This window comes from Trifolium pratense, linkage group LG5 (assembly GCF_020283565.1).
Source record: "Trifolium pratense cultivar HEN17-A07 linkage group LG5, ARS_RC_1.1, whole genome shotgun sequence".
Classification (NCBI taxonomy): Eukaryota; Viridiplantae; Streptophyta; class Magnoliopsida; order Fabales; family Fabaceae; genus Trifolium; species Trifolium pratense.
Window position 1 is genome coordinate 27,133,268 of NC_060063.1, and position 71,137 is coordinate 27,204,404.

A 71,137-nucleotide genomic window follows, 5' to 3' on the forward strand; every position below is an offset into this window, starting at 1 on the left:
AATTTCAAAAGCCCAATCTGACAAACTCATTCATGGGGTTAAGGTTTAACAGGGTGCTCCTGAAATTAGCCATTTATTTTTTGCTGATGACAGTCTAATGTTCTGCAGGGCTTCTACTAGGGAGGTATCTACCATTCACAATATCATTCAAGCCTACCAAAATGAATTCTGGTCAACTAGTTAATTTATCTAAATCTGAGATGGTCTTTAGTAAAGGTGTTTCTGATGATACCAAGAGGGAAGTAGCTAGTATTCTTCTCATGCAAATTTTGAATCATTTTACTAAGTACCTTGGCATGCCTACAATTTTGGGAAGGTCCAAAAGACAGATTTTTAATTTTATTTAGGAAAAAATTTGGAAGAAGCTTAAAGGATGGAAAGAGAAACATTTGTCTTTTACTGGTAGGGTACCCTTATAAAAGTTGTGGCTCAAGCTATCCTCACCTACTTAATGAGTAGTTTTCTGATTCCTAAAGGGGTGTGTGTGCAATTGGAACAAATGATCTGTAATTTTTGGTTGGGAAGCTCTAATGATCACAGAAAAATCCATTGGGTTATATGGTCAAAGGTTTGTACCCAAAAGAAGAATGGAGGTATGGGTTTCATGGATCTAAGAGCTTTCAATGAAGCTCTTTTGGCCAAACAATGATGGAGGCTTATCACAAATCCTAACTCCCTTGTAGCCCAAATTCTCAAAGCTAAGTACTACCCCAATGAGGTCTTCTTAAAAGCTAGACACAAGCAACAAATGAGCTATGCTTGGAAAAGTATTCTGCAGACTAGCTGGGTGATTAAAATAGACTAGCTGGGTGATTAGTCCATTGGGTCGGGTCAAGACGGGAGGATAACTGGATCCAACAAAAGGGTACTACTACTAGGTGCAGCCCCAAGCCTAACAACTTGAATCTTATCCAAGTTAGGGAGGTTATGGATGCTAACTATAATGAATGGAATGAGTCCATTATTAATCAGGTGTTTTTTCCCCATGATGCCCATATGATCCTTCAATTTCCTATCATTGATAGGACCCAGCCAGATACCCTCACTTAGGATGGCACACAAGATGATAATTACACAATGAAGTCTGGCTATCATGTCATTATGCATTGGAACAACCAATCTAATAACGCTACTTCATCCAACAACTCTAAAGAGATATGGAAGGTGTTATGGGATCTAAAGGTGTCTCTAAGCACAGTCACCTTCTGTGGAGAATACTCAATAATGTTAAACTAGTAAAAGGAAACTTATTCAAAAAAAGGGTCAGATGTGACCGTATATGCCCACAATGTTTTAACCATATAGAGACTATCCACCATGTGTTTCTGGAATGTGATTGGGCAAAGAAGGTTTGGTTTGCATCCACTCTAACTCTTAACCTTGACCAAAACCATCTAATAGACTTCTATGACTGGACTCTTTACATGATAAGTAATACAGACAAGGAATGCATGGAAAAAATTACAATAATCATTTATGCGATATGGAATGCGAGAAATCTATTGGTGTTTCAGGAAAAGATCTAACATTCTCAAGAGATTAGTACCATTGCATTGAATCAGCTATATGAGTATCAAACTCATGGTGATGTGAAGATCCAAAACCCTTGCGCTATGACCAACGGTGGCAGTAACGACAATTGCTGAAGTCCACCGCTTAGGGGCACCTTGAAAATCAATGTGGACGTTCACCTAAGCAGTGATGGTCATTGGTTTATAGGGATGGTCTTGAGACGGTCGGATGGAAGTGTCGTCGGAGCTGCAACTCGCATTCATAGTGGATCGACTGATGTTGTTACGGGAGAAGCTTTGGGTTTGTACGATGGCATTGACTGGATCGAAAAATTTGATGTACACCAGGTGATTATAGAGATGGACTCTCAGCTCCTTGTTAACGCCGTTAAAGGAAAAACTCTGATTAGGAAGAACTGGGGTTGTGTGGTTCGGCGATGCATCAAGCTCTTAGAAGATAACCCTAACATTGATATTAGATGGGTTAAGCGTTCTGCCAATAGAGTTGCCCATGATATGGCCAATTGGGCCGAAATAGAGCCTAATAGAGAGTGGGGTAATGATGTACCTTTGTGTATCTGGCCTTTTATCCAAAAGATAAGGGTCCTGTAATTCCTTAGTTTTTCTAATAAAGTTAGCTTAAAAAAAAAATTATTTAAGATTATTTTTATTTTAAAATGAGAGATTTATTAGTCACAAAAGGATATAAACGTGATTAATCTATTGTGAAGGGTCCTAAAGATAAATTTCTAGACAGTTTATAGCTTTGGTATAGTATATTTTTCTCAAATGGAGATACATGTGGTAGAGATTGGCTTGTTTATCAAACTTTTCTTATGTTGGTGTCAATTATGATTATTTTTTAATTAATGTTATTTATGTTATTTGGAATTTAAATCAAGGACAATTTTTTAATTTTTTTTTTACATTTTTCTATTAAGACCTATTTTTATTATTTCCACAGAGTCTTCAAATTATAGTTGGAGCCCTGGTTTATGGGTATTGTTGTTTGCTTATCAGAATAATAAGAATTTGGTTAGTAGATAAATTTTCCCATTTGGATTAAAACATGTGTGGTTACATTCTGTTGGCGTTGTATGGTTGGCCTCATTTTGCTAAAACATGTGATCTTTCCTGATGTGGAACTGCATGCTTCCACCATCCAGTATAAGCAAGATGTTCGGTACAATGCTTCAACATTGGATACCACATCCAGTAGGCCGGGCCTGTGTATGTTGAGATCTCACGCCTAAGTTCTAAATATGGAATCCATAATAAATGTTCGTTTGTGATAAGGAGTGTTGTCACGCATAATTATTAATGGATCTCGTGATCAAGTTTTGCTTGCTAATCAGATCTTCAAGTTAAGGAAACAAAACATTTTAATTAAAGAATATTCCTTGAAGGAACCATTAATCAAGCTGTGCTATTGAAGCCTAATTGAAGACCTAGCCTGAGCTAGTGAAGGTTATTTAAAGAATGTTGACACCATTGTTCAAGTCACTGAAACCAGATTTGAGTCTTACAAAGCGTGAGTTTAGGTTTTAGTATTGTGTCTATTGTGTTCTAAGTCTTGTGTTGATTTCCCACTAGACTAGGAACTGTGTGTTTGTGCATTGTAATATCTCTGGAGCTTCTAAGCAAGGAGATAGTGTGTGTATACCATTCCAAAGCTTTTAAGCACGGAAGTGGTGTGAGTGTTTTATGAAGTGTGTCTTCACATATTAAATCTAGAATTGTACGATCACAGTGGCTGTGGTTAAGAGGAGGTGAGCGGAGGTTCTCATACCTAGGTGTGTCTTAGGTAGAATATAGCACGGGTGGTGATTAGGTGAGAAGTCATAAACGGGAGGTTTATTGAGGGCTTCAAACTAATACTATCATAGTGGATTCACTCCTGGATTGGTATCCCCCAGAGTAGGCTTATGCTGAACTGGGTTAACAAATTACTGTGTTAATTTACTTTCAGTTTGTTTAGTTTATTATTCCTTGTGTATGCGCGGTTGGATGTTGGATCATTGATTCACGCATTAAAAGTGTATTATAGTGGTGAAGCGTTGAGTACAACATCTTAACTCTAGTGTGCCAGAATTTCAATTGGCATCAGAGCAGGCACCCTGCTCGAAACTCAGGGTGAACTTCAGGGACGGAAATTTCTGGTGAGATGGACAAGGAAGGAGGAACGGTTTCTAAACCACCACTGCTAACTGGGCCTGAGAACTATGACTACTGGAAAGCTAAGATGATGGTGTTTCTTAAATCCATTGATAGCAGAACATGGAAAGCTGTAGAAAATGGATGGGAACCCCCAATGGTCATTGATAAGGATGGAAAGGTAACAAGTGAAATCAAGCCTAATAAAGACTATTCTAAAGACGAGGATGACTTAGCTCTGGGAAATTCAAAAGCCTTGAATGCCATATTCAATGGGGTGGACATCAACATGTTCAGACTTGTTAAACGATGCACTGTGGCCAAACAGGCGTGGGAAATACTCAGGAAAGCACATGAAGGAACCAACAAGGTAAAGCTGTCCAAACTTCAGATGCTTCGCACAAACTTTGAAAATCTGAGTATGAAGGAAGAAGAGACTATTCATGACTTTCACATGAATATTTTAGAATTTGCAAATTCATTTGATGCCTTGGGAGAACCCATATCAGATGAAAAGCTGGTGAGCAAAATTCTCAGATCTCTACCTAAGAGGTTTGACATGAAAGTAACAGCAATAGAAGAATCTCAGGATCTGGCCAACATTCAAGTGGATGAACTAATAGGCTCACTTCAAACCTATGAGATGAGCATAAACCAAAGAAAAGAGAAGAAAAACAAAAGTTTGGCTTTTACTTCTAATACTACAGAAGATGAAGAGATAAATATGGAGAGTGATGAAAGTTTATCTGAAGCCATGGTGTTACTTGGAAGACAGTTCAACCGTATCATGAAGAGGATGGATAAAAGAAATAAATTCAATGGTCCAAGTATCAAATCTGACTTCAACAATAAGTTCAATGGTCCAAGCACCAAATCTGACTTCAACAAACCTGTATCTAGTCAAAGGAGGACCAGAAGTGATGACAAAAGTACTGCATCTAGAGGAGTTCAGTGTCATGAGTGCGAAGGATTTGGTCATATCAAATCTGAATGCCCTACTTTTCTGAAGAAGAAGAGTCTTGCTGTTACTTGGTCAGATGAGGATGATTCAGAAGAAGATGAAAGTGAATCTGCTAAACTTGTCAATGCATTGACAGGTGTCTATGAATCTGATGCTGAATCATGCGATGAAACATCATATGAAGAACTTCTGGCTACCTATAAGGACTTATTCATCAGGAGCAATGAATTCTGCAAAGCCTTGGAAAAACAAAAGAAGGCGAATTGTCAACTACAGGCCGAGAAGAATGAATGTCTGGATATAATTAAGACTCTCAACAAAGAAATTGAAAAGCTGAATGAAGACTTGGAGCATGCTAGAAAACAAGTTAGAGTCTTTGCATCAGGAGAAGAAAAGTTTCAAGCAATGCTGCTAAAACAAAGTGTAGGTAAGAAACCTATTGGCTTTGATTATGAGATAGTGGATCAAGAAATGGGTTACAACAAAGCTACAATCACTACCCCCATTGATAAAACTTTTCCTGTTAGTGGTGGGTTACTACCTCCTCATCCTCCCACACATCAGGGAACTGACACATGGTTGAAATCCAAGCAGCATGTCCAGACGAACTCGATGCCTCAACATCCGCCTCACCATCGATACAACAGGCCTAGATCTAGGACTAAAAGAAGGAATTGGAGGTGTCATTACTGTGGTAGGAAAGGGCACATCAGACCTTATTGCTACAAGCTGTATGGCTATCCACAGAATTCACGGTCACTTGAACCCAAATCTGAGAACGTGAATGTCAAGAAAGAGTGGAAGAAAAAGGAAGATTGTGTAAGCTTGATAGCTCATACATCTCTGCGAGCATCATCTAGACAAGATTGGTATTTTGACAGTGGATGCTCTAGACACATGACTGGAGTGGAAGGATATCTAGCCAATCTAAGATCCTATGCCACAAGTTTTGTAACTTTTGGAGATGGAGCTAAGGGAGAAATAAAAGGAATTGGGAACCTAATTGACAATGGGCTACCAAACTTAGACAATGTTTTGTTAGTTAAAGGACTTACAGCAAATTTGATTAGCATCAGTCAATTGTGTGACCAAGGCATGAAGGTGAACTTCACACAATCAGAATGTCTTGTTACAGATGGAGAAGGAAGACTGATAATGAAGGGAGTAAGGTCCAAAGACAATTGTTACTTGTGGGTGTCTGAAGAAGGAAATTATATGTCTACTTGTCTCATAAGCAAAAATGAGGAAGTCAAACTCTGGCATCAAAAGTTGGGTCATCTACACCTGAGAGGAATGAAAAAGGCCATAGCTGAAGAAGCAATCAGAGGATTACCCAAGCTAAAGATAGACGAAGGAACAATATGTGGAGAATGTCAGATAGGCAAACAAACCAAGGTGGCGCACCCAAGGCTTCAACATCAAGCTACTACCAGAACACTTGAATTGTTACATATGGATTTGATGGGACCTATGCAGATTGAAAGTCTTGGAGGAAAAAGGTATGCTTTTGTTATGGTGGATGATTTCTCTAGATTTACATGGATAGACTTCCTTAGAGAAAAATCAGATAGTTTTGAAACATTTAGAAACTTATGTGTACAACTTCAAAGAGAAAAGGAGTCTGTCATCATAAGGGTCAGAAGTGATCATGGAAAGGAATTTGAGAATAGCAAATTCTATGATTTCTGTGCAGCAGAAGGTATCCAACATGAATTCTCTGCTCCCATAACACCACAACAAAATGGTGTAGTAGAGAGAAAGAATAGAACCATTCAAGAGTCTGCTAGGGTAATGCTTCAAGCCAAGGGTCTTCCATATCAATTCTGGGCAGAGGCTATGAGTACAGCCTGCTACATACACAACCGTGTAACACTCAAAAAGGGAACATCTGCAACCTTGTATGAATTATGGAAGGGAAGAAAGCCAACTGTGAAACACTTTCACATTTTTGGGAGTAAATGCTACATTCTTGCTGACAGAGAACCAAGATGAAAACTTGATCCTAAAAGTGAAGAAGGTATATTTCTGGGATATTCTTTGAATAGCAGAGCCTACAGGGTCTATAACTCAAAAACCAAAGTCATTATGGAAACGATCAATGTTGTGATTGATGATGCACCATCCACTCAACCACAGGATGTGGAAATAGATGTTGAACCATCCCCTGACAATTCTGATGAGATAACACAAAGTGAAAAGTCTGAATTAAAAGGTGAGGAATCTGATCAAGACTCTGTACCTGCCCCAGCAAAAGCACCATCTATTAGGACACAGAAGAATCACCCTAAAGATCTAATCATAGGTGATCCAGACCAGGGCATTGCTACCAGAAGAAAGATTGATGCTATCTCAAACACTTGTTTTGTATCAAAATTTGAGCCTAAAAACATAAAAGAGGCTCTTACTGATGAGTTCTGGATTGGAGCAATGCAAGAAGAATTGAATCAATTCAAGAGAAATGAAGTGTGGGATCTTGTTCCAAGACCACATGGAGTAAATGTCATAGGTACTAAATGGATATACAAGAATAAGTCTGATGAGAAGGGTACAATAACAAGGAATAAGGCAAGACTGGTAGCTCAAGGCTACACTCAGGTGGAGGGAATTGACTTTGATGAGACCTTTGCTCCCGTGGCAAGACTAGAATCCATAAGGCTGCTTCTTGGTGTAGCTTGCATCCTCAAACTCAAACTCTACCAAATGGATGTCAAGAGCGCCTTTCTAAATGGGTATCTTCATGAAGAAGTGTTTGTTGAACAGCCCAAAGGTTTCATAGATCCAAATCATCCGGATCATGTCTACAAACTGAAAAAGGCTTTGTATGGCTTGAAACAAGCACCAAGGGCTTGGTATGAAAGGCTAACTGAATTCCTGATTAACCAAGGATACAAGAAAGGTGGAAATGACAAGACCTTATTTGTCAAAGAAATGAATGGAAACTTGTTGATAGCACATATATATGTTGATGACATAGTCTTTGGAGGGATGGCGGAACCGATGGTCCAACACTTTGTGAGACAGATGCAGTCTGAATTTGAGATGAGCTTGGTAGGAGAATTAACCTATTTTCTTGGATTACAGGTGAAACAGATGGAAGACACAATATTTGTGTCTCAAAGCAAGTATGCTAAAAATATCATAAAGAAATTTGGCATGGAAAATGCTGCACACAAAAGAACACCTGCTGCCACACATCTAAAATTAACCAAGGATGAGAAAGGTGTAGATGTAGACCAAAGCCTGTACAGAAGCATGATAGGGAGCCTACTATATGTAACAGCCCCCGGGCCCCATCATGGCGATCCCGGAGCTGCCACCTCACGACCTTCTCCACCCCCCTCTCTAGTGGAGTTTTTGCCTTCCGTGGGAATCGAACCATGTACCCTGGGGTTCAAGTACATGTTCAATCCATTCCCACTACCAATTGGGCTACGTAGCTCAATTGGTAGTGGGAATGGATTGAACATGTACTTGAACCCCAGGGTACATGGTTCGATTCCCACGGAAGGCAAAAACTCCACTAGAGAGGGGGGTGGAGAAGGTCGTGAGGTGGCAGCTCCGGGATCGCCATGATGGGGCCCGGGGGCTGTGTAGCCCAATTGGTAGTGGGAATGGATTGAACATGTACTTGAACCCCAGGGTACATGGTTCGATTCCCACGGAAGGCAAAAACTCCACTAGAGAGGGGGGTGGAGAAGGTCGTGAGGTGGCAGCTCCGGGATCGCCATGATGGGGCCCGGGGGCTGTTACAAAAAAAGGCGCAGCTCAATTGGTAGTGGGAATGGATTGAACATGTACTTGAACCCCAGGGTACATGGTTCGATTCCCACGGAAGGCAAAAACTCCACTAGAGAGGGGGGTGGAGAAGGTCGTGAGGTGGCAGCTCCGGGATCGCCATGATGGAGCCCGGGGGCTGTGTAGCTCAATTGGTAGTGGGAATGGATTGAACATGTACTTGAACCCCAGGGTACATGGTTCGATTCCCACGGAAGGCAAAAACTCCACTAGAGAGGGGGGTGGAGAAGGTCGTGAGGTGGCAGCTCCAGGATCGCCATGATGGGGCCCGGGGGCTGTGTAGCCCAATTGGTAGTGGGAATGGATTGAACATGTACTTGAACCCAGGGTACATGGTTCGATTCCCACGGAAGGCAAAAACTCCACTAGAGAGGGGGGTGGAGAAGGTCGTGAGGTGGCAGCTCCGGGATCGCCATGATGGGGCCCGGGGGCTGTTACAAAAAAAGGCGCAGCTCAATTGGTAGTGGGAATGGATTGAACATGTACTTGAACCCCAGGGTACATGGTTCGATTCCCACGGAAGGCAAAAACTCCACTAGAGAGGGGGGTGGAGAAGATCGTGAGGTAAAGCACCGGGATCGCCATGATGGGGCCCGGGGGCTGTTACAAAAAAAGGCGCCTTTTTTGTTACAGCCCCCGGGCCCCATCATGGCGATCCCGGAGCTGCCACCTCACGACCTTCTCCACCCCCCTCTCTAGTGGAGTATTTGCCTTCCGTGGGAATCGAACCATGTACCCTGGGGTTCAAGTACATGTTCAATCCATTCCCACTACCAATTGGGCTACGTAGCTCAATTGGTAGTGAGAATGGATTGAACATGTACTTGAACCCCAGGGTACATGGTTCGATTCCCACGGAAGGCAAAAACTCCACTAGAGAGGGGGGTGGAGAAGGTCGTGAGGTGGCAGCTCCGGGATCGCCATGATGGGGCCCGGGGGCTGTGTAGCCCAATTGGTAGTGGGAATGGATTGAACATGTACTTGAACCCCAGGGTACATGGTTCGATTCCCACGGAAGGCAAAAACTCCACTAGAGAGGGGGGTGGAGAAGGTCGTGAGGTGGCAGCTCCGGGATCGCCATGATGGGGCCCGGGGGCTGTTACAAAAAAAGGCGCCTTTTTTGTTACAGCCCCCGGGCCCCATCATGGCGATCCCGGAGCTGCCACCTCACGACCTTCGCCACCCCCCTCTCTAGTGGAGTTTTTGCCTTCCGTGGGAATCGAACCATGTACCCTGGGGTTCAAGTACATGTTCAATCCATTCCCACTACCAATTGGGCTACGTAGCTCAATTGGTAGTGGGAATGGATTGAACATGTACTTGAACCCCAGGGTACATGGTTCGATTCCCACGGAAGGCAAAAACTCCACTAGAGAGAGGGGTGGAGAAGGTCGTGAGGTGGCAGCTCCGGGATCGCCATGATGGGGCCCGGGGGCTGTTACACTATACCTCACAGCAAGCAGACCTGACATCACCTTTGCTGTTGGTGTATGTGCAAGGTACCAAGCTGAGCCAAAGATGAGCCATCTTACACAAGTAAAAAGAATTTTGAAGTATGTCAATGCAACTTCTGATTATGGAATAATGTATTCCCACACCAACAATGCTAGGTTGATGGGATATTGTGATGCAGATTGGGCTGGATGTGCTGATGACAGAAAAAGCACCTCTGGTGGATGTTTTTACCTAGGAGAGAATCTTATCTCATGGTTTAGCAAGAAACAAAACTGTGTTTCTCTATCCACTGCAGAGGCTGAGTACATTGCAGCTGGGAGTAGTTGCTCTCAATTATTGTGGATGAAGCAGATGCTTAAGGAATACAATGTTGAACAGGATGCTCTAACATTGTACTGTGACAATTTAAGCGCCATAAATATTTCAAAAAATCCTATACAGCACAGTAGAACAAAGCATATTGACATTCGTCATCACTTCATCAGGGATTTAGTAGAGGAAAATATTGTGAAGTTGGAGCATGTTGCAACTGAAGAACAGGTAGCGGATATCTTTACTAAAGCATTAGATGCTCATCAATTTGAAAGGCTTAGGGGCAAATTAGGAATTTGCCTATATGAGGAATTATAGCAGTTATGGCATTATGTGCGCGCAACCGTTTTGTTCTCCAAATTTCAACTATTGGCGCACGTAAATCAAGGAAAGACAAAAAATACTTTCCATAACTGCTCAATTACACGCTATCAACTCTCATATCATCATTATTTCTTTCCAAAACCTTCAACTTCCTCTGAACTCCTTGCTGCGATCTGCAAACACAAATCATCATCTCAAATCATCAAAAAAACTCAAAAACTTCAACAATTTCTTTGTGAAAATGTCTCAATCTTCCGGTTCCGCTCAGATCAAAAACAAAATTGCTGATACTGTGAAAACAAGATCAAAATCTAAGAAGGAAGGAACAACTGTTGTGGTCGATGCGATGCCCATATCAAGTATTCCTGCAACTAGTTCTAAGAAGAAGAAATCTGCAAAATCTACTAAGAAAGTAAGTGAATCGTCTCCCTCAATCTCTATTAAGTCTGATTCTATTAAGTCTAAGAAGAAGAAACCCCAATCTCCTGTAAAAAGGGGTTTGAGCATGTCTGATCTCTACTTGAGTAAGAATTCTTCTGAAACTGCGAATGTGGAATCGCATGATGTTGCCTCCGGCAAAAATGCGAATGTTGAATCGTCTAATAAAGTTAATGAAGAAAGTGTTAAGTCTGTGTCTGAAAAAGTGAATCAAGAAACCCTTTCTGCAAAAGAAAACCCTAGTTCTGTTGAAACCCTAGGAAAAACCCAAAATGTTGCTGAGAATGTTTGTGTGACCAATAATCCTAGTGGTCCTGAGAATATGGCAGTTCCCACGAATGTCATATCTGATGTTACTGAAAAATCCCAAGAAAAGGATGTTGTAACCGATGCTCCAACCAGTGTTGAGCCATCCTCTATACCAACTGATGCTGAGAAGGATGTTGAAGCATCCAAAGGAGGATCTAGCCCACATGCTAACACTGCCACTGGGTCGTTTGGCAGTGGATCTAATACTGAAGCTTCCACTGAAGAGGAAGTAAACAAAGAAAGTACCCCTGAAGATGTGGCTGATTCTGAGCCAGAGAATGAAGCTGGTGAGGACTCTGAGAAAACCTCCAATAAGGAACAGGACATAGTGGATGTTGATGAAGTCCCCTCTGAAGAAGATTTGCAACCTCCACCTACTCAGAAAGGAATTGGGAGAAGACTGAGAAGCAGGACCACTACACCTGCACCTGTTGTTACCACTACCCCTATTGTCACCAAGAAAACAAAGGACAATACTCTGAAGCCTGTCAAGTATGGTCCTAAGAAAGGATGGAGCAAGCCTATACCTCCTCCTGAAAAGAAAAAGGGTGTGCTGAAAAGGAAGAATGCACCATCAAGTGACTCTGATTTTGAAGCTGAAAAGGATGACTCAAGCATCAAGCCTCCTGCTAAGAAGGCTATGTCTGCTAAAAAGGCCATGCCTCAATCTGCTGCTCCGGACATTGAAGACTTCCCTTGTGACAATGTTTCATTTCATCTTCCATCTTATGCTCAACGATGGGGAATCATTTGCAAAAGAAGATTGGCCCTGGAAAGGGAACTAGGCAAAGATATTCTGGAATGTGAAGAGATTGTGAGTTTGATCAATGATGCTGGATTGATCAAAACTGTGTGGGGTTTAGGCTCCTGCTATGAGAAGCTGGTTAGGGAGTTTGTTGTCAACATCCCTATAGGTTGTGACAATCCCTTGGACAAAGAATTTCAGAAGGTATATGTTCGAGGAAAATGTGTGACATTTTCTCCAAGTGTGATCAACAAGGTGCTGGGTAATGCTTATGATCCTCACCCTGACATAGATGTATCTGACAATGTGGTCTGCAAAACTATCACAGCTGAAAAGGTGAAAACCTGGCCCAAGAAGGAGAAGGTACCTGCTGTCAAGCTAACCCAAAAGTATGCCATCTTGAATCGTATTGCATCTGTCAACTGGGTTCCTACAACACATGCATCTGACATTGCAACAAATCTGGGTAAGCTCATTTATATGATTGGTACTGGTATAAAATTTAATGCTGGCCTATATATTTTCAATCAAGTTGTGCAGCATGCCAAGACCTCTGTCACCAAGCAACCCATTACATTTCCAACCCTAATCTGTGACATCATCTTGTCCCAACATCCTAATATAAGGGCTGAGGGTGAGTCTGCTAAGAAAAGGGCAACTCCTCTGGCCATTCATCAGAAGCTGTACAGTAAACAGCATGCTCCAGATATTGTTGGACCATCAAATGCTGCTGCTGACACTCCTATGACAAGGAAGGAGATGATTGCTATGCTGGAAGCAAACTGTAAGGAGCTAGATGAAAAGAAGTTGCAGTTTGAAAGAATGATACATGCTCTCAGGGTTGAAGAGGCTGCAGCTCAAGCAGGTGATGATGGTTCTAGTGGTGAAGAAGAAGCTGACTCAGATGCTGAAGGAGAAGAAAGTGATTCCTCCCCAAGTGCTTCTGTGTAATTCTGATGTTTCTTTATTTGGATTTTTGTTTTTGCATGCCTGTGGGCTGAGCCCTGAATTTAGCACCTAGTGTGCATGGTTTGTAATATTTTTGTCTGCTACTATCTGCACTGCTTTTGGATATTATTTTATGCAGCTCCCATTTTGTCTATTTTGTGGCTAAAAAGGGGGAGTAGTTATTGGATGCCATAATAGATGCTAAGCTATGATGTGCCACCAGATGCTGGATCATCTGAATACTCCTATGCATGAATTAAGGGGGAGTAAGATGAACTTGGTACTCGATTCTACCTTTGAGGGGGAGCAATAATTTTTTTTTGCTTAGCACACAATGTGCTACTGCATGTTGAAGCATCATCTGGTCCTGAGAATTTATTTTTCTCAGCTTTGAGGGAATTTATTTTTCCCCAGTGTTTCTTTTATGAGAATCTTATACTCTCTATTGGCAAATTCCTGTGAGGCTTCTTGTGCTTATTCTTCCGCTGTTGCATGCCTCTGAAGTTCTAAATTGATACATATTAAATATGCTATTTTTATAGGAGGGGTTATTAAAACAAGCATGTTAAATTGTTCTACTTTCACTACTACAAAAAAGAGTTTTAATAGCGCCCATTTAATAGCGCTTATTGAAAAAACGCTATTAAAACATAAACCGGAGCTCTTATTATAGCGGTTTTAGAAAAAGCGCTGTTAAAGCCTTGAACCAAAGTACACTATAATAGCGTTTTGTTAAAAACCGCTATTAAATCCAAAAACGCGGAGCTTTTTAATAGCGCTTCTGAAAAAGTGCTATTAAAGTGTATACCCTATAATAGCGCATTTTACGTGACCGCTATAGTAGATGAAATTGATAAATAAAAAACTGTCATGGGTGGGTCTCGAACCCTTGACCCCTTGGTTGGTTAATCATATAATAAGAAAATATATAGTATATTTGTAAAAATAAAAAAAAAAGAGAATGTAACAAAAAAAAAAAAAGAGGAACCCACGATCCCACAAGGTATTCATTCCCAGCCATCTCCTTTCTTCCTTTCCAAAAAAAAAACCCAGCAATCTCAAGATGCTTCCTTTCTATCAAATTTACGCGCTCACGATTTTGTTTTCTCGCACTAATTTCCCACTCTCCCAGCAATCTCAAACCCACGATCTTCAATCTCAAACATTGAAATCAAACCGTAAAAACAAAATCAATCTATTTCGACCTTCTTCAAACCATTCCCAAAAATTGAACTCAAACCCTAGAATCGAAATTGATCGTCTTCTAGCTTCAAACCCAAAGGAATCAAACTTAGATAGAAATCATTCCTTTGTAATCAAACTCAGAGCAATCAGAACTTCCCAAAGAAATCGAAGTTAGAGCCATCGTTATCCATTAATCGTTCCTCTTCTCACATCGTTCTCAAATCGAAGTTAGAGCCATCGTTCTCACATCGTCACTTTGTTTCAGGTGCTCTTTTCTGCAACTTGATCTAAGATGTTGTTTTTGTTCTTTGATTTTGTTTTTCAATTTTCTTTCTTCCCTCATAATCTTGTGAGCGTGTATTTTTTCAATATTTATAATTATAGTGTTCATATGTGTAATTACAGTGTTCTGCAACTTAGTAATTACAATCTTTTAACATATAAGCAGTCATACATCTGATTGGTTAATATTTATCTTTTCATACATTATTAAGTTCCTACAGTACTAAAAACGACTGATTGGAAATATACATTCTTGTATTTGCACTTTGATATAAAGCACCCAATACCCTCTTGTATTTGCACTCCAATTGTAAAGTTCAACACAGAATAATGACCTTCATATTTTTAATTTTTAAGCTGGAAAAAGTCGTATTGGTGAGGTTGTTTATCTCTTTTGGCCACAATTGAAAGTGAAGTTTTATTAGTGATAATTAAAGTTAAAGAAAATTATATTAAGTAAGGGAGAATAAATTGCTTACATATACGAGTAGTATTTAGTAAAAAAAAATATATGAGTAGTATTTAGTGAGATTGTTTTGTAACAGAAATTCGATAATGTTTTATAGCACTGACCTTTGCTCTCCCCGAATGGTAGATTATTGTGACTTGTGAGAATGTAAATAAAATTGGAAGTAACATGATACTTATAAGATATTGTAACTAATAAACTCATTTAATCTGTAAAATGTAGATATCATTTTTGCTTCCTTTATGTTGGGCTAACCAATAGAACATAAGCACATGCTCATGATATACAACATGTTTTTTTAAAGTCAGTTGAATTTGTTATTTACTTTTTCTGGTTTAGACAAACATCCTTCACTTGGAAAACCATGAACATGAAGACTAATACTCCATTTAATATGAAGCTTAATTTTTTGGTGATATTGAAAAATTATATAAAATGAAATAACGTTTTTATTTATTTGTTTATTTTGGTCAAGTAATATAGCGGCTAAAAATTCCACCTCTCCCTAGTAAGAAATTTGCCCTTAATAAAAATGGGATTTGGATCCTCTCCAATTTTCCCTTATGTTTTATCTACTTTTTCTTAATTCAAATGTTGATTTTTTCTTCTTTGTAATTTACTAACATTTGGATTAAGAAAAATTGAGAAAGCATGAGTGAAAAATGGAGAGATCCAAATCCATGAAAATGTAAGAAAATCTTTGGACTAAGTAATGTAACTTACTCATAACTCAATTAAGCCACATTCTGGCTGAGCTACTTGAGTTTGCGTTGAATCCAAAGTTTCTAAGTTCAGTAGCTTACCAATGGATCTAAGAATAAGGATTAACTTTTGTATGACTCAGGTTCAAGTACCTTAAATGGAAAAGGTTCCCATTATTAGGAACAAAATTCAACATAGATTTCTCAAAATCAAGTACTTTCAAAAGCTTGAACTTGGCAAATGCTCTGCTAATAATGCAATGTTCATTTAGTTCTCTGTTGTCAAAAACAAAAAGAGCGTGCAGTCTTGAGTTATTAGAACCGTGACATGTTCATCATCTTCACGTATTAAATGGCAAAAGTTTAAATTTTTCATTTTTCTAATGATCACTTCGCGCAATAAATCATGAACTTGACAAGTTTTCACTTTCCCATCAAAACCAACTTTGGAAACTTGAACCAAACTTCTATTTATCAACTGTGTCATCATGTGCTCTTCAGCCACTTCCTTCAACAGTCTTTTCTCCTCATTCTTAACAACCTAGCTAATAAGTAATAACTACTTAAGTATTTACCTATAAAAGCTAGCTTAAGACTTAACTTGCAATATAACTACTTAAGTATCTATTGTGATTTCTCTACTGATATGGAGTTCAAGTTGTTATTAATCTAAATACATAGTCTTAAATTTCTATGTTGTGTGGTTTTTGTGGTTTATGATTTGTGTGATGTGATTATGATTGAGGACTACTAATTAGGACTCTACTAAATTTTAAGTTCTAAGTTAGTAATTTAATTCATACCTATGTGACTATAAGTTAAATATGATTAAGTAATCCATACCTCTTAGTCTTAAGGTGTTGGTAGGTGGTAGCATAGTAGAAGGGATGTGTTCGGACTAGGATACTAAACTTGGCACATTATTTGTAGGAGCTATGGATAGGACATGGATGTCTGCCAATCGAATGTCAAAAGAATATCGAGATGGAGTGAAAGACTTTGTTATGGTATCAGTAGCCATCATTTTGTGTAAATAAAAAAAAAAGATAGTTAAGAAATATTTAACAAGGAAGAGGAAAAGACCGACTTGATTTTGCATGGTATAGTAACTTATAACTTATTTTTAGTCTTTTATTGTTATTGATTTACAAACTTAATTAATGTTATTGTCACTGTTAGTAACATTTTTTTTTACAGGTGAATAGCTTATAATAGTCGGAATAAAAAAGGAACACCTGGTGTGACTCTGATGCGAAAAAATTTCAAAGCTAAAAGTAGTGGAATTAAGTTGGAAGTAAGTACATGTTGCTATATTATAAATAAAATTTTTATATAGTTAAAAGGCTAAATGAAAACTAATTTATGTAAGTTGTGTTTTCAGGTTACATGGAATAATAGAGGGCAGCCAATTGGACGTAACAGCAGATACTTAAGTAGTTATATTGGTGTCACCGCTCGTCGGATAGTTCCAATTTATTTTGACCGTTGGAACGCGAAAGATGAAACCGTAAGACCTGCCTATGATGCTTATAAAAAAGATATTTGGGACGAAATTAGAGTAAGACGCTAACTTAAGCTAATTATTCTACATTAGCATTAAGTTAATCTATTTGTGTATATTTGGTAATGATCTCTATATTGTGGTGCAGTCAGCTTTTGAAATTGGCGATGAACATTACGATTATGTAATGACAGCAGCTGGAACTTGTCTTAGAGCATTTAGAACCAAGTTGACAACGGAGTATCTAAGAGGTGGTGATGGTAATGTTATTAGACAACGGCCGAGTAAATATTCTCATGTAATTGAGCAAGAGCATTGGGATATTTTTGTTGCTAGGCGTGAGACTGAAGAATTTCAGGTAATATTATAATTGAGCAAAAGCATTGGGATATTTTTGTTTTTCTCTGACACGAGATCCTTAGTTGCAATACTTTAGCAATGTTTTGCTGCTACTTTGAGTTGTATGCTGAATTTGTGTGGTTTCTAAGAGAGAAAGACAATTTGTATGCTGCCAAATGATGTATTATCAAGCAAATGCCTAATTTCTTGTACATCTATATATACAGGTAGTTTGAGGGCTTCCTTTTTCGATGAAGTGGGTGGTTCTCATCAAGTGACAGGTTGCAGAAGAAAGTAGGGATAGAGTTTGACTATCTTTTGTAGTGGTCTTTGTGTTTTGTACTAAAATTTGTCATTGATTTTCTCATTAGAAGCTATGGCCAAAGTTTGACAATATCTCTTTTGTAGTGGTCTTTGTGTTTGTACTATTCAATTCGGATTTGTCTTGTAGTCGGATTGGTTTTATTTATGAAATGAATGTATTACAAGAGTTTTTATTTTATTAGAGCTTGTGTGGTACAACACTATTTTTTTAAAAAATTTGATAATATATGTTTTGAAAGTATGTATATATATATATATATTGGTACTATATATTTTAAAGGCTTTAATGCAGTTTTGATCCCCCTATTTTGAAAAACCTGAACTTTTGATCCCCGTATTTTAAAACTCAGCACTTTTGATCCCCCTATTTTAGTCTTTTGTTAGTTTTAGTCCCCCACCTCAGTTTGGTCAAACTTTTGCTTATGTGTCATGCTCACTGATGACGTGGCATTGTACATGTGGACAAACAAATTTCTTAGATAGTGTCCCGAGCCCCAATCTTTTGTTTCTTTGATTGCAGTGATGTAAACACGATCATCTTTAAGGAATCCCATTGCAAAACATGCATCTCTATAGGTCAAATATTGTGTGTCACTAATTTTTCTGACATCATCATAGCAAGTTGTCCACATGTACAATGCCACATCATCAGTGAGCATGACACATTAGCAAAAGTTTGACCAAATTGAGGTGGGGGACTAAAACTAACAAAAAACTAAAATAGGGGGATCAAAAGTGCTGAGTTTTAAAATAGGGGGATCAAAAGTTCAGGTTTTTCAAAATAGGGGGATCAAAACTGCATTAAAGCCTATTTTAAAAGTTCAAGAGCAAGTTGCCAAACAAAAAAAAATTGCAATTTATTGTTTAAAAAAAAAGGTCAGGATTAGTAAAAAAAAAAAATCAATACAGGACATACAATAGCGTTTTTTACACGGGCGCTATTAAAAGTTAGTACAAACAAGGAATTATAATAGCGTTTTTTAAATGCGGGCGCCATTATAGATTACATATAACATCGCTTTTACAAAAAAGCGCTATCGAAACCCGTGTCAAAAAGCGTCTTTGGTCCGTGCAGGCAGATACAACAGCGCTTTTTAGAAAAAACGATATTAAAAATACACATTTGATAGCGTTTTCAAACGCAATTATAGGCACCCAGACCTATAATAGCGGATACAGTGATAGCGTTTTTAAGCGATGTTAAAAGTTAAAAAAAATGCTATTAAACACCTATTTTTGTAGTAACTTCATGACTGTGTGCCTACGTTGAGTTGAAGATAAGGTAGCTTGTGTATCCCTTTAGAGCGGTTGAAATAATCCTAGGATGTTTTAGCCAAAAATTGCCAAAGGGGGAGATTGTTGGCGTTGTATGGTTGGCCTCATTTTGCTAAAACATGTGATCTTTCCTGATGTGGAACTGCATGCTTCCACCATCCAGTATAAGCAAGATGTTCGGTACAATGCTTCAACATTGGATACCACATCCAGTAGGCCGGGCCTGTGTATGTTGAGATCTCGCGCCTAAGTTCTAAATATGGAATCCATAATAAATGTTCGTTTGTGATAAGGAGCGTTGTCACGCATAATTATTAATGGATCTCGTGATCAAGTTTTGCTTGCTAATCAGATCTTCAAGTTAAGGAAACAAAACATTTTAATTAAAGAATATTCCTTGAAGGAACCATTAATCAAGCTGTGCTATTGAAGCCTAATTGAAGACCTAGCCTGAGCTAGTGAAGGTTATTTAAAGAATGTTGACACCATTGTTCAAGTCACTGAAACCATATTTGAGTCTTACAAAGCGTGAGTTTAGGTTTTAGTATTGTGTCTATTGTGTTCTAAGTCTTGTGTTGATTTCCCACTAGACTAGGAACTGTGTGTTTGTGCATTGTAATATCTCTGGAGCTTCTAAGCAAGGAGATAGTGTGTGTATACCATTCCAAAGCTTTTAAGCACGGAAGTGGTGTGAGTGTTTTATGAAGTGTGTCTTCACATATTAAATCTAGAATTGTACGATCACAGTGGCTGTGGTTAAGAGGAGGTGAGCGGAGGTTCTCATACCTAGGTGTGTCTTAGGTAGAATATAGCACGGGTGGTGATTAGGTGAGAAGTCATAAACGGGAGGTTTATTGAGGGCTTCAAACTAATACTATCATAGTGGATTCACTCCTGGATTGGTATCCCCCAGAGTAGGCTTATGCTGAACTGGGTTAACAAATTACTGTGTTAATTTACTTTCAGTTTGTTTAGTTTATTATTCCTTGTGTATGCGCGGTTGGATGTTGGATCATTGATTCACGCATTAAAAGTGTATTATAGTGGTGAAGCGTTGAGTACAACATCTTAACTCTAGTGTGCCAGAATTTCACATTCTATCATTTAAATTTTTAAATATTATTGGTATTTATTTGTTAGTATTCATACTTTATAGAGGCTACACTGTTCGTGGTGCATACCAGCTCTTGACGGTCCATGATACAGTTATTTTGGATGTTGCGACATGTCTTATTTGGCACTCTCAGGTTCCTTTGAGGGTTTCCATTTTCGCTTGGCGACTTTTGCGGGACAGGTTACCCACCAAAGCAAACCTGGTCTCTCGAGGCATTCTATCTACGATGACTCATTTTTGTGTTTCGGGTTTTGGATGGATCGAATCGGCTCAGCATTTGTTCCTCTCTTGCAGCACTTTCGGTGGTCTTTGGTCTCTTGTTAGCTCTTGGATTGACTCTTCATTGGTGACTACTCAGACTCTTCCAAATCATTTAATTCAATTCACTATTTCAGCGGGTGGTCTTCGAGCACAGCGTTCCTTCATGCAACTCATATGGCTTGCTTGCATGTGGGTTGTGTGGAATGAATGCAATTACAGATTGTTTAGTGGCTCAACAAACTCATTACATCATATGTTGGACAAGATCAAGACTTTTTTCTATAGGTGGTTGAAAGCGACGAGTAGCACTTTAGCTCTAAACTGCCATAACTAGTGGTCTAGTTCTTTTTTATTTTTGTATTGTGACTCTCTTGTAACCTTTTCAGTCTCTTTTCAGTCTCTTGTAATCTCATTTTGGCTTGTTCAAAAAAAAGTACCTACTTTATAAATATTTTTTCTATCTAGTAATAATTTTTGAGATAATGATAGTAATTAATTGAATGTAATTATTTGTATTGGTGTTGTTTCCGGATCAGACACCGATATGAGGTGCACGCGAGTCTAGATGTTTGTTTATCTCAGCGATGCAATCAATATTTTACCCGAATTTATTCAAGTTCGGGTACAATCCAAACCAACTAATTCAAATCCGAAGTGATTTAATTTGGTTAACATGTTTTTGTTTCCAACCAAACCCATGAACTAACAAATCCAATCCGTTAAAAAATATTGTTACATTTTTCATTTTTGATAATATAGTTTAAAATTTGTGTTAACATCTTAAATTTTGATATTATACTTGAAATGTTTCATATAAATTCAAGTGTTTAAATTTTAAAATTTTTATAAATTAAAATGTCATTTAACTATAATTTTTTTGCCGAATTTTCTTAAAAGTTATATCTAATGACCCATTCACCTAACTCGAACCAACCGAGCTGACCAATGAGTTTGATCAATTTGGTTTTGACATAAAAATACGAATTTTATATCCAATTAAAACCAATAAAATTTGATTGGATCATAAAACAAATTTGGTCAAAGCAGACTTAACTTGACCCACGAACACACCTAGACACCGACTCGTGTCAAACAACAAACACACATTCAATTTGAATTTTGGCTGCTACATAATATTTTGTAGAGTTTCCTATCCTAAATGGAAATGCCTTAAACTTCATCTACAACATCAAGTTCAAACCACCACAATCAAAAGGGGGTGTGACAGTAGCAAATGGTATCTCAAATCCAGGATACAATCATATAATGGAAGCACTTCAATCTCCAAATTGCAGTCCAGATGAAGTGATAATCAGTCATGATTCTCAGCATTCACTCTCCTGCCACCTCATATGTGGGCTACTTTTTAGAGTAGTAATTCAATTAATCTCATCAACATTTGCACATAGCATTGTAACAAGTTTGGGAAGAACTGCTATGTCAAAATTGCTGAAATCAAATCCTAAACTAGCTAACTTAATCCAAAAGAAATTCATAGGATTAAGCAATTGGTATGACTTGATACTATACTAGAGCTTTTCCAAATTAAATGCTAAGTATGTTTTAGGTATATATCATGACAGGTGCAATGGAACATTCTTTGAAAAAGCTGAGACACTATGCAAGAGAGCTTCCTTTGTTGAATTCTCAATTAGACAGGGGTTGTTGGTTGCAATTGGTGGTGTAAGGAATTGAGGAGGGTAGGTAGTCTAACTGATAGTAGGGTTGTGTCTTACTTGACAGAAATATTGATTTTCTTCTATGTAGGAGTCTATGTTGTTAATATCAGATAGCGGCGCGTAGCGCTGACCCACAAAAATCTATAGCGGTATAGGGGGTAGCGCTACAGCGTTATAGTGGCCATGTATATATTAAACATAAATTCCAACAACATACATAAATACTAAAAAATAGAAAAATACACAAAATTAAAAGGACTTTCTTCCTTAATAATTATACTAAATATTGTCATTTACCATCAAAATAGGTTCTAAATGTGAGACTAATAACATTCCATGAAGTTCTAGAAGTACTCAAAATGACATCCCATTAAAATAAAGCATAAAAGTAAGGATTTAATTTAAATACACCGACGGTGTAAAATAATTTTACACCGTCAATCAATACCAACCATGTTTTCCGTCACATCACCTCACTTCACCCCACTTTCTTGATATGACATTGCAAAATGGTGGTTGTTTATTGGACGATCGTGTAAAACTATTTTACACCGTCGGTACATATCAATTAAACTCTAAAAGTAATCTGCTGATATGATGTGAGGGTTACTTTACGATGTGCAGAAAAGTCCAAATACCCTTCACTTTATGATTTATTTCCAAAATAAGGGTTTTTATCAATTTTTCAACTCCAAAACGCAAAAGCAGGCAAATAGCGCTACCGGGGCCGCTACGCCACCACTATCACAACGCTATTATCCTGCAAATAGCGGCCGCTATTTCCGCTTCTCTAAATAAAGGAAAGCGGCCTAGTAGCATAGCGGAGAGGTGGTCTGACGCCAGGCTATAGCGCGTTAACATCATAGGTAAGATCATGCATGTAAGTTTGTTAGTATTTTTGTATTTGACTTTCGAGCACATGAGTTCGTGGGAGTTCTACAACCCTTCATAGAAAGTGAGTAGGTTTTTTTGCTATGATGTTGAGTGTGGATTATTTTTGTTGTAAGGGGTACTCGAAACAATATCCGAAAATTTGAAAATCCACATATATACTTTTGTTGAGGCTGCATTCAAGAAGAGACCCTCCAAGTTTATGCCATACATTTTCTTCTAAAAAAAAAAAACACCTTAAAAACTGAAATTTGTCCCACTATCTTCTAAGAATTGTGTCATCTACATATATGAAAATTCAAATTTTTCTCTTCATCAATTAACCTCATATAATCAACAAGAAATACTGCTTTAGACCAAACCAACCTCAACCAAGGCCGGTCAATTGGGGTCAAAGTGACTTATATATAGCACAACACCTCACAATTTTGAGGCCTAAAATTTTCATATACTTACCCATTTATCTAGAAAAACAAAATAAAACTGTAATAGTGGTTTGAGAAAAAAAATTACAGTAAAAAATATTAGAAGGATAATTCTTTTTAAGTAGTTTGAAGTTTTATTTTTATTTTTGGTCTGTAAATGTTATTTACAATTTAAATAAAATTGTTTGGATTTTATGTGCTTCATATTAATTTAGTCAAAATATTAATATATTTAATTATGAAAATTGCACTTTCTTTTTATTATGGTCTAATTTTTAATATTAAATGAATCTCTAAAGAGTTTAAGATGGTCATGCATTCAACCCCTCTAGTACAATAAGAAGATTTTCTCTAATATATACTAGTGAGACAAGTCTTTCACCATACATAAATTTGTTTTCACCACTGGAACAATATGTCACATTATATATCTTATTTAATCCAAATGGTGAAAGTTGTTAATCTAATGATAAAACAAATTTGTGCATGGTGAAAGATCACCTCACTTGTGCATATAGACTTGGCTGAATAAAAAAGCAGGTACTAATGGACAGGGCGGCCCTTAGAGAGTGTAGGGTGCCCTAAGGTGTCGAACCTCTATTTTTTGGACCTTAAAAATATTTTTATATGGTAATAAGGCTTTTAAATAAATGATGATTAAAAAACTAAAATAAAAAGTTTCAATATTTTTTTAATCTATTCTTGTTCGCCCAATCTAAAGTGGCTAGGTATTTTTCAGAAAAATAAAATAAACAGAAAAAAGATTTGTCATGTATGTCTCAAACACAAACATACATATAAATGCGTGTATTTTGTATGTTAGTTACAAAGATAACTATATAATTTATGTTATTGATGTTATTTACAATTTAAATGTGTACTATTTTTTAAATTTTTTGCATTTTTTTAATTAAGTGATTCATTTTTAATATTCGGTGTCAGCCTCTAAATTGTCGAGACACTTTGTCATAATTTGCAACGGAGGAGTACTAGCTATACCAACACTTTCTTTCTAACGGAGAAATCACTCTCTAATTTGATGAAACTCATATTGGTTTCATTACTTAAGAGATCTACATTAATTGTTGCTAATTAACACTTCTCTTTAACAAGAAACCTATATAGATTGCTAGAAAAAAATGTTTTTAGAGAAAAAAAATGCAAATCTTCATCCATTATGCACCACCTATTATCAAAGTCTAACCGCACCGGCATTTTTATTCCAAATAAGGCAAAGACAAGACAAGGTTGCACGATAATATGTTTTTTCAAAGTCCACTTTAAGTAACAAACATGGGTCCTTTCTCTTCTTTGCAAGTCAAGATCTATTAATTCGTTTACTACCTACCGTCCAGTATAACTGAACCTAATATTTACAACTAGTAAACCTAGTTGGGTCCTTCGAGTATGCTTCTCTCAAGGTCTCGGGCTCGATTCCCCATGGTGTCAATTTTGGTGGGCTAAGTCCATACAGAGCAAAAAACTCTGGCTTTAAATGGGCCCCCCGCAAGTGGACGGTGGGATTGGTCCCCTTGAATTAGTCGGTCTTAAGGCCGGATACCAAGTTTTTTTTAAAAAAAAATATTTACAACTAGTATTCAATTGTTGAATAAAAACACTTCGTTTTGTAATTTCAAACTTCTAAAACAACACACTTCATGATATTAACAATCTTTAAAATAATAACACTAATTAGGTAAAAAGCTTTTCGATATGAAAGTAGTAACACTAATTATTAGATAATTGTTGGAACATGGTTTGAAATGTGGAGGGAATTTAGATGGAAGTTGGAAGATATAAACACAAGTTAGAACTAATGTGTGAAGTGTAAATTCAAAAAAGTTCAATAAGTTTTACATTGGAAGGACAATACATCTTAGTAGTGTTCATAAGAAGGAATATGCCCTCTTGGAGTCTGCTTGGGATGTGTTCCAAGAAGTACACAGTTTTGTAAACGGAGAAGATCGACCGCACACGTACACTCTTGACCATCACACAAGCGCTGCTTCTGGGATCGGCTCGTTTAGGGTTGAGCTTAGACTTCAGTGATGTATGCAACTTTTTATTAAAAAATGTGTTACACAATCATGTCTCTAATGGATGTAAGAAAAACTTTTAGTAATGTCAACAAACAGTCAAAGCAATATCATATTCATCTCACAACTAATAAGTTCTTGGGTTAAATACAATTTTATCCCCCTTATTTTGAATAAATCTAAATTTTATCCCTCTATTTCACTAAAACAGTAATTAATCTCTCTCTGTAACTTCAAATTTAGTAGAGTTTGATTCTGTGAAAAGTTAACTTGATTATGGTCATTTTGGTACCAGTTCGATGAATTATTGATCAAAATTGAGTTACCAAAATTGAGGTACCAATTTATTTCTGAGCCTCAACTTCAAAGCTTCGCATATAACTCAATTTTGATTAGCTTTCCGCAGAATCAAACTCTACTAAATTTGGAGTTACATAGAAAGATTAATTATCATTTTAATGAAATAAGGGGATAAAATTCTGATTTATTCAAAATAGAAGGTAAAACTGCATTTAAGCCTAAGTTCTTCAATGTAGTAATTATTATATATTTGAAGCATTACATAAAGCTATATATATCGGCTTAAAAAGTTGTTCAATGTAGTAATTATCATATATTTGAGGCATAATAACATAAAACTATACATATTAATTAACACATTGAGTTTAAGTAGTTAATAAATTTCTTTTAAAATATTGAATTATTCAGAAGAATCTAAATTTTATTTTTGGTGAAAATTTTTGACCAAATTTTATTTACTTTGCATCCGAATTCTAAAATACCGAGATATACATCTTCTTTCTGAGAACAAGATAATTAATAAAATAAAAAATATATAAATTGGCCGGTCGGTGTTATATAGCGGTGATCGGTGGAAGATACTATTGATATAGTGTACTATATTGTTCTTTTCTTAGTTTTGCTTTATGGATACAATCCAACAAACGAACTGAAAGTGTATATATTATATATATCATCATCAAATGGATAAAGGAGGGTACTTTGCTTTTTATGTTAAATGGAAGCATTTGTTTTCATATATATGAGAAGGTCAAAATAATGTGGACTTTACTTTTTTGGATGACATATTGACATGTGATCATTTAGTTCAGTTTATTTTCCCGCACGTGAGTTAATGAGTTAACTTTGTTATCTTGAATCTTGACCTTCCATATTGCGGCTGATGTTTTTATTTTCTATTTTTTATTTGAGAAAATGAAATACAGATCGGTGGTATAAACTAATTTTACATTGTTAACCGATAATAATCATATTTTTCTTCTCACCACTCTATTTTTTTTGAAACATGACAAATTAATTAATATTGATTTCTTATTGACGGTTCGTTACATAGTATGTTCTTGAAATAATAAGATATAGTATGACACTTATTTGATGAAGTTGTCATAATTTTTTTTTTGTAAGCAACAAATTCGGGAGTGTGAGCTTATACTTCACAATGACAATTAAGATCTTAACTAGTGGCTAGAAAATTCACTTTAAAGGTGAATAAGTGAAGTGTCCCGAGTTCGAACCCGGACTCCTGCACATATAGTGTGATATTCATACCAAATGAGCTAAGCTCACAGGATAATATTATTGAACTTTTATTATGAGTTCCAAATATTATTGATGACAAAGATTAAAGGATACACAATAAATAACTTTTTGAATTTTTGACCGGCCAAAACAACTACAAGTCATCTTTAATTGATCTCATCAAGCAAGAGATTCCAAATACTCATATCTATGTAGTAAATCGTATTTGAAATTATAAGAATTATATTTAATTTTCTCATTTTCAACATATCTTAAGATAAGATAATTTTTGTGCTGATTGACTTACCAAGTGTAACATGGATGAAAGTTTAATAGTTTGAGAATTTTATCCTTTTACTTTATCCATTACCTTATTGACTAATGTTATTGGTCTATACTCTCTTTAAGACCTCCTAAACCTTAGATTGTTTCTTTGTTTATTTTCTTACTAATAAAAAAAGCTCATCTTTAATTTTGGACTTAGGCTCTTATTAAAAAAATATTTTAATTATTTATTCTTAAAGACGCTAAAATAGAGAGGCAGATCCATATGATTATACTAGGTTCGTAAGTCCATGAAATATTATTGATTATACTCCATAGAGGAGCAAAGACTCTGATTTAAAGAGTGCAAACTATTTTTTTTGACAATTGAGAGTGCAAACTATTAAAATTTATAACTATGATATTCGAACATTTTTCATTCTCTTACGCTCTCATTTAACATTTGAACATCCTTCATTCTCTTACACACATTCAACACCTCATTTTTTGTCAAGTAACCTAATAGTTAGAACTTCACTCTTATGGAAAATAAGTAGAGTATATAAGATTTGAACTCCGACTCATGCATATATAATATAATATTTATAGCAACCAAGTTAACTTCACATAAACATTCATCACCTCATTTTATTTCTATATTTCTTTTCCTATCACATTACTAATTTATCACATTTATCTCATCACTTTCTCTCTCAAGCTGTATATACATCATACACTAAATATTTTCCTAAAATTTAATAATTATAATCATATATATAGAATGAATAATTGAAAGTGGTTTGAGTTAGAGTGTAACAGGTCGGTTTAGTTTGAATTTTTGGAAGGGAAAAAAAATTGAACTAATAAAAAACATGTCAGTTTGGTTTAATTGAATCGGCTCAATATATAAGACTTACTTTGATTAATATTAAATATACTATTTATTTATTTTATTTTGACTATATTTTTTTTAATAACATATCGATGTAAACATTAACATATGAGATCTTGTTTGATTTGTTTTGATAAGTATTTTGAAAATATCAAGTTTATATAACTTTTACAAATAGACAATTAAATATATTAGTGATCAAAATTGTACTTTGACGTATGTGCAGTGGTCAACTATATCTTATATTTTGGAAATTACGTATCAAATTAAAGTAAAACTAAGTTCATCCTAATTTATTAAAACGTGTCTTGGAAGAGCAATTAATTAGCATTTGTGGAAGAAATATTTATTCTGGACAATGTACTAATTATTTTGGTAGCGGAACTAAAAATGCAACAAACCCAATAATATTCATCACTAACCCCCTTTCATCAATTTCTTTTGGTTTATCTATACATTTATACATTTAGTCCCTTATATTTATTTTAGATTTTAATTTAGTCCCTTACGTTTAAAAATTATTAATTTGGTCCCTTACGTTTATTTTAGGTTTCAAGTTAGTCATTTCCGTTAGTTTTGCCACTAACACCATTTGAACAGTACACGTGTCAGTGTGTCCAAATGCCACGTGGCAATCCACATATGCAAATTGGCTGCCACATGTGACAAAATTGACGGAAATGACTAACTTGAAACCTAAACGTAAGGGACCAAATTAATATTTTTTAAACGTAAAAGACTAAATTAAAATCTAAAATAAACGTAAAGAACCAAATGTGTAATTAAGCGATTTCTTTTCAACCCACTCATCCCCTTTCGTCAATTTCGCTCCCATATATTGTTCCTAATGAAAACTAATAAATATCAAAACTTTTTATGTACCAAAAAAAAAAAATCAAAACTTTTTCAATCAAATAACACAACATGTTAAAAAAAAAAAAAAGCAAGGGTTTTATATTGTAGACACTACAAGAAAATACTCATTTACCGGCGAAATTTATTGGCGGTTTTGGCCCTCAGTAGCTTACTGGCGGCCTAAGCCCCCAATAATTAATCAAAACCGCCACAAACTTATCAAATAATATTTAATTACGAAAATTTGAATTTATTGGCGGTCCTGGCCGTCAGTAATTGTCTTGGACATTACCGGCGGTCCAGGCCGCCACTAACTAACCAAGAATATTAAAAAAAAAAAAAACTGGCGCCTCAGACCTTACTGGCGGCCTAGGCCGCCACAAAGTGTTGGTAATTTAAAAAAGTAGCCGTTGGAGGACTTAGTGGCGGTTTTGACCGCCGGTAATATTCTTGAAACACGCCCAGACATTAATGGCGGCCTGGGCCGCCGCAAAGTGGTTGGAAATTGAAAAAAAATATAACCGTTGGGGCTTAGTGGCGGCTTTGACCGCCAATAAGCTCCAAGAACAGATTTCCACGAATTTTATCCCCCTCTATATATATCTTCCTTCACTTCACAACTCTCATTTCCTACAATCCTTTCTCTGTCTAAAATTTCTCCAACATCTCTCTAAAAATTCTTAACTCTAAAAATTCTCCAACTTTTTATCATTTCACTCTTGTTTTTCTTCATTTTGGTAAGTATTTCTCTAATATTCTCCAACTTTTTATCGAATTTTTAATTTATGTTTAATTATTAATATTTTAAATAATTCTGTCTTATTTTTATATTAAATAAAAAAAGTTTTTTAAAATAAATATAAATAAAATTATTAAAAATATTAAATTTTATATTTAAATAAATTAAAATGTTTTTTTAAAGCAATTAATATTTAAAAAAAATGTTTTTTTAAAACAAAATAATTAATTATTAAATTTTATATTTAAATAAATTAAAATGTTTTTTTAAAGCAATTAATATTTTAAAAAACGGTTTTTTTAAAACAAAATAATTAATTAAAAACGTTTTTTTAAAAAAAAATTGAAAAGGCTGTAGTGGCGGTCCAAACCGTCGCTAAATGGTCAAAATCTGGGCAAATTTATTGGCGGTCCTAGCCGCCAGTAGCTCTGACGCAACCTGCAAAAGAAATTGACCGTTGTTACTTAGTGGCGGTCTGGGCCGCCAGAAGTCTCGTCAGCTCTGTTTTCGACGGCTTTGGCCGCCAGTAATGTTACCGTCGCCTTAATTACTGGCGCATCGTGGCCGCCAGTAAACCGCCACTAATTTAGCTGTTTCTGGCGGTTTTTCCTTGTTTCTGGCGGTTTTTGGCCGCCAATAAATTGCGTTTTTCTTGTAGTGAGAGTAAACATGTACTGTACATGACCTTAAGTAAACATGTTCATGTCCTTCGGTGTCTTCAAATATAGAACTTTTGGCTTGCATAACTTGATAAATGAATTTGAGATAACAAGGAGAAATGCATAAAGGGGTGAAGGAGTCAATGATTTAGTGAGAATCCTTTGACCTCCATTGCTACCACATTATTAGAAGTAGACAATCAAACCAAGAGTGAATTTTCAAATAAGAAGCATAGTGCTTTAGAGATTTTTATGTTGGTGGAATCAATTTTTAAGGAACATGTAGAGAAGAGAAATTGAAGAAAGGGAATGAAATGGTGGGGTATTTGGTAATGAATTATTGGAATTGTTGTATTTTTTATTTTTCTAGTTTGGTGATGAAATGAGTGATATGAATTTATACATAGTAGGAGTATAAGGGTTTGAAGTCCGATTCCTGTATTTATATATGTACTGTTCCTATCAATTGAGCTATAGTGATGAGGGCAATTTTTTTAGACTAGTTTTTCAAATCCACTTCTAATCTAATATAATAAAATTGATTACTACCAAATTTATTAAGGAGAAAACTTAGGTAAAGTACCATAGATCCCTTTGATGATGTTCTCTATTTAAAATTTGACACATCAACATTTTATTTAAGTTGAAAACACAATTTGTTAAAAGCTGACATGAAAAAATTGTTGATATGTTAAATTTTAAGTGGAGAAGAGGACCAAAAGAATGTATAGTGCTTTACCTGATTTTGCTCTATTTACTAATTTATTCTTAGTCGTTTTAACCCACTAGTAGAAAAATGACTTTTGGTTTGGAGATACCACTACCGGTATGTGAATACCAGTAGTGAAATACATTTGACCAAAGGATTCCACTACTGATATTTTTAAAACGGTAGTGGAAAGTTCAGAGACAAGGGATTTCACTACCGGCTTTGCTAAATCCGTAGTGGAAAGTAGACACGGTGGCAATGTCGTAATTACGTACAAATTTGTTTTAATTATCTTCCACTACCGATCTAGGATTCACCGGTAGTGGAATCCTAATAGTGTTATTATTTTTTTCATATTCCCACTTTTCACTACCGATCTAGGATTCACCGGTAGTGGAATCCTAATAGTGTTATTATATTTTTCATATTGTTATTTTCATTCCCAATTTTCATACGCGTTCAATCTCCCTCCCACTGCAAACTCTCCATTCTCAATCGTCCCAAGTTCTTCCAAATCGTCCCAAGTTCTTCAAATCAAACACTCCAATTTCCCAATCATTCTCCAATCTCTCCATTCTCCATTCTCCATTCTCCAATCTCTCCAATTTCATTCGGTTTCATTCTCCAAACCCTAGAATGCTTGAATCGCCTCCAAATTTCTTCATTTTTATTCGGTAAAGGTATGAATAAATCAAACTTCCTCCAAATTTCATTCGTTTTCGTTTTCATTCATTTTCATTCTTGTTCATTCGTTTTCATTCGCTTGGGTTTTCATTCGTTTTCATTCACGTCGTTTTCGTGGGTCTGTGATGTTCATTTCTGTGTGGGTCTGTGTTTTTTTGTGTGGGTTTTCATTCTTCTTCTGCTTGTGGGTCTGTGTTTTTTTTGTGTGGGTTTTCATTCTTTTTGTATAAACATATTTATAAAATTATCAATGCTTGTGCTGTGCAGGGGTTGCTGTGTTAGGCGGTGATTGCTGCTCCTGCGTTAGGCGGTGATTGCTGCTCCTGCGTGTTGCTTGTGCTGTGCAGGGGCTGGTGTTGCTCTTTTTTGGTGTTGTCATCTTTGTTTGAAGTTAGAAGGTTCAATCACGGTCTCATCTACAGGTACCGATTCTATTTCAAAACATAGAAGCTATAGGCTATGAATTTTTATTAAAATAGAATGCATAATCTAGTCATTCTGTTATAGGCTATGAATTTTTATTAAAATAGGGCGAGAGAATGTTTCGCAATAGTAACAACCTAGTCATTCCTTTAACTTATAATGCATAAATTTCGAAACGTAGGTATGGACCGTAGTTGGATGAGAGCTAATCGATTAAGTACTGAGTACAGACATGGAGTGATGGAATTTCTACAGTTTGCGGAAAGTAATGCTGAACTAGAACGTCCTCCTCCTGAATTTCCTCCACTTTTTCTATGTCCGTGTATAAATTGTGCAAATAAAGAACCAAAACGTACTAAGAAAGGAATCATGAATCATCTAATTTGTGACGGGATTTGTCAAAATTATACACAATGGATATGGCACGGTGAAGTAGTTGCAACGCCAAGTGTGTCCCATAGAGAAAGTGGTAGTGTGGATATCGATGATCGACTGGAAGACATGATGCGTGATATTGGAGAAGATTCGTTTAAGAGGGCGCATGTGTATGAAACTTTATGCAGTGACAAGGATGAACCATTGTATCCGGGATGCACAAATTTTACCCGTTTGTCTGCGGTGTTAAAATTGTTTAATTTGAAAGCAAAAAATGGGTGGACCGACAAAAGTTTCACTGAATTGCTTGAATTGTTGATACAAATGCTTCCAGAAGGTAATGTAATGCCAAATCGTTATTACGAGGCGAAAAAAGTATTGTGTCCAATGGGTTTGGAGTATGAAAAGATACATGCATGCCCTAATGATTGTATATTATACCGAAAAGAGTTTGTAAACTATAATCATTGTCCGACATGTAAGGCGTCTCGCTACAAAAAGAAAGATGGTGATTCTAGTGATGATGAGGTGACCAAAACGGGTCCTCCCGCGAAAGTCGTATGGTACCTACCAATAATTTCAAGGTTCAAGAGATTGTTTGCTAATGCAAATGACGCAAAGAATCTTAGATGGCATGCAGAAGAGAGAAAATGTGATGGCCAAATTCGCCATGTAGCTGATTCTTTGCAATGGAAGAAAATTGACTCTTTGTTTCCAAATTTTGGCAAAGAGTCGAGAAACCTTAGACTTGGACTTGCTACTGATGGAATGAATCCGTTTGGTAATCAAAGTACTAACCATAGTTCATGGCCTGTTCTCCTGATGATTTACAACCTATCTCCTTGGTTGTGCATGAAGCGTAAATATATTATGTTATCGATGATGATTTCAGGCCCAAGACAACCAGGAAATGACATAGATGTTTATCTAAGTCCACTAATTGATGATTTGAAAGTGTTGTGGGAGGAAGGAGTGGATGTTTTTGATTCGTATTCTGGTGAACAGTTCAACATGCGTGCCATGTTGTTTTGCACCATCAACGACTTTCCGGCATACGGCAATTTGTCTGGGTATTCCGTTAAAGGGCATAATGCGTGTCCCATATGTGAAAAAAAAACATGTTATAAGCAACTGAAAAATGGAAAGAAGACTGTTTATCTTGGCCACCGAAAATTTCTAAATCGTTATCATCCATATCGTAGATTGCGAAAAGCTTTTGACGGAGACCAAGAGAATGGTGTTGCTCCAACGCCCTTAACTGGAGAGGAAGTTTATGAACGACAACGAGACATTAATGTTGTCTTCGGAAAGTGCCAAAAGCCAAAAGGGAGAGTGCCAAAAGCGAAAGTGCCAAAAGCCGAAAGTGAAAGTGTCAAAAGGAAAAAGCAGCCTGTTGTGAAAAGTATATGGAAAAAGAGGTCAGTGTTCTTTGATCTTCCATATTGGTCTAGTCTTGATGTAAGACATTGTATTGATGTGATGCACGTGGAGAAAAATGTATGTGATAGTGTAATTGGAACACTTCTCGACATTAAAGGCAAGACAAAAGATGGTGCACATGCTCGTCTTGATATGGATTTGATGGGTATACGACAAGAGTTATTACCACAAAAAATCAATGACAAGACATATTTGCCTCCCGCGTGTCACACTTTGTCTAAAGACGAGAAAACAAGTTTTTGCAAGTGTTTACAAAGTATCAAAGTGCCACATGGTTACTCGTCAAATGTCAAGAGCCTTGTATCAATGAAAGATCTCAAATTAATCGGCTTAAAATCTCATGATTGTCATGTCTTGATGCAACAACTACTACCTGTGGCTATTCGTGGGATATTGCCCGATAATGTTAGGAAAGCTATATGCAGGTTGTGCTTATTCTTCAATGCAATATGTTGTAAAGCAATTGATCCATTGAAGTTAGACGAGTTGGAAAACGAAGCTGCAGTTATCTTGTGTCAATTGGAGATGTATTTTCCTCCTTCATTTTTTGACATTATGGTTCATTTGATTGTTCATCTAGTAAGGGAGATTAGATTGTGTGGCCCAATTTATTTACGGTGGATGTATCCAATAGAGCGATACATGAAGATCCTAAAAGGGTATACAAAAAACCCACACCGTCCGGAAGCTTCGATTGTTGAGAGGTACATTGCAGAAGAAGCTATTGAGTTTTGTTCAAACTATTTGTCAGAAGTGGATGCTATAGGGGTTCCCAAGTCTCGTCATGATGGAAGATGTGACGGTGTGGGCACGCAAGGTTTAAATGTCAAGAGCATGCATATTGATATAATTCTTCAAGCGCATTTGTATATATTGAATAACACTGATGAAGTTCAACCTTACTTGTCTGCTCACAAAAGCATCATAAAGAAAATGCACGATAAGATGAATGAAAAATGGGTGTTAAGAGAGCATAATAAGAAATTCTCAGAGTGGTTTAAAGAAAAGGTCTGCCAAGATGATAGTGTTTCCGATACAATAAAGTGGTTGTCCTATGAGCCTAAATGTAACATATTGACTTGGAGTGCATATGATATTAACAAAACTTCCTTTTATACAAAATCAAAGGATGACCGCAGTACCATGCAAAATAGTGGGGTTATGATTGTGGCAGAGTCCATGCACTTCTCTAGTTCCAAAGATAAAAATCCGGTTATGGCATCTACACCCTACTTTGGGGTGATTGAAGAGATCTGGGAGGTTGATTACGTTGTGTTTAAAGTGCCTTTATTTAAATGTAAATGGATTGATATCAACAATGGTGTGAGAATTGATGAATTAGGATTTACAATAGTTGATCTTTGCAAGTTAGCTTATAAAGACGAACCTTTCATCATGGCATCCCAAGCAAAACAGGTGTTTTATGTCAAAGATCCTTCTAATGAACGGTGGTCGGTGGTTCTACAAGGAAAAAATGTGCATGGTAGTTATGAAAATCAAGAGCTTGATATTTCCGAAATTCCTCCTTTCTCATCAGATGTGCCTACCTTCATTGAAGAAAACGAAGAGGATGATGTGCATGCAGCTATTCGTTTAGATCATGACGAAGGAATATGGGATTAGAGAAGAAAAAGCTGCAGATGCTAGCATATCATTGCTTTTCTCCTTTTATTTTGATTATGTTTTGATGTGCTGTTTATGTAATGCATCTGTAATGTTTTGAATATGTACTGTTAGTTTTTAGCTTTTATGTTTTGAAAAAAAAACTTCTGCTACTGCTGTATTGTTTAAATACTTGAACCTTAAGAAATCTGTTTTGAGATTCTGGGCAATATAACTTATGTTTAATTATGAGCTTGTGCTTATTTTTTTTTCTGCATAATTTGATATTTAAAATGGTTAGAACCATTTTCTGCATAATTTTTTTTTCTGCATAATTTTTTCTGCATAATCTGATTCAACCGACAATATAACTTTTTTGTGTTTTGTGTAAACAGATACGATATGGCTGATTCAACCGACAACTCTGCTGAAACTAGTCAACGTAATAAAAAAAGTGTTAGAGGTCCCACTATGTTGAAAGCAATTGAAAACGTTCGTAAAACGGGTATAAAGATCCCTCTCCAGTTTGATCTAGAAACTGGAGAGTGTTATGGTAACAATGCCTCCCATTTTAAGAGTTACGTAGCACTTCTTACTCGAGAAAGATGCAGTATTGCGAAAGAGTTGTGGAAACATATACCTGAAGGAGTAAAAAATGCTATGTGGACAGATATTAAGGTATTTGAAATTCAACATTTTGTTATATTTTATTATCATATCAAATACATCTTATGCTAACACCAAATTTTTTAATGTAAATATTTTAGGCTATTTTTGTTATACCCGAGTTTGATGATGCAAAAAGGAATGATCATTTTAAGAAAATATGGTTTCACTATGCGGCGGAGCGGTGGAAAGATTTTAAATCACGGTTGACTAGAACTTATATCACAGACCCCAAACCAGATGACGTTCCTCCATACGTCAAGTATCCTTACATCAAAAAAGATATATGGGAAGAGTTTGTGAAGTATCGACAGACCTCTGATTTTAAGGTTAGTGTAATTTCAAAATCATTAAACTGTGTTGACTGCTGCTACTGCTGCTACTGTGTTAAATATTGTGTTTTGTGATTTGTGATTTTGTGATTTTTATGTCTTGACTGCTGCTACTGCGCTAAAACCGCGCTAAAACTGCGCTAAAACCGCGCGAAAACTGCTGTTTCTGTCTTTAACATTGCCTAAAACTGTGATTCTGCTGAAACTGCGTTAAAACATTGCCTAAACTGCTGAAACTGTGACTGAAACTGTCTTTAACATTGTTGGTAGTCTGCTGAAACTTGACTGAAACTGAAACTTGACTGAAACTTGACTGAAACTGTCTTTAACATTGCCTAAGTCTGCTGAAACTGCTGAAACTGCTGAATGTGATTTTTACATTACTAATTATTTGAGTTTATAATAGGAAAAAAGTCAAAAGGGTAGGGAGAATCATGCAAAGAATGTTTACCCACATGTATTATCCCGTGGAGGGTATAAGAGGCTCGAGGAGCAGATGATCAATGAAAAGAGATTGTCCTTATCGAAAGATAGTTCTGGCTTAACTGATGATGATCGTCATCCATCTCCACCGGAACGCTATGAGACATGGACGAGAGCACGACAAAAGAAAGGGGGAGAATTCACATCCGAGCCTGTAAAAAAAGTTGCTGAGAAAATTGTAAGTAACATTATAATCATGCTTTTGCTTCAAGTAACACAATTATTTACTATATTGTGACTTTGTTTGTGCATGTTGTAGGAGAAAATTGTTGAAGACTCAAAAAAGGGTGACTTTGTTCCAACGAGACGTCACGATGTCCTAACAGAAGCCATTGGAACACCTGAGCATGGTGGTAGTGTTCGTGGTGTTGGAAAAAAACATAACATTACCACTTACTGGGGAAGATCAAAGGTTTCACGTCAAAGTCAAGGTATAGATGTCAAAGAGCAACTAGCAGCATTTAAAGCAGATTTGGAAGCTAAGTTTGAGGAAAAGTTGGCGCAAGAGCGTAAGATGATGCAAGATTCTCTTATGGAGACACTAAAGTCCATGGGTTTATCCCAAACCTCTGATACAAATAATAGAGTCATGGTACCTGAAGCGCAAACTGAACAACTTGTTGTCACCGGAAGCGCAAAAGGGAGTTGTTCTCCTGCACCGGTCAAGATGCAAAATGAACTCAAGGAGGTTGTTGTCACTGAAAGCGCAAAAGGAAGTCGTTCTCCTGCACCGGTAGCAGAGGCTCAAGATAACATGGACGATGTTCAGAAATTGTTAATGATGGTTCTGAAAAGGGGTGATGATCATTTGGATGTAGAATTAATTCATTGTTCAATGTGTACTAATTTTCTCATGTCTTGCAAGTGTATAAGAGAGTTGTTGGTGGGTTTTATTTGGCTCGACATGAGTACTCTAAGTGTTTGGTGCTCGTAAGTGTACTTTCTTATTTACTACTATCTCAATATCTGTTAATATGTTATATATCTCTCCTAACTTTAAAATTATATTCAGGTACATTCATCGTTTATGCATTGAAAACAACACCACAAATGTATATGGAATTTTGGAACCAACTTTTCTGAACATTGTTGGTGATGCTGGGAAAAAAAGTGATCAGAGAATATCTCAAAGTAAATGCAAGAAATACATCCAGCATAAGTTACAAAATGAAAAGAAAGAGTGTCAATTATTACCATTTAACCATGGGTAAGTTTGTATGAATTTGTGTATTTTTTTAATACTTATTTATTTTTTATAACTCATAGTTATTAACAATATAATACTGTTCTTCCACGCACGCGTACAGAGGACATTGGCAGTTGATAATACTTTGTCCAAAGATAAATACCGTGGTTGTTATTTGTTCACTACATTGGAAACTTAATCCAATAATGGAGAAAATTGTTTCAAGGTAATTAAGTTTATACTTTAGGGGTTTTGGTTATATACTATAAACATAAATTATTACAAATTTTATATGATTTTATGCGGCTTTTTTTTCTTATGAATTAGTGTTTTTACGGTTGATCAAATGGCGAATGGCAATAGAAAGAACAATACCGTATGGCTTTATCCACAAGTAAGTGTGGTATTCTAACTTTATATATATTTACTTTTTTGATAAGTAAGTGTGGTATTTTTTGATCAAATGTTACTATATATAATTTGTAGGCGAGGAAACAATATAATTCAAATGACTGTGGATACTATGTAATGAAAAATATGTTGGACATTGTCACTGCTAAGATAACTGATTCTTGGATGGAGGTAATAATTTTTATTTTTTATACATCAATAATTTTTTATAACTGAGTCAAGAATAGTTTTATATTATTATTTACTTATTGTAGGTATTTAATGACCCAAAAGAGTTAACAGCTGAGGAGATGTATGACTTGCGATTACGTTGGTCAACATATTTTTTGGAGTTATTGGAGGGTTAAGATTTATCTGGTGAGTTATAGAATAGTTAATTATTTGAACTTTGTTTTTGCAAATTGGTCTATTCAATACATTGCAGCAATTTTAGTTTACACTTGTTTATTTGAACTTTGTTTCTGTCAAATTTGAGATTCTGCAGGGTGATGAATTGGTTATTAGCTTTAGTTTGAGTCTTGGAAGCAGATCAGGTGATGGAATTGGTATTTTGGCTCGGATGTGCATCTCACTGTTTTGGACTGTTTATTTTGGACTATTTTAGGATGGTTTTATGAAGGAATTGGTATTAGAATTGGTATTTTTGTGATGGAATTGGTATTTTATGAAGGATTGGTATTTTAGAATTGGTATTTTAGGAATTGGTATTTTAGGATTGGTATTTTAGGAATTGGTATTTTAGGACTGTTTATCAGGTGATGGAATTTTATGATGCTGTTGCTGAGAAGCATAGTTTAACTGCACATGAATTGTTTGATGGAAATGATCTTGCTACTTTCTTATCTAATTTGCATCAAGATGTTGGAAATTTAAAGGCAATTGTTGTGTGGTTATTGGTTGCTAGTGCAACTGATTTTTAACATATAGCTTTAGCACTAGCAGCAATGGCTCATTCTTTGCGGTCTGTGATGAAATTTGGTCATGTTACAAAACTACACACCACTACTAATATGCAGGCACAGGATATTTGTAATTTGGTCATGTTACAAAACTAACATACCACTACTGATATTTATAACAATCAGTAGTGAAAACTAACATACCACTACGGGTATTTGTAATTACCCGTAGTGGAATCCTCAATTCTAAAAAAAAAAATGGAATAGCATACATACCACTACCGGTATTTACAAATACCGGTAGTGGAATCCCAGATTCTAAAAAAAAAAAAATGAAAACCATACATACCACTACCGGTATTTGTAAATACCGGTAGTGGAATCCCAGACTCTAAAAAAAAAAAATGAAAACTATACATACCACTACCGGTATTTACAAATACCGGTAGTGGAATCCCAGACTCTAAAAAAAAAAAAATGAAAACCATACATACCACTACGGATATTGAAAATACCCGTAGTGGAATCTCATACATACCACTACCGGTATTTGTAAAAACCGTCGTGGAATCCTCATAAATTTAATTAATAATACAGTAGAAACCTGACATACCACGACGGGTATAAAAAGACCCGTCGTGGAAAGTATTGACTTACAACGACGAGTGTGTTTACTACCGGCCGCGGCCAGTAGTGGAATCCCTATTTGGCCGGTAGTGGAATCCCCTTTCTGCACTAGTGACCATATTATAAGTTTTGTATCCTTCATTGTAATTTCACTGATAAAAAATATATATAGAAAGAATATAAGATAAATACAATAAAAAACGATGGTATGCTAAAAAATATGAACAAAACAGATTATAAATGGAAACAAATCAGAACAATCTATACGCATAAAAAAATAGCAACAAAACATATGAATATGATCAACTCAGCAATCTATTCTATATATTTAAGCAACCTATTCAACAACATATTCATATACACATGACCATTATTTCACTGAATCATAAAAAAGTGGATAAATAAGTTTTACGAGGAATAACACAATAATTTCACTTATATTTTAAAATATTATATAACAAATTATTAAATATTTTATTCTAAATAAATTTTCTACTTTAATATAATACTCCCTCCGTACCATAATATATGTCACTTTGACACTTTTACACATCCTCGCTTAATTCCGGTGTAATCTTCTTGTTTCGGGCATAGGCCTTTTTTATTAAAAAAAGAAAGAAATGTACTCCCTCCTTCCCAAATTATAAGGGAAAAAGTCTCATTTTTTTGTCCCAAATTATAAGGGAAAAAACATATAAGGGAAAAACTATTCTCAAAAATGTTTTTTCCTTAATCTCATAAAATTAAATGCAAATTACATTTAATTTTCTATCTCTCCCCTTTTTTCAATAAACAACAACCAATAAAAATTGCTTTTACATCTTCCAATGCAACTTATTCCAAGGAAAACCTAGAAAAACATATTTCAAATTATCATGTTTTACTTTTTCTTAATAAGTGTAATTTTTGTTTTTTCCCTTATAATTTGGGACGAAGGGATTAATTAATGTTGTATGAAAAAGAGAAATTATGAGTTTGTTTACAAAATTATCCTTCATTAATTGTATGAGAAAGATAAATTGAAAACTTGAAAGAAATAAGAGTAATAAATAATTAAGGGTATAATGGGAAAATAGAATTCAATGTTTCATTGGTATTGTAAAACAACATATAATTTCGTACAATTTTTTCTCCAAAGTGACATATAATTTTGTATGAAGGGAGTAAAAAACTTAAATATCGAATAAAAATCAACGGATCCGTGCTTAAACTAGTTGTATACTAATAATATTATTAATGTGTTCCCCAAAAGTGTTAGTAGTGTGTTGGGCGACGGTAATTTGATTGGATTTTGGAAAGAGAAGTGGTTAGGTGAGACTCCATTCCGAGAAATTTTTCCAAACTTGTATAATAAAGAAGTGGATCATAATGTGGTGGTAGCTGAGAGGTTAATTGGACAAAGAGCTAACAGAATTTGGTGTTGGCAGTGGAGTAGCGCTTTAAATTCAGAGGAACAGGGTGAATTATTATACTTACAGCAGCTGCTGCTTGATGTGGAAGTGATACAGGATAAGTCAGATCAGTGGAGATGGACGCCGGACAATACGGGGATGTTTTCAGTTAAATCTGTCTACTCTTTACTGCAAAATGGTAGAACTGCGCGGGAATTGAATACAAATGTATTAACATCTTTGCAGGGGTTGTGGAATAACGATATTCCATCAAAAGTTGGTGTTTTTGGTTGGCGATTACTTATTGAAAAATTACCTACAAGAGCAGCACTTGCTTATCGAGGTATTTTAACTAATTCTCATGATTTATCTTGTGTATTTTGTTTCAAGGAATTAGAGGACTGCAAACATCTCTTTTTCAATTGTAACTTGATGCAACAAGTGTGGATAAGTATCTATCAATGGGTAGGCTGTGCGTATCATCATTATGAGGAAGGATGGAATCATTTTAATTTCTTTGGTGGTATTGTTAAATCGAAAAAGGGATCGAAAGTGAAACATTTGATATGGCTAGCAACCACTTGGTGTACTTGGAGGTTACGGAATAACATAATTTTTGGGGGTACTATAGTGATTGTAATCAGTTGGTAGATCAAATTAAGTTTATTTCTTGGTTTTGGTTTATTGGTTGGTCGGGTAGAGATTGCTCCTATTCGTACTCTGATTGGTGTGTTAATCCTTTAGAATGTATTCTTAACATATGAGGAATTTCATTGTATTGAAAGGATTTGAGTACTCCTTGTACTCCTTATTAATACAATTTTTTTGCTTATAAAAAAAAAAAATTATTAATGCGAGTATCACCAACTTTTTTTTGTTAACTAATTATTTGGACTCAATCATGTTTAGAATCATGTATAAGACTCAAACATATTTTGACTCGAGTTTTTGTTTTAAGTAGTCTAGTAGATAGAAATTTCACTTTTAAGGTAGATAAGTTGAATGGTCGGGGTTCGAAGCCTGTCCTGTCCCCCTACATATATAATCAATGTTCCTACCAACTAAGTTAAGGTTACAAAATGGAATGGAGCGGAACGGAGCGGAATGGAGTAAAGATACAATTCCATTGTTTGGATATATTTTATAAATATTCATTCCATTGCATACACCCCAATTTGGAGGGGAAAGAAAATTAGAAGATTGGATGGTATGGGATGGAATGGGTTCCATTGTGTTCCATTCCACTCCATTCATTTTTTGCAAATCCAAACAATAGAACTTAGTTAGTTACCACTCCATTCCATTCCATTCCATCCTTTACCACCAATCCAAACATAGCTAAGGATAAAAATGAACGGAAATACTTTTTATATAAATATGTAACAAAATTACACATAGAATAAAAAAAAAACAAATAATCAATCGTTAGTTAGTTTAGCGATGATTGATGCTAAATTTGGTAGGAATAACGATGATTCGATCTCACATAACTGCGACTGTGAAGAGACTTAAACACTTGATATCAGAACAACCTTCGAAACTAGATTAAGCGGTGATATTTATAGTGAACAAAAGGAGAAAACAACGAACTATGCTGCTAATAGGATATTGACAACATATGACTCCATTGTAATTCCGTCCAGATTGCAAGGGCAGAAATGAATCCAAAAAATGAGATTTATTTCCTTAAAATTTTCAAACTCAAACAAACTGATACTTCTTTGATGCCTATAAATACTGTTACTCATCTTAGGTGAATTTCTTGTCTTGACCTCATCAACTGATTTTCCTCATTTATCTTAGCCTGTTTCTCTGTCTTCTTTCATACAACAAACAAACTCGTACGTTTCTCTCTCTCTCTCTCTCTCTCTCTCACAACACACACTCTCACACACAAACACTGTCCCTCTTCAGAATTCAGATCCATTTATGTTCTTTTCTTTCTGTTTTCACAGACTCTTCTCTGTTTCTGTCCCCCTCAATTATATAGCTATTCATTTAATCTCAAAAAAATAATTATTCTATTTTTTGACTTTTTTTTTTGTGTGTGTGTGTGTTTTTTTTTTCAGTTGATTCCATTTTCTGATTCATTTTTCATGTCCTATACAGCTTTTGAATCCCAGAAAACAAGAATGAATTTCATGATTTTTTTTTTCAGGAACCAAACAGTGCTTACTTATGTTGACTTTTTTCAAAAACATTTTACTATCTAATTTTGGACTCAATTATAAACTTTTTGTTTCTTTTCTTTCTTTTTTGGTAAAGGGGTGTCTCAATAAAATGATATTTATCTTAGGACACCGCCTACGAAGCATGAACACAGTCGCATACACCAACACTGACACAAATAATAATGTAAGAAAGTATTTTCTTCGGTCTTTATTGTAAGAAAAGATTATCTTTTTTAGGTTCAATGAATTTTTGATTTATTTAGTTGATATCACATACTAGATACATTAAATATTCTATGAATTTAAAAAATAATTTTTTCTTTTGATAAGCACATAATGTAGTAATATAGTTTAAAATAATAATTTAATATATCGGTGTTAGTGATGTGGATCTGACATTGGACATCTCTGATCTAAAGAGTGTTGTGCAAATTTTATTTTGTCATTTATACCCTTCCTTAAAAGGACTACTACTACCTTTTACTTCCCTTTGACTATTATTTTTTTCCTTAAAAGTTTAACACTGACTCAATCAATATTTACATTTTTTCTATTGAATTTTCTTTCATAGAATTTTCTATTGTTAATCTTTTAATCTACATGAACATGATTTGATTGTTAATTACTTTTATCTTTGACTTAATCACATGTTTAGCTATAATTTCTGTTTCTGTCTTTTGTAAATTATCTTTCTGTTTTTGTTTGCTTCATTACTAGCCACTTCTGTAGTTTTCCACCATTTTATCTATCTTTTTCCAAATTTTTCTTTTCTAATGGTTCAGAGTATTTGTAATAAAATCTGTATTTGACTAATTGTCTGGTTTATAATGTTAATTCGTTTTCAGATGTTTAATTCTATTCTAATGGGTCCGGTGGCTAGAAAAACAAAGAAAAACAGAATCTAATGATAATTGTGACTGATCGGTGAAGTTTGGCTTTATACAAATTTTGTTTATGTAATCAAATGTTATCTTCAACTTTAATAATCTTTGGCTTTTTTCACAACTTTTCGTCACTCATTTTTTTTGTTGGTATTAATCCTCTGGTTCTCAGGGGAGGAGCCCCGATAAGTAAAGTCTAGCTAAAAATTGTTCTTACCGAGAATCAAAATCGGATTCTGCCGAACTTTTCGTCTTAAGAGGAACTCATTAACCACTTTCTTCGCTCATTTATAAGACTATATAATTGAATGATACTTTATGATTTTATATTTATTATGGTTCATAATATTTTCAGGTGAAAGAGTGTACCAAGATGATTGAAAAAGTTGAAAAGCTTGACATGGAAAAAGTGATAGAAAATTTTGAGAGATTAACAAAGGATGCTGAGAAAGTTCAAAGGGAAACACTGAAGAGGATTTTGGAAGAAAATGCATCAGCTGAATACTTGCAGAATTTAGGACTTAATGGAAGAACTGATCCAGAAAGTTTCAAGGCTTGTGTTCCATTGGCTATTTACAAAGATTTGGAGCCTTATATCAATAGAATGGTTGGTGGTGATGTTTCTCCTATTCTCACTGGAAAACCAATCACTGCAATTTCTTTAAGGTTTGAGACTCACTTTTCTTTAAGTTAAGAGATTCTGAGTCTGATAAAAAAAGTTAAGAGATTCTGAGATTCTGAGTCTGATTGTGTTTTTGCAGTTCTGGTACTAGTCAAGGGAAGCAAAAGTTTATACCATGGAATGATGAATTGTTTGAAACCACAGTTCAGATATATCAAACCTCTTTTGCCTTTAGGAACAGGTATTATATTCAACTTCTTGTCATGTATTTTTTATCTATGTAGCACATACACTTCGGATTTAAGGTGGTGTTTAGTGTCTGACACATGTCAATATTTGACACTGATACATTTGACCACTTTTGTTTTTTAAATTATTACCGGTGTCTATGTGTCAATGTCTATACCTTGATAGATATTTTCTGCCTATGAAAGTACAAACACAACATTGACATGTCTATGTCTTGATAGATTTTGCTGCTTATGACGCACAAACACGACACTGACATGTTGACAACAGTGACAATTTGGGAAAATGAAAGTAATTATATCTCCTCACATGTATCGGTGTTATGTTGTTGTTAGACATCAAACACATTTTCAATCTGAAGTGTCAGTGCTACATAGATTTATGACTAAACACTGACATTAACAACAGACACCACATTGACACGTCGACACCATTTTCTGTAATCACACATATCAGTGTCATGTGGTTGTCGTACACCAGACACGTCTTCAATGTATCGGTTCTACATATACTTAAGCTAATCTGTCAATATTTACAAAAACTAACACAATTCCATTGTATAGAGAATTTCCTATCCAAAATGGCAAGGCCTTAAGCTTCATCTATAGCAGCAAATCATCACAAACAAAAGGGGGTGTGACAGCAGCAACAGCAACAGCCAATGTATTCAAAAATCCAGGATACAAGCATGCAATGGAATTACTTAAGTCTCCTAGTGTCAGTCCAGATGAAGTGATATTCAGTCCAGATTTTCACCAAACACTCTACTGTCACCTCTTATGTGGACTACTTTTCCGAGATGAAGTTCAATTAGTTTCATCAACATTTGCATATAGCATAGTCTATGCTTTTCGAACCTTTGAACAAGTTTTCGATGAACTTATTACTGATATCAAAGAAGGTGTTCTTAGCAGTAGAATCACACATCAATCCATTAGAACTGCTATGTCAAAATTGCTGAAACCAAATCCTGAACTAGCTAACTTGCTCCACAAGAAATGTATCGGATTAAGCAATTGGTATGGATTGATACCAGAGCTTTTTCCAAATGTTAAATATGTTCAAGGGATTATGACAGGTTCAATGGAAGCTTATTTGAAAAAGCTGAGACACTATGCTGGAGATATTCCTCTGTTGACTTCTGAATATGGTTCTTCTGAAGGTTGGATTGCTTCAAATGTTAATCCTAAAGTGGCTCCTGAATTTGCTACTTATGCTATTCTTCCTCAAATTGCTTATTTTGAATTCATTCCTTTGACACAACTTGATGGAAATGAGGTTGAGCTAAAGCCAGTTGGATTAACTGATGTGAAGATTGGTGAAGAGTATGAGATTTTATTCACCAATCCTGCAGGTACTAAATTCTTTATAGCCTTTTTTTTGGTTACTAATTAGAATAAACGGTCAATTTAATCTTTAAACTATCACTCTTTTGTTCCGTTTAGTCACTGAAATATATAAAATCCGTCAAATTAATCTTTACTATTAAGATGTTAGAACTTAAAATTATCATTCCACCAACCACTACTACTTTGTTATGTCACAATGGGAACTTTTGATACTAGCACAGTTGATTATTTTCTTTTTTGTTTAGGGTCTAAGGTAGAGAGGTTATTGTTAATTTTGATAATGATTATTTTGTACTATTTCTTTTTACTGTGAAGGGTTCTATTCTTGTAAAGTGTTTAGCATGAATTTTAGAATATATTAGTGCTTTTGGAAAGTTTGAATGTTTAGTGGTTAGTTTCTATTGGGTATGTAATTAAATATTATGTGGTACTATAACTTAGTGAATAATTATGAAGGAAATGATGGGGAATTTCACTTTGTGACAGAACTTTTAGCCTAAATAAATGGTTATACAAAATAAATGTTACTGTACTAGGTAAGTGGTTTGTAGGAATGCAGATTGAGTGCAGTCAAAAGTCATGATGACTGCACGCAGTTAGTGAGATTTAGACTATTTGATTGAGATCAGACGGTTTAGATTTTCACATAATAATTTTTACTATTTTGAAAAAATAAAACTGAATTAAAATCTGTACCATCCATATTTAATCAGACGATTACCAACTGCTAACTGCAGCTTGACTGCAAAGTTAATGACCACATTCGATTCAATTATGGTTTGTAGTGATTTTACTTTTCAATATTTTTGTTGGATGGGGAGAGAAGAAGTGGTTACTTTGTCTTCATGGGACCAAATTTAGGTAATTTGTATCCCTATTAATTTCAAAAGGAACATAGTATATACCAAATCACATTAAATATGTACCTCTTTTTTTTATCTCCACTTTTCTTGGATTATCTGCATATTCATTTTTGCTTTAAAGTCACACCATGTCACTATACTCCTTTTACCATATTTTCATGCAATTAGTACTAAGTAGTACATATTATTCTTTCTCCTTTTAACATTTGTTACATCGATCGTTTTATCTTCTTTTCTTATTTTCTTGTTGTCACGATCTAATGAGATTTAATAAAAATAATTATATTTGCAGGCTTATACAGATATAGGCTAGGAGATGTGGTAAAGGTTATGGGTTTCCATAACTCAACTCCAGAAATCAAGTTTCTTCGCCGGAGTAACCTTTTGCTCACAATTAATATTGATAAGAACACAGAGAATGATCTACAACTATCAGTGGAAGCCGCATCCGAGTTGTTAGCTGGAGAGAAAATGGAAGTGATTGATTACACTAGCTACATCGATTTATCCAAAGAACCAGGACACTACGTTATCTTCTGGGAAATCAGTGGTGAAGCGAGTGATGAAGTGTTAGGTGAATGTTGCACATGTTTGGACAAGTCTTTTGTTGATCTTGGTTACATAAGTTCTAGAAAATCCAAAGGCATTGGAGCTCTTGAACTCCGAGTTGTTCGGAAAGGAACATTCAAAATCGTTCTTGAGCATTGTGTTCGATTAGGCACGTCGGTGAGTCAATTCAAGACACCTAGGTGTATTGGTCCTGCAAACAATGAAGTGTTGCAAATATTGTTGGCAAATGTTGTCAAGAACTATTTTAGTTTTGCATACATTTAAATTGAGTTAGGGAATAATAAATAAATCAAGCAATAAAATAAATAGTTTAAAGAGTATGCACTAATATGTAGAAATATTGTACTTAGTCATCTAATCAGATTTTGTCACAAAAATGTTTGGTGAGGTATGTTAAGAAAATAATATATATAGAATAGTAATGTCATAGTGAAATCTGATTGAATAACTTTGTAATACAATTTTACTATATTAATGCATAATCTTTAAACTCTTCAGTTAGTGTACAACTTTTGTAAGCTCTTTTATAATTAGTTAAAAATAAAAGCTTTTTTTTTTAATCGCTTTTCTACTTTTCTTGCATTGCCCAATTATTTTCTTCATCTTTGCTTCATTATCTTTGGCTCTTTGCTGCACCCTCCACAATATTAAAAGAAGTGGTAGACCATAATTTTGGATAGGAATCCACATGTTTGGTTTGTAATAAAATTAAGAATGTTTATTGATCAATTGGAGGCAATATATAGGCCATGGTTGTCGGGAATAAAAGTATATAAGATCCTACAAATGTCCAGGTAATATATTTTGGTTGAAAACACTTGTGATTAAACCCTACATCGACTATGAATGAGAAAAATGTTATAATTATAAAAGATGCGACTCATTAATGTAATGTCTTAAGATTTTGGTTGGAGATGTGGTATCTCCCCCTCTTGTGACTCTGTCTCATATCGACTATGAATGAAAATAATGTTGAATTTGTAAGAAATGTGACCTATTAACATAATGTTTTAAGGGTTTGGGTGAAGATGTGACGTCCCCCTCTCTTTTGACTCTGTCATACATTGATTACGAATGAGAAGAATTAATTTATAAAAAAAAATGACTTATTAACTTAATATCTTAATGTTTTAAGGACTTTTGTGATCCTGAAGTATTGATCTATTGTTTCACCCAATCTTTCTCAGACTCCCCCAATAATATATTAAATAAAATTCAATAAGTTAAATGGTTTTGTAAGCTCTAAATATGGCATCTATAATATCTATAATATCTATAATATCTATAATATACATAAAAGATCATGGATTGGGAAACCCTAATGCAAAACCCTAATCCATTGGCCAATATGTGTTCAACACCTTTGAATCATGTCCTATTGTCTCTTGCCATCACATCCTTCTACCCATCCAATTATCACCCTCCACATGTCTCACTACTTACTTGGATTCTAAGTTGACATTGTATATGCATTCTAAGTTGACATTCATGGATTGTGTATGCATTAGGTTTCTTGGAAATTGCATTCACAAAGTCAACTATGACATTATGCCACTACTTACTTCACTTCCTTCACAATGTCAACCATCACATGATGTAATGATTGTTCTTCCAATCTTCTTATTGGCTGCCTATTCTTCTACATCCATTCATTCATACATTGTAGATTGCTTCACAAAGTTAACCATCACATTATATAATCATTGTTCTTCCAATCCTCTCATTGGCTACCTATTTTCTTTGCAAATTGACAAAAATTGACTCTTCCTCTACATGGTTTATGCAAACAATTGGTTGATTTGCTGGTTTTATGATAGCTGATTTATACAATCAACTGGTTTATGTAAACAATTGGCTGCATGTGTTGTGTTGCTGATTTATACCACAGGAGAAGGTATTCTCACTCATTTTCTCTTTCTCTCTCTCTCTCGTCCGCACAACCACACCAAACAACACCATGCCTCACCTCTGCCACAATCACCACCGAACAAGACCTCACCTCCACCTCAGTTCGCCGTCCAATCCATCGCGGCTACCTAATCAACCCCCACCTCCAACGTGATATCTGGTCTCATCTTTTCACCTCAATCCTTCACATAAACCCTTCTCAATCCTCTGTCCTCTCACTGAACCTCTCTTCACTCTCCCATCAATTCAACACTCCATTGACAGAAAAATGAAGCACTTGCTCAACACAGGACATGGAAAAAGAAATTGCACGGTTAGTAGTACGACAAAATCAAACTTTCTATTTCTGATCTTTGGTTAATATTATTGATTTTGGTGGTTTTGTTTTATGATTTCTATTTAGGTTTTCAATTTCTGTTTTTTTTTTTGTAAGATTTAGCTTCAGAAGCATATAAAAATAGGTTTTTTTTTTTCCTTTCCTTCTTCTGATTGATCAAAAATTGAATTTTTTTGGGGACAATTTGTGTGTATGTTGTGATTTTGAAGTTTAAAACATGATTCCTACCCATAACAAGGTTTCTTCATCACTTGATTATTAAAAATTGAAAATATTTTCTGCCACTTTTGTGTTGCAGGTTTCTGTGTTTGTTTTCCCTTTTTTGATCAATGTTAATGAATTTTTCATGTTGAGTTGCATGGTCAATTTTGTTATTTTTTTAAAGTTTAGGAATAATTTGAAGCTGGAAATTTGTTCAAATTAACATGTTGATAAACAGGGCCAAAGAAATTGTATGACACTTGAAGAGTCTGTTGGAAAAAGACTGCAAAAATATGGGGGATCAGATAATAAAGAATTGCTTCAGAGGTGAAATAGTTTCTTCAACTTGTGTTATCTTTTTTCATAGATTGAGAATTAGTCATTTAACTTGTGTTGAATTTGTTATTAAATTGTAGAAGTTTTCTGTTGAACAATAAGCATATACCATGTAATATCACTCACTATATATGACACTAGGGAAGTCTTTAAGTTGTCAATTGATTGTTGCAGGGAAGTTGGTTTTCGGTGGTTATTCAGTTTCAAATCAAAATCACCGGAAAAGCCAGTCGCGCCACCACCACAAAAGCTTTCTCTATGCGACAGACTGGTACAATTATTCTAAATCTATAATTTTTCTAGGTTTTAGGTTTTTGGAAAATTTTGATTTGTTTCTTTGATTGATTGATTGAATAAATATAAATAATGGACATACTCAATCCTTTGTGTTGTTATGTTGAGTTAGAAAATTTTGATTGTTGAGTTAGAAAATATGGTGTTGAGTTACAAAAACAATATATCATATTAACTAAGATAAGCAAACCTAATCCCTTAATTGATTCTGCTATTCCTATACTTTTGGATTATCTTAGAGTTAGTTGAATTTTTTAGCAGTGACTAAAGTCCTTCAAAGTTTGGCATTGGATCTGAGGATGAGATATAGCAGAGGCACAAAAAAATAAGGTTTATTGGAAGCATCAACCATGAAACAAATTCTTGCAAGTCATTCACAAAATTCGGTTTCATATCAATTCGCATTTTTCTATATTTTTTAACATGTAGTTTCAAATCATTAGCAGTAATTTGTAACTCCTCTTTATTAGTCATTTTTGTTACTAACTTTTTTAGCAACATGTTGTTTTAGTGCCTAATGTTAGATGGGATGACATTATAAGCCTCTAAAATGTCAAGTTTGAACGGTAATATATATATTAACTAATACTAAATTACACATTGTTTTGTACCGATTTTATTTGTTTTTAATTGTTCAAAATAAGTTATCTTTTATTGGCACAAATCATAATATTTGTGATTCTCCTTTTCAGCCCTTTGAACATGGGTTTAATTAGGGTGTTGTTGATTGGTACAACTGAATTCAAAATAAGCTGATTTTTTTATTTTATAGGTGTCAATAGACGAATATTTTGCTATTCTATTTCTGTTGATTTAGATTTAACAAGAAAAGTAGATTATTTTGGACCTAATTTTTTATTTTTGGTGATTAAGGTTATTATGTTTTTGAGTTTGGTAAAATAGTTTCAGCTTTTAAAAATCTCTTTTTTAGGTTTGCAGAATGAAAAGGGATCTCTTTTTTAGGTTTGCAGAATGAAAAGGGTAGATATAGATTGTAAGATTTGAAATTTCTAGATTATTTGATGATTTATTTTTTAACATTTGATGAGATTGTGGTTTTTGCAGATAAATGGTGGATTTTGATCTAGCTTGAAGGTTTTGATCATCTGTTATAAGTGGTAGTTCTCTTCTTGCATCTCTTTATATCTCCAATTTGGTTTTTAGATATTCAGTTCAGATTTTTTTATTTGCAGGTGAACCTATAACATGATGAACAAATATCATATTGTATAATCTTCCTTATGTTATCTCTTTGCTTCTTAAAGATAGTATAAATGAAGAGTCCAAATTAAAGAAAGCAATTTTTAGGATGAAAATTATATTTAACTACTTGGAGGGCATTTGTAAAGTAAATAATCTAATTGTTTCTTCAAAAAGCACTTATAAAGGTATCATACAAGAGCTTATATATTAGTTACTCCCTTTGTTCTTATATTTTACCTGAGAGTTTATGACATAAACATCAGCAGCAGAGTAAAGTGAGGCAACATGTGTTGTAGCTGGAGTCCACAGAACTGACTTTGACAAGTTTGAATTTGTGCCAAGAAACTTATCATACTTTGTTACTCTTTGATCCACTTTGTTACTCTTTGATCCAACAGAACCAATCAGAACTTTCACAAACTTTTGTTTTACTATTTGTTTGGACTAAAATTATGTGTTTGTTTCTTCTTGTAAGGATGCTATAAAATTCCTTGATATGCTCATCTCTATGGTTAAGGATGATAAATTGCATTTTATTATTGTTTCATTCTCAAACCTAATAAGGAATTTGGGGAAGGTTCATATGAACACAAGACTTGCTCTTCAAAGTATATTTTTCAATTTTTTTAGAAATTTGTGAAGTTTAGTACTATATGTTAATGTTAATTTTGTTTTGATTCATGGAATGTGGATTAATCTTTTTTTCCCTTAGAGTTGTGCATATAATTTTGTGTAGGATTTTTCAATTGATTTTTCAGATTAGGTTGTTTGATTTGCCAAGTTAAGACATGTATTATATGAAATCCATGATTGACAACACTACGAGTAGTTCTTTTAAGCTACATCATTATAGTGCTACAGAATTAGAACAAGTCACTATTTTATGAAATCCATGATTGACAACACTGCGAGTAGTTCATTCTTGCATATGCTCTGATTTATGTATGTTACTGATATGCTTTCAACTTTAATCTCTCCGGGAAACTGTTGAAATATCTGGAAAGAAGCGTAAGTTTGATTCGCCCTTTTTGACTTTTTTTTTCTCTGGTATGATAGGCTGCTGAAGAATCAAGTTAAGGGAGGAATTTGAAAGTGAGGGCAGAAAGCTTACTCCTAAAGAAGAGTCACAGACTTTTGATTCAAATGTAATCACGTCTGGAACTGAATTCATGGTTGTTTTATCAATTGCACTTCAGTATTATGTTCATCTTAAGCTGAACAATGACCCTGGTTGGAAAAATATCAAGGTAAGTTGTACTGTTATATAAATTGCTTGGCTGCAATATGTGTTTCTCATTTGAGTGTTGATTCTTAATACCTTGATTCGTAATATCAAGGTAAGTTGTACTGTTATATAAATTGCATGGTTGCAATATGTGTTTCTCATTTGAGTTTTGATTCTTAATACGGTATTGCACGTCTGGAACTGAATTCATGGCTGCAATATGTGTTTCTCATTTCTGATGCAAATGTTCCCGGTGAAGGGGAGCATAAGATTATGTCCTATGGTGATTCGTGTATATCTGAATGTTATTTTTATCAATTGATTTGAATTGTTAATTGCTTTGCACCACATGCCTAAGAATTTGGGATAAGCATATTAATTAACTAGCAATAGCAATTCCCATTGACCCACGTGCCTCCTTAAAAATAGCAATCTCATCATCCAATGCCTATTTTATAGGCTAATTAGATGGGATGGTCATAGTGCATTTAACAAAGTAACCAAAATCCCACTATCACACTGATTTTGCCTATTCCCGCCATAGTTTTGGACGATGCTCAACCACATCTCTCTACCTCTTCCATGTTCCAATGCATATCATCTCAACCCTTTCCAGGACATCTCATCTCAATCCTAACTTTCAAAGTCTCGAGAAAATAGAATCATCATGTATACTCTCATAGTCTCTCGAAAACTCATTGTTGTTCCTCTAAACAAAAGTTATTTTTTATATTTAGATGATTCATCTTGATCGTTCCATTTCTTTTTCTTTTCTTCATTTTTTACTCCTTATTAATTTGCAGAAGTATTCCTTATCTTTGGCGACGATCCAATGCTTGCAGTGGCTCATGGTCGCGGTGTATATTGTGATGGTAAAGATTATTACACTTTTTGATTCAACCTTTTTCTTCTATATAATTTGTACCTTCTCATTTTCCTCTTCAATTCATTTCTTGCTGCAAAATTATGATTACTAGATATCTTGTGTTGATTGTGACCATAAGCCTCTACAAATGCTGAAAGTTTTGTTATTGCTTTCAGGTTGGTGTGAACTTTTCAATAAAAAGTTCAATTTCGCATCTACAAATGCTGAAAGTTTTGTTATTGCTTTCAGGTGCAGTGTATTGTGGAAATATGGACAGCGGAAGTGTATGTCCCGTTTACCCTTCTTATACGCATAGTATTATGAGTAAGGATGGGTGCACAGTTTCAGAAGAGTGCATTAAAGACGATGATAGTGAGGATGATTATGCGCATCCAGACGCCTGCACGTGAATAACTATGAGAATCATGCTTTATTTTATTTATGAGAATCATGATTTATTTTGTGTTTTTGTGATGATGTAATTTCAGTGTGGAATACAATGTTTCGTATGTGTACCACTCTTTGTTTGCATACTTTGACAGAGACAACGTACCTCTCAAGGGACTTGCCAAGTAATACACTTCATAAGATTCATTTTGTAGTTTTTTTTTCCCAATTATTTGTCAATATGGGGTTTTGAATCATTCTTGTGTGATGTTTTTTGTGGTTAATAGGTTCTTTAAGGAATATAGTGATGAAGAAAGAGAGCATGCTATCAAATATCAGGTTGGTGTTACTTTATAAACATTTCAGAATTTACTTCAGAGTTATTGATATCAGAATAATTTTGATGCAGCTTTTTATGTGACTTTTATGTGACTTTTATGTGACTTTTTATGTGAAGAGGGTTCTCAAGAAAAGCATGATGATATAGAAGATGATAATAAGGCTTAACCCTGCCTCAACCTTCATCTGGGAAGGAAAACATGATTATAGTGTTTTCCAAAGTATCTTGAAAAATTATAATTCATTTTTTTATCCTATGCTTCATGTTTGTATTGATTTTGCTTGATTTTCTCCCGTATTGTTTACTTCCAGGGATGAAACTTAAACTCTCATTCAGTCATCCAAATTCATTATAGAAGAAGGCCATATATTTTCAAGGAGGGACGTTTAAGTCAAACCAGTTCTCTAAGCTAGCATTTGAAAATAAATTATCAGTTGAAGAGAATTCTATTATCCGACTAATTTGTAATTTGGAGATAGTTTGTATCAGAAAATCGATTACTTATTTGTACATTTCGTTTTGATTATGTAATTGGATATCTTATAATACTTAAATTGGGTCCAGATTATAGCTACACTTTTTTAATTTAACATGCTATATACTTAATGTGTAATGGCAGCAAAACCTAAAATGAAATATTGTTATAATTTGCCATATACTCTATAAGTAATAAGAATGTGAAAGAGTTATAATTTGCCATGGTGTATAAGTGTGTGAAATTTTAATCACTCCAATTTCATTTATGCAGTATTACTATGGTCAACAACATCCATAATTGATAACATCTATGATTGATATATAAATGGTGTTCCGCCGAACCCGTGCATCGCACGGGCAGCCGACTAGTTGGTTATAAAACTCACATCTCATTTGATTATCTTTTAACGTAAGAAAGGAGAATATGTCAAGTTACCAACCATGGTTGTTGGGTAGTTAAGTGGGCTAGATCCCATGCATAATGTTATAATGTTGGAAAATTTTCTCACATAAACACAAACTTTCACAATAAAAGAATCACATATAACACAAAACTTTCACAATAAAAGAACAAAGCAAGAGCGACACAAATTTGTGTCCAAATAATAGATAAGGGTTGGAGGGCTGGGGATAAGTCAAATATCTATGATAAGTAGATAAAATATCGCACAACAAATATCGACATGGGTATGAGTGAGTATTTTTTATTTTTTCTTTTCTGTGTGCGCTCTTAATCATAAATACATGTTATAAATATAAGTTATGCCCCAAAAGTGAACTATAGATTTGGGACTTGAAAAATCATATCCAAACATGAATAAAATACGAAAAATAACTAGCTACTATATTTGATCTAGTAATGAAAAGTTTGGATAGTATGCATGTGATCTTAGGTTCAATCACTTATTCATTGTAAACAAAAAAAAATAATTAAAAATGACGTAAAACAAATAATAGATCAAATCGTTATTTTAATTGAAGTTTGTATAAAATAAATTATTCTCTCCGTCTCATATTTACATGCCAAATTTGAGTTGTGTGTGGTTGTAAATATTTAATTTGATTCATTTTAATGGTAAAAGTAATATCATTTACTAAATACTCTTATTAATCATAGTTAGTCGAGTAATTAAGTGGGATGAAATTAAATAAATAAGAGTATATTAATAGAAAAAAATAATAAATATTGTATTTTTTTGGTAGAGAATCAATATTGTATTACTATTCGAATCTAAAGTGACAATTATATAGGGCAAAGAAAAAGTGCAAATGCGTCAAAAAAAAAAGAAAAAGTGCAAATGTGTCACTTTTTATGAGACCGAGAGCGTAATAAGTGAACCTTGGTTGATATTTGATATTAAATAGCTTAATATTATATTCAATTTCTTAAATTAAATAACTTTTTTTATGACAAAAAATTAACTTGAACCAAAGTGTTTGTTTCAAGTGATTAATAAATTTTCCATAAAAATAAATGGTTTGGAATAATCCGAATTGAATTCATTGAGGAAACAATTCTTGACTCACCGGATATTTCTTACCTCACATTTTCTCTTATTTGTTTCTTCTCACGACCACAACCAAATAGTGCATAAAAGTTTACATTTAAAACGTTGCAAATTTTGTACTATCAAAATGTCTCCTTCAAATATCAATTGTTAGTTGGTTTAATTGTGATCATAGTTCAATCCTTCGCAACTATGATCGGAAGAGGGCTGAAATCACTTGATGCCAGAACAAACCCATATATAAATCATATTATATAGTCCAGTGGGTCGAATACAGTGGTGAACAAAAAAAAAACTCCTTCAAATAAAACTTAAGTATTGTTTTTTATTAAGCAAAAAGTATACTTCCGCAATCATGTCACTTTTTAAAAACATATGGGTGTATAAAGAGTTTATTTAAATCCAACATGATAGAGTTATGTTCTTTATCTCTATTAAAACTCACGGGGGTCCAATATATTTTTAAGTTTGTAAAATCAATAAATTTTAATGAATTGATATTATAATCATCACATAATTTCTTCATGTTGAGTTCAAACATGATAGAATCCTAAGTGTGTAAAATATTGTTCTCAAGATCATACTCTAAAAAGTCGAGGCTGGCTGCTTGTGTAGCCTATGCAAAGCGAACAAGTAAAGGATTGAGCTGTGCGTTCGCGCATTTGTTTTCTTGTTGGATACAAGATCAAAAAGAATGCATTGGATGGATGTCCGGACTTTGAGAACGAATGACGCTTTCAAAAACGAAAGGCCATGGAAAGATACCGTTCGTGATCCATGGATCTCCAATCGATCGGAAAACCGTATCCAAGCTCCACGGCTAGTCTGCATTCTTTGGACTTTTCAAACTTAGCGAACTTAAACATACATCTAAAGGATAGGAGGAGTGGCCCACATTTGGTATATAGGCTAAGACAAAACTTTAAACCTTATGCTAAAAGAAATTCAACTAAACTTCATGTCATCAATATAAACATTATGAACAATCCTCCTATAATATTTCAATTTCCATGTACTTTCTAGAAGCTATTTCTTTTGTGTTAACTCTTTAGCTCTCTGAGAAATGAGTCTCAGTAATCCAGAGTTCGTCACGAGGTAACTAAAGTCTGACCACTAATTAGTTGTTTCAACTAAGAATCAAATTTAGGTTCTCCTTCTTAGCAAGTTTGTTTTGCTGCTAGCGCCATCCAAAAATACCAATCTTAGAAGGTAAATTATTCATCCAAAGTTCAATTAGTGCTCTCACAATATTGTGATCCTACATATCCGAATAGTTGAGAGACGCTAAAAGATTGTTACATGACTTAACCGAAAAAATACCTGAGGGATCCGCAATCCATTAACGCCGATCATCTTCGACTAAATTTGGTTTAATGCCTTGAAACGCTCCTTCTAAGTCTGACAGTTCGTTTAACGGTTTCTGTTGTTGTCAAATCATGCCATTCAGTCTCACTGCCATTTCCAATCACCTCCCTCCCACTTGCCTCGATTAAAAACTAAGACATCTTGAAAATGATCGTATAGAAAAATAATTAGCAAAAAAACCTTGAGGATGCATGTCGGTTACAATTACAAGCAAATCACTTATTAATTAATATGCTATAAAAATTGATAATATATAACTTGTATCATTTTAAAAAAATGAAATGTACATATCATATGTATTTAATTTGCATTGTGTAAACCGATTTTTTTTTTACGCATACATATATAATTAAATTATACCATGACATTTTATTGAGATATGTTATAGGGACTAATATACTTATGAAAGTGTGGCATTATTGTGTGATATGATTAGAAGTGTCCGTAGAAATATTTTACACCATCAGACCACATAAATTAATCTTCTCTTCAAAATAAAACAAAATTTGACATTTTTAAATTGTTACTTATGTTTACTAGAGTGTAGTGTGGTTACAAATATATATGATCTACTAGAACATCGACCCGTGCGGTGCACGGGTTTGATTAGCTGTAAGATATATAATGATTAAAAAAGATATGATAATTTCAATAATGTAAGTATTAGAATAAGAAATATTATTAGTCATCATTTATCTTTATTAGCCTTTATTCTTAGTCATCATTTATCTTTATTAGCCTTTAGTAATATATTTATGTAAATTAAATAGGCTTTGATTGTATAGAATCAAGCTGATACAACACGTCTGTATATATACATGTTTTTCATATATGAAAAGGCAAGGCAATTATATATTCTATTATGGTATCAGTATTGGTTTAGATCCAGCCGACCCTAATTCATCAAAAACCCTTTCTTTCTACCTCTTTCAAAAATTGCCGCCGACCCTAAATCATCATGGCTGAAACTACTTCCCCCCCTCTCCTAAATCCCCCTCTCCTAAATCCCCATCGCAAACTGCTACCCAAACCACAATATCTCCCATTCATCCAGCACTCACTGTTTCTAACATCACAAACTTCATCAAAGTCACTCTTGATATTGAGAAAATTCAATACAACACATGGTCCGAATTGTTCAAAATCCATGCCCAAGCATACGAAGTTCTCGACCATATCATCCCCCCATCACCAACCGATTCCACTTCATCACCCTCTCTCAAAGAAACAAATCCAGCCTTATGGAAGCGCCTCGATGCTATTGTTTTGCAATGGATTTATGGAACTATGTCTACTGATCTTCTTCATACCATCATTGAACGTGACTCCACCGCTCAACTCGCATGGGATCGCCTTTTTGATATATTTTTTGATAACAAAAATTCAAGAGCTCTCTACCTAGAGCAAGAATTTTCCAGAGTTAGCATGGAGCAATTTTCCGATGCCGCATCATACTGCCAACACATCAAGTCTCTTTCCGATCAACTATCTAATGTTGGTGCAACTGTTTCCGAAGAACGTATGGTGCTTCAACTTGTTTCTGGTCTTTCTGATGCTTATGCTAATGTCGGTTCTCAAATCCGCCATTCTGATACTCTTCCTCGTTTTTACAAGGCTCGATCTATGGTTGTCTTGGAAGAAACGGCACGTGCAAAACGCACGGCTGTTACTGCTGCTAACTCCACTTTTTTAGCCGCTCAAGAAGACAACAACTCAGATTCTCCTCCTCCCAACCGCAACACCAGCAAAAACAATGGAGGTCGCGGTGGTCGTGGCGGTTCTGGTCATAACCGCGTTGGTCGCAGCCGCGGACGAGGTGGAGGTCGAGGCGGACGATCTCATTACCATCAACAAGGAGCATGGCAGCAACCACAGGTACCACAACATCAGTGGGCCTATCCTCCTTGGAATGCACAGTGGCAGCCGTGGGCCATTCCTCCCTGTCCTTATCCTACAACCGGCAATTGGCAAAGACCAGTAGCTCCAAATCGTCAGCCTGGTATTCTGGGAGCAAAACCACAGCAAGCGCATGTTGCTGCAACTCAGCCATCATATGCACCAACAGATATTCAAGCCGCGATGCACACTCTATCTCTTGCTCCTCCTGACGAACAGTGGTACATGGACACTGGGGCTACATCTCACATGACAGCAAATGGAGGTAATCTTACGTCTTATTCCAATATTAGCAACAATATTACTGTCGGTAGTGGTCATAATATTCCAGTTATTGGTTGTGGTAATGCATTATTACAGAATCCTCAATATCCCTTAACCTTAAATAATGTCCTGCATGCACCCAAATTGATTAAAAATCCTTTCTTTCTACCTTAAATAATGCATTATTATATTTTATTTCTTGATGATTGTACAAATTTTTTGTGGACCTTTCCTCTAGGAAATAAATCGCAAGCTCACTCCATTTTTCTCCAATTTCGTAATCACATTAAAACACAATTTGAAAGAGATATTAAATGTTTTCAATGTGATAACGGAAAGGAATATGACAACTCCCTTTTTCATCAATTTTGTAAACAAAATGGAATGATATTCAGATTTTCATGTCCTCACACATCACCTCAAAATGGAAAAGCCGAGCGAAAAATTCGTACTATTAATAATATCATTCGCACTCTCCTAGCTCATGCGTCAATGCCACCTTCTTTTTGGCATCATGCACTTCAAATGGCTACTTATCTCTTAAACATCCTACCCAACAAGAAACTAGCTCTTCAAACACCAACCACAATTCTTTACCAAAAATCCCCATCCTACTCTCATCTGAAAGTGTTTGGTTGTCTATGTTTTCCCCTCATCCCTTCCACTACTAGAAATAAACTTCAAGCAAGATCAACACCGTGTGTATTTTTAGGATATCCATCTAATCATAGAGGTTATAAATGTTTTGAGTTGTCAAGTCGTAAAATCATCATTTCTAGGCACGTCATATTTGACGAAAACACTTTTCCTTTCTCAAATTCCAATACTCCCGAGTCCTCATGCTACAATTTTTTGGATACAAGTGATACACCATTTCCTTATCATTTTTTTTCAACCTACATCAACCTTTTCTACAAATAAACCAAACTCCCACAACCAACCTCACACCACCACGACAACATCACTCACCACACCATATCCCATCACCACAAGTACACACCAACCAACATTACCTCAAACTCCACAAATACAAACTTCTCCTCCACAAGTAACCATTACACCTAACACGTCCCCACCCCATCAAATAACTACAACTAATCCTCCTTTAGCCAACCCTCCACTCTCTCCACAAATGACAACCCGAGCACAACACGGTATCTTTAAGCCCCGTCAACTATTTAATCTCCACACCTCTAGTTCAAATCAAATTTCTCCTTTACCCACCAATCCTCTTAATGCATTACATGATCCTAATTGGAAAATGGCCATGAAAGATGAATATGATGCTCTTATTGAAAATAAGACGTGGGATTTAGTGCCACGTCCTTCTAATGCTAACATTATTCGAAGTTTATGGATTTTCAGGCATAAGAAGAAAGCTGACGGTTCCTTTGAGAGGTACAAGGCTCGGTTAGTCGGTAACGGTTCCAATCAACAGACTGGTGTCGATTGTGGTGAAACTTTTAGTCCGGTAGTTAAACCTGCAACTATAAGGACAGTTCTAAGTATTGCTATTTCAAAATCATGGTGTTTGCATCAATTAGATGTCAAAAATGCCTTCTTACATGGGAATCTTAATGAAACTGTGTACATGTATCAGCCTCCCGGCTTTCGCGATCCTCAACATCCTGATTATGTGTGTTTGCTGAAGAAGTCTCTCTATGGTCTCAAACAGGCGCCTCGTGCTTGGTACCAACGCTTCACTGACTTTGTTGCTACCTTGGGTTTCTCTCATAGTGTATGTGATCCTTCCTTATTCATCTACCACCATGGAGATGACACTGCCTATATTCTTCTCTATGTGGACGATATCATTCTCACCACATCATCTGACACTCTTCGCCAGTCTATCATGTCTAAGTTGAGTTCCGAATTTGCTATGAAAGATTTGGGACCTCTCAGCTACTTCCTTGGTATCTCAGTTACAAGACACTCCGAGGGTATGTTTCTTTCTCAACAAAAATATGCCGAAGAAATTATTGAGTGAGCTGCCATGTCCTCTTGCAAACCAGTTTCTACTCCAGTAGATACAAAAGCGAAACTTAGTGGAACATCAGGCAACCCGTATCATGATCCCTCTGAATATAGAAGTCTTGCTGGCGCATTGCAATATCTTACTTTCACAAGACCGGATATCTCTTATGCCGTTCAGCAGCTAGTATAGCTCTATTTTGGAAATACGTTATATCGTTCATGTTTTGTAAAAGTTGGGGATAGGTGCTTTCAACGATAGAAGCAAGAAGATCACCTGAATTTGGAATCAATAATTCTGATGGAATGTCAAGTTCTAAATCATCGTCGTTGTCATCTCCAATTTCTCCATCGGCAACACCCAAAACCCATTCAGAAAATTCTTCTTTGTTCAACGTCTGCACTCGAAGCACCACCGAGAAGCCTCATGTTTTTACTCAATGTTAAAACTTCACAAAAATTCCAAAGAACCGAAAAATTAATAGTAGCATGAACAACTTCTAGCCTTGTACCTTTGGGTATTATTAGTAGAATTTGTCTAAAATCTCCGCCAAAAACAATAATTTTTCCATCGAAAGGAATGTGTTTATTTTTTTCATCAACAGACTTGAGAATATCTTTTAAAGTTTGATCAACAACTTCAAAACAGTGTTTGTGCATCATTGGTGCTTCATCCATATAATGAGCTTTGCTTTTTGTATTAATAGCGCCAAAGGGCTTTTAGGAACTATGGTACATGTTGAAAACTCATCAACATTTAGAGGAATACAAAACCTTGAATGTGATGTTCTACCGCCAGGTATAAGCAATGCAGCGATCCCACTTGAGGCAACTGTTAAAACTATCTCACCTTTTGAGCGTAATGCGGCTGACATGACCCTCCAGATAAATGTCTTCCATGTACCGCCATAACCATAAAGAAAAAACACACCAGGTTTGTTTTCGTTAACTCTTGTCATGATTGTGTCATATACTTTACGTTGCTCTGAAGTCATAGTTGACATCAATCTAACATGTTCCTCAGCTAATGATTATTTGTTATAATTTAATTCGTCGTGTATTAAACTATTTTGTATATCAGGAACTAATGATGTGTCTGCTCTAGGCATCTCAATATCTGCTAGTGCATATTGTATCAATTGATCATCGGTTAATATTAAATCTGCAATGTTAAAATCAAAATAATGAATGTGATTAGTGACATGACTATGGTTGTGTTTGGTTGTATTGCAAAAAATTGATTTAGCAGAATTGAGTTTGATAATAACTTTCCAAATCTCACCTGATAATTATTCTCTAAATTTATGATCCGGTAGAAAAAAATCATTGATGAGGAAAGACATAAAAAAATTTCGTGATGAATAATATAGTCAACAATAATTTTGATATGATATACTTTTAAAATTGATGGTGCTTATCAATTATTGCACATAATTTTAATCACATAATTTTAATCACAATTTATATACTTGTCATAGTGGTTGGAAATATTGCTTTGCATTGAAAGGTTGTGGGTTCAAATCCTAGTCAAGACAAAATTGTATTATTTTTTAATAAAAATTGCAAAATAAAATGGAGGGAAAACAGAGAAAACAAATTAGGGTTTAGGGTTTGATTGTGTATACAAGCTTATAATATAAAAGATATGTTTATTTGATTATAGTGCTAACCCAATATTTAATTCACCGGATCTGTCGTTTTCTTGGACAAACTTGAGCAAATTATTAGTATAGAAAAAAAAATCATTTTTAGAAGTAGATGCTTTGTTTGATAATGATCCTCATCATGCACATGATATGTCAAGAATCTTATGATTTAAATCTTCTAAATAAATATTTTATTTTGTTACAAAGAAGAGCATAATTGGCACCATAATATACAAGTGTAAGACTTGTTTTTGAAGAATAAGCATTTTGAAGAGACCAAAATAATTTAGATTTCTCTCTTTGAGGCAAAAGATGAGTAGTAGTATAGGTTCTAAGGATTTATTAGAAAGAAAAGATGCAAGAGCAATATTTCCCATATGGGATTGTGGTAGTCCATTGTATGATTCATGTGAATTGGTCACATTTTCTCATATAATTGAGAGACATATGATAGAGTGTCCATATCTTGGTGGATCAAAACAAATCATCACAAAATTCTCTAATCTTGATGAAATGATGATTTCAAATGGAAATGCCAAAGGTTCTTCCAAGTGGATCAATTTAAGTGAATTGTTTGAGAAGATCTTATGGAAGAGAAAGATAAAGGAAAAGAAGCACAAGAAAATAGATATTGGGTTTTTTAGCTTTCATAGTCGATTTGTTTGTGGAGGAAAATAGATTACTCACATCAACAAAATAAGGTGGTGAGAATGTGTGTTTTTCATTCTTAATGAATTAATTTCATCATTGAAATTTGATTATTTTAAATTGTTTGACGAATAAGTCTAATTTTATTCTTAGTTTTTCTCTTTTGTGATTGTGATATACACTCTATAGTCATGTTATTCAGTAGGAAATAATTTGATGACAAAATATGTAATAAAATCGTGTGCAGTTTATAGAGAGAATCAACACCGAATTTGGTCCTTAGTAAAAAACACGCAACAAGAGTTAAAAGTGACCATTCAATAACATATTGATCCCCCTGTTCGTGAAGTTTTTTTTTCATAATTTAATAGGTTCAAATATTATGTTATAAATTTAAACATCAAAAGTATCATTAATATAGGGCTTGGCATGCTTAGATATTTTGAGTCCTTAGGTTAAAGGGGTGTCTTCTTAAATCTACTTTGTTTTCTTCTAAAAATACAAGCCATATATGGATGAATCAATCATGTACCGTTAGAGAAATTGAGATTATTACACCGTCCATTGCATACAATGCACATAAAATCTTCTTAGATGACCCACTTAAACCCATATAATATGTCTTTTATGATAGTATAGGGTAATAGGACCCATAACTTTTTTATGTAATAGAACATATAGAAATGTCTCTTTCACACAAAATTATGTAGGATGTCTACAAGAGAAGTCAAATAAAATTTGAAAAATATTGTTATCAAAAATTAAATTTGACAAAGTAGCTAGCTAGCTAGCTACACATGATTTTATTTTGGTATATACCTAAAAAGTTGGTTTCTATTTTTGGTGTATTTCCAATGTGGAAGTCTCTATAAGAATGATGAAATAGTCACCATTTGAATAGTGGGCTGAAATGAACCCTGTTCACCAATATGGGCATGATGGATGTCAAAGGCTCCAAAAAAGAAGGGTAATGGGCACCTTGGCATAGACATGGACTGTGATATAGACCATTGATAAGATGAAGTTACAAAAGTGTAAAATCAACCTTAAATGGTAATTCAACAATAAACAACCTACACATTAACATAACATAAGTGGTACTAAAGATGCAACCGGTGGATAAATCCAAATGCTAACTAGACAAATGCATACAAGGGCACAATTCAGCAAACTCGACGCTGGCCCGAAATCGAATTGTAAAAACAAATGTGTAAAATACTGCAAGCATCAAAATAAACTAGAGACGGGCCTGACAAAATCGAACTCATCTCTTGAGGAATGGCGAATGTATCCAATCGTCAAATAAGGTAATAGATACACTAACCGACAACTCGCTGCAACATAAACAACCAATAAAAATGCCCTTTCGAGCCAAATCCAAACCAAACAAAGCGAAACAGAGAACAGCCAACAACAGATAGTTAAAAGATTTTTTTAAAAAAAATTGTTTTTTGAATCATTTAAAAAAATTTAATAAATAAATATTATTTACCAAAACAATCAAAAAATTAAATTTAATATTTTCTGAATTGTTATTACTCATAATAGTAAATATTAAATATTATTTATAAAAAAATATAAAATAAAATAATATAATATGCTTATAAATGATGAGATTGTATTTTTTTCATATGAAACGATTTTTTTCTAAAATACAATAGTGGACAAATATAGTATCATGATAGAAGGATGACAACAAAATTGCAGATATTTTGGCTAATTTTGTGATTCATGTGATCATCAGTTCATCACACTTCTTTTATAATTTTGTCTCTTTTGTGATTAGGCAATTGGGTCAAGTTTAACTTTCTCTTTTTGTTTTTGGGCTTGATTTCATTTGTTTAAAAGAAAGGTTTTGCGGCTTGGACTAAGTTTAGAAGAAGTACTACTCTTCAAATAGAAAAAACTTCGAAGGAACTAAAAAAACATATTTTTTAATATATAACTTCATAATCATTTGATCATAAGTTCGATCTCTGACCGGTGTGTATAAAAAAACGTTTGTTAGAAAATGTCAATCCTTTAAATAAATTTTAGTTATTTTGAGAGGGCTACTCTCCGCAGTTGTGCACGGATCAAAGTACATTTGGTTTCACAACAAAAGAAAACATTACTAGATGTTAAGCTTATTTAAGTATGAATTGAGTAAGTGGTACACACTATATAAAAATATTTGTTGCGAAAGATTAATCACATCTCTTAAATAAGTTCCAATATATTGAGAGGATTAGTCTTGGCACTAGTTGCAGCTAGTAGAATATCTTTGATTTTAAAAAATATGAATTGAGGAATTGCATCATATCTTTGTAAACCATTTTTTTTTTTTTTTGGTGCATGAAGAGGTTGTAAACCAAATTCTTGTAGTTTAGGTCGGTGATTTTTGAACCTTTGTTTTTAAAAAAAACCAAGGTTAATGTTTCATGGACACTTCATTTTGTCCATCCATCCATTGAAATTTGAATACTCACACTCTCATCCAAAATAAAAATATTTTCATCTTGTTGTTGGATGAATAACATAAAAATGGTTGTGAAGACATTTTCATTTATTTTTAGGATTGGAAGTTGAGCATAACTTAACCTTACAAAACTTACTTGTAAAGTGATAATTTGCCCCTTATAAACTCATGTTCAGATAATCTTACATCCGATATGAAATTTCTTAGCATTCAAAAACAATGTTTTTTTTTTTTAAAGTATTTTCATGATTTTCTAAAATGCATCATACATAGCTAGCATTTTATCTCACTTTAAATGTCTTTTTTCATCTTAGTAATAGGTAAAATTAACACGAATTTTCAATTTTAAAAAGTAAAAAAAGAAAATACTAGTTTCACATAATAAACACGACATTTTTTTGAGTAGTATTTAGTTCAATTAACACAAACCATTGTACTATAAACTTTCAAAATTATCCTATCAAAAGTTATTATGGAACTTAGTTACTTAGCAAGATTGTCTCAAATAATTTGAAGCTATGTTCTAATTTTAAAAATCGGGGCCCTAATAAAAAGAAGCACAAATAATTTAAAATTGAAGCCCTCCAATTTTGAGGCCCTATGTAAAGGATCTTGTTGCATTTGCACGACCGTGTTGTTTAAATAAAATTGTCAAAAGTGTCAAATGAAGAAGACAAAAATTTCTCATCCCACCTACTCACTTTCTCACCCACCCCCTGTTTTTCCATTTTTGTCCTTGGTCAAAAAATTCGGAACGCATTTTCCGAATTTTTTTTGCCTTTAAAAACAATTTCGGAATGTGTTTTCCGAATTTTTTCCAAATTTGAACTAAAAAAATTCGAAAAACGCATTCCGAATTTTTTGACCGAGGCCAAAAATGGAAAAACAGGGGGTGAGTGAGAAAGTGAGTAGGTGGGATAAGAAATTTTCGAAGAAGACATCTTTTTCAAACTGGCATGCAGGTGTGGTTATTTATGTTTTGCACCTATTTCTCTAAAAGATCCAAAAATCTGAGTCACTCAATCACCCTAAAAACACCCAAACAGCCAAAGAATGCATTGATTATACATTTTGGTTGCTGAGTCATGAGATCTTGAATGGTATGCATAGGTTGGTATAAAACACTCGTTACCAATCTTTATACTTAACTCTTTTTTTGGTACATTACTTAACTCACATTTTAAATTAGTACAATTTGTCATTTTCCTCATTAAACTTTTATACATTATTTTTCTATATAATCAAACCATTTTTTTAATTTAAAAAATAATAACTCATTGTATAAAAATTTAGGTTGTCCCATTAATTAAATTGTGACATGCGTTGCAAAAACTTTTAGAAGTCAAAGCTAAAATAAATTGTAAAGAGGTTGGGGGTTTTAATTTTATAGTATATAAGAAGCTCCGTCCAAATAATATATCAAAAGATGAATATAAGAAAATTGAGATGAAAATATCAAACATGAGTGGAAAAGAAAATGAAAAAGATGATCAAGAAGCATTGAAGGGAAAAGTTGATGAGAAAGAAGAAAAAGCAAGGGCAATGTGGGATTGTGGTAGCCCTTTATATGATTCATATGAATTGGTCTCTCTTGATCATCAAATCAACAAGAATCTAATGGTATTTCCATATCTCCATGGATCAAAGTCTATAAACAAAAGATTTAAGCATAATTCTCATGATATGGTGGAAAAGAATGTTGGGTCACTAGAGAAAACCAAAAAGTTTTTTTTGGTCACAAGGTTGAGTAAATATTTTGTGAAGATGATGAAGAGGAAGGATAATAGTGAAGAAAAGAGAAAGATCAAGAACAAGAACAAGGAAATGAGAAGAGGCATAGCTATGTCTATAGTGGATTTATTTTCTTGTGAAGGAAATAAAAAAATTACATGTATAGAATAAGAAATGTGAAGAAAACTATTTAACAAGTTGTCTTCGTTCTTCCATGCATTGTAATATATGAGTTCCATAATACCTATAAGAACTTTGCTATTTCTACTGCCGTTCAACGGTGTTTAATCTCCGTAAAAAAAAGTGTGGGACATACAAGTGAATTTTTCACTCCCAACCGAATCAGGATGGATGAATAGAGTGTTGTCGTGTTGGTATGTAGTTTTTTTGCTTTTGTTGTACTCTTGGAGCAGTTTGTTTAGGAGTTTTTATGGATGTAATTTGTATTGGTGGATTTAGGTGTTTACGTCGGTTAATGTTTCTTCCTTTATGATGTACTTGTATGTGTACTGGGCTCGTCTTGAGCTCGGTTGCATTTTTAATAAAGTTTAGCCGCTAAAAATAAAGATATTTTCTCTCCCCACCCCCCATGAATCTTTTATCCCCCTGAATTTCCAATTTTGCCCTTGAAAAAACTTCGGTTCGTAGAAACCGAAGTTTTTTTTTTGCCTTGAAAACAAATTTCGGTTTCTAAAAACCGAAATTTACTCTGAATTTGCACTAGAAAAAATTCGGTTTCTGCGAACCGAATTTTTCTGCAAGGGCAAAATTGAAATATTGGGGGGTATAAAAGATTCATGGGAGGGGGGAAGAGAAAACATCAAAAATAAAACTTCGAATGTGTAATGCCCAAAATAATGAAATATGGACTGTTTTGTTAGAATAAATGGGCTGCCTTGTGCACTAGATCCACGTTAAGAGTGACCCAGCCCAATAAATGGAAGAATAACATATGGTACTTATCCGGAAAATTTTATTCGATACCTCCCGCAATTGGTTTCATACCCCCTTTTTCTTTTAAAAAATAAAATCTCAATTTTCATTCATCTCGGATAGAAAAACTTTGTATTTTTCCCCCTGAGCATAATTTACTTGGTAAAAACTTCGGTATTTTATACTAGGAGTTGAAATTCAAACCCTAAACACTACTTTACTTATTTACCTTCAAAAGATGAAATTTTTATCACCAGACTGTTTGACAACAAAAAGAAAAACTTGGTTTCTTAATTCAACGGTAGTAGATTTCAAACATTTATCATACACCGGATCAACCCACTCCTCTTAGCTCTTGCCATATATTTTGAATATGTCAACGATCAAATTTATTCCTTTTTTATGAAATGATAATACTTTTTGTTGACATTGATTGTTTTTGCAATTTGTGGCTAGGAATATCTTTGACATGAATTAATCTTTTCATTGGCAAGCAAGCAAGCAGTTGTTGTTTGTTTTGTTAATGTCAACGATCAATGACATAATCCAAGGCTGATCAAAAGAGCAAAAGAAATGGAGAAAATAAAAAGAGGGATACACTTCAACTAGAACATCGACCCGTGCGGTGCACGGGTCTGGTTAGCGGTAAGATATATAATAATTAAATAAGACATGATAATTCTAATAATGTATGGTATATGAAAAAAGTTGAGTAACATTAAACGATAGTTCAACAATAATTTTGGATAAATATTCATACAAAGAAAATTATGTTATATTACGGAAGACTTCCTTATAGACCACGTTCGAAGTCTTAGTCGTATCTTCA

The 71,137-nt window shown here is 34.7% G+C and overlaps 7 protein-coding genes across 17 annotated transcripts; all 7 read left to right on the forward strand.

The window, feature by feature from the left end:
• The first annotated feature begins 1,721 nt into the window (after positions 1-1,721).
• On the forward strand, positions 1,722-2,123 carry LOC123886358. The gene has a single exon (XM_045935684.1). It carries the CDS (start codon positions 1,722-1,724, stop codon positions 2,121-2,123), a length of 402 nt encoding a protein of 133 aa, XP_045791640.1.
• An 8,735-nt stretch (positions 2,124-10,858) lies between these two features.
• LOC123886359 (cell wall protein RTB1-like) lies at positions 10,859-12,955 on the forward strand. The gene is made up of 2 exons (XM_045935685.1): positions 10,859-12,470; positions 12,537-12,955. The coding sequence occupies exons 1-2, from the start codon at positions 10,859-10,861 to the stop codon at positions 12,953-12,955; spliced, it is 2,031 nt and encodes a 676-aa protein (XP_045791641.1).
• Positions 12,956-13,945: 990 nt separating this feature from the next.
• Positions 13,946-17,919, forward strand: LOC123885061. 2 transcript variants are annotated; one of them, XM_045934283.1, is made up of 6 exons: positions 13,946-14,402; positions 16,520-16,689; positions 16,787-16,883; positions 16,971-17,147; positions 17,239-17,448; positions 17,657-17,919. In XM_045934283.1, exons 3-6 carry the CDS (start codon positions 16,839-16,841, stop codon positions 17,663-17,665), a joined length of 441 nt encoding a protein of 146 aa, XP_045790239.1. In that variant the 5' UTR covers positions 13,946-14,402; positions 16,520-16,689; positions 16,787-16,838; the 3' UTR covers positions 17,666-17,919. The 2 variants fall into 2 exon arrangements, with proteins under 2 accessions (XP_045790239.1, XP_045790240.1); XM_045934284.1 differs by lacking the exon at positions 16,520-16,689 and having other exon boundaries at positions 13,947-14,402.
• A 14,123-nt stretch (positions 17,920-32,042) lies between these two features.
• Positions 32,043-39,379, forward strand: LOC123885858. The gene is made up of 11 exons (XM_045935195.1): positions 32,043-32,197; positions 36,011-36,293; positions 36,383-36,610; positions 37,020-37,274; positions 37,356-38,026; positions 38,109-38,303; positions 38,404-38,508; positions 38,610-38,676; positions 38,769-38,864; positions 38,948-39,050; positions 39,178-39,379. The coding sequence occupies exons 2-10, from the start codon at positions 36,018-36,020 to the stop codon at positions 39,038-39,040; spliced, it is 1,986 nt and encodes a 661-aa protein (XP_045791151.1). The 5' UTR covers positions 32,043-32,197; positions 36,011-36,017; the 3' UTR covers positions 39,041-39,050; positions 39,178-39,379.
• Positions 32,382-35,636, forward strand: LOC123886360. The gene has a single exon (XM_045935686.1). It carries the CDS (start codon positions 32,382-32,384, stop codon positions 35,634-35,636), a length of 3,255 nt encoding a protein of 1,084 aa, XP_045791642.1.
• A 3,924-nt stretch (positions 39,380-43,303) lies between the features above and the next one.
• On the forward strand, positions 43,304-48,812 carry LOC123884325 (jasmonoyl--L-amino acid synthetase JAR6-like). Of its 3 annotated transcripts, none has more exons than XM_045933405.1 (5): positions 43,304-43,451; positions 45,018-45,328; positions 45,424-45,525; positions 46,097-46,887; positions 48,038-48,812. In XM_045933405.1, exons 2-5 carry the CDS (start codon positions 45,036-45,038, stop codon positions 48,577-48,579), a joined length of 1,728 nt encoding a protein of 575 aa, XP_045789361.1. In that variant the 5' UTR covers positions 43,304-43,451; positions 45,018-45,035; the 3' UTR covers positions 48,580-48,812. The 3 variants fall into 3 exon arrangements, with proteins under 3 accessions (XP_045789361.1, XP_045789360.1, XP_045789362.1); XM_045933404.1 differs by lacking the exon at positions 43,304-43,451 and adding an exon at positions 43,716-43,965; XM_045933406.1 differs by lacking the exon at positions 43,304-43,451 and adding an exon at positions 44,518-44,737.
• Positions 48,813-49,769: 957 nt separating this feature from the next.
• LOC123884722 (ferritin-3, chloroplastic-like) lies at positions 49,770-55,985 on the forward strand. 8 transcript variants are annotated; one of them, XM_045933889.1, is made up of 11 exons: positions 49,770-50,536; positions 51,000-51,088; positions 51,272-51,368; positions 51,650-52,509; positions 52,585-52,779; positions 53,651-53,841; positions 54,623-54,691; positions 54,916-54,968; positions 55,173-55,256; positions 55,359-55,410; positions 55,481-55,514. In XM_045933889.1, the coding sequence occupies exons 6-11, from the start codon at positions 53,764-53,766 to the stop codon at positions 55,490-55,492; spliced, it is 348 nt and encodes a 115-aa protein (XP_045789845.1). In that variant the 5' UTR covers positions 49,770-50,536; positions 51,000-51,088; positions 51,272-51,368; positions 51,650-52,509; positions 52,585-52,779; positions 53,651-53,763; the 3' UTR covers positions 55,493-55,514. The 8 variants fall into 8 exon arrangements, with proteins under 8 accessions (XP_045789845.1, XP_045789843.1, XP_045789844.1 ...); XM_045933887.1 differs by lacking the exon at positions 55,481-55,514 and adding an exon at positions 55,529-55,985 and having other exon boundaries at positions 49,771-50,536; XM_045933888.1 differs by lacking the exon at positions 55,481-55,514 and adding an exon at positions 55,529-55,985 and having other exon boundaries at positions 49,772-50,536; positions 54,934-54,968.
• The last annotated feature ends 15,152 nt before the right edge of the window (positions 55,986-71,137 follow it).

Excerpts from the sequence above, each read along its gene's own strand:
- LOC123886358 (XM_045935684.1), top strand. The coding sequence starts at position 1,722 with ATGGTCTTGAGACGGTCGGATGGAAGTGTCGTCGGAGCTGCAACTCGC.
- LOC123886359 (XM_045935685.1), top strand. The coding sequence starts at position 10,859 with ATGCCCATATCAAGTATTCCTGCAACTAGTTCTAAGAAGAAGAAATCT. Across the intron at positions 12,471-12,536 it reads TGACATTGCAACAAATCTGG|TTGTGCAGCATGCCAAGACC; the intron begins GTAAGCTCATTT and ends TTTTCAATCAAG.
- LOC123885061 (XM_045934283.1), top strand. The coding sequence starts at position 16,839 with ATGCGAAAAAATTTCAAAGCTAAAAGTAGTGGAATTAAGTTGGAA. Across the intron at positions 16,884-16,970 it reads GTAGTGGAATTAAGTTGGAA|GTTACATGGAATAATAGAGG; the intron begins GTAAGTACATGT and ends TTGTGTTTTCAG. Across the intron at positions 17,148-17,238 it reads ATATTTGGGACGAAATTAGA|TCAGCTTTTGAAATTGGCGA; the intron begins GTAAGACGCTAA and ends ATTGTGGTGCAG.
- LOC123886360 (XM_045935686.1), top strand. The coding sequence starts at position 32,382 with ATGGACCGTAGTTGGATGAGAGCTAATCGATTAAGTACTGAGTACAGA.
- LOC123885858 (XM_045935195.1), top strand. The coding sequence starts at position 36,018 with ATGGCTGATTCAACCGACAACTCTGCTGAAACTAGTCAACGTAATAAA. Across the intron at positions 36,294-36,382 it reads CTATGTGGACAGATATTAAG|GCTATTTTTGTTATACCCGA; the intron begins GTATTTGAAATT and ends TAAATATTTTAG. Across the intron at positions 36,611-37,019 it reads GACAGACCTCTGATTTTAAG|GAAAAAAGTCAAAAGGGTAG; the intron begins GTTAGTGTAATT and ends AGTTTATAATAG.
- LOC123884325 (XM_045933404.1), top strand. The coding sequence starts at position 43,789 with ATGTTGACTTTTTTCAAAAACATTTTACTATCTAATTTTGGACTCAAT. Across the intron at positions 43,966-45,017 it reads ACACTGACACAAATAATAAT|GTGAAAGAGTGTACCAAGAT; the intron begins GTAAGAAAGTAT and ends TAATATTTTCAG. Across the intron at positions 45,526-46,096 it reads TCTTTTGCCTTTAGGAACAG|AGAATTTCCTATCCAAAATG; the intron begins GTATTATATTCA and ends TCCATTGTATAG.
- LOC123884722 (XM_045933887.1), top strand. The coding sequence starts at position 53,764 with ATGGTTGTTTTATCAATTGCACTTCAGTATTATGTTCATCTTAAGCTG. Across the intron at positions 53,842-54,622 it reads CTGGTTGGAAAAATATCAAG|AAGTATTCCTTATCTTTGGC; the intron begins GTAAGTTGTACT and ends ATTAATTTGCAG. Across the intron at positions 55,257-55,358 it reads CCTCTCAAGGGACTTGCCAA|GTTCTTTAAGGAATATAGTG; the intron begins GTAATACACTTC and ends TGTGGTTAATAG.